Source organism: Chenopodium quinoa, unplaced genomic scaffold, assembly GCF_001683475.1.
Source record: "Chenopodium quinoa cultivar QQ74 unplaced genomic scaffold, ASM168347v1, whole genome shotgun sequence".
Classification (NCBI taxonomy): Eukaryota; Viridiplantae; Streptophyta; class Magnoliopsida; order Caryophyllales; family Amaranthaceae; genus Chenopodium; species Chenopodium quinoa.
In genome coordinates this window covers 1,983,604-2,055,692 of record NW_018743555.1, presented here as the reverse complement: position 1 = coordinate 2,055,692, position 72,089 = coordinate 1,983,604, and the positions used below count along the sequence as shown (strand labels likewise).

At 39.8% G+C, this 72,089-nt stretch overlaps 1 protein-coding gene across 1 annotated transcript; it reads right to left on the bottom strand.

Annotated features, from left to right (window-relative positions):
• Window positions 1-26,618: 26,618 nt before the first annotated feature.
• Window positions 26,619-63,459, bottom strand: LOC110681614. The gene is made up of 2 exons (XM_021857767.1): window positions 63,367-63,459; window positions 26,619-27,167 (listed from the first exon to the last, which is right to left on the bottom strand). The coding sequence occupies exons 1-2, from the start codon at window positions 63,457-63,459 to the stop codon at window positions 26,619-26,621; spliced, it is 642 nt and encodes a 213-aa protein (XP_021713459.1).
• Between the last annotated feature and the right edge of the window lie 8,630 nt (window positions 63,460-72,089).

Below are 72,089 nucleotides of genomic sequence, written 5' to 3'. Positions count from 1 at the left end.
ACTTCTCAGGCCAGGGTGCAGGCGTTGGAAGCAGAGATCGCTAATTTGCGGGCTGGGCATGTTACTGAATTGGAAGCTGCTAGGATGTAGGCACTTAAGACCTTTGCGCTTTCCCCTGCTTTTGCTAAGTTATTGGATGATCGCCATGATCGTGGATGGGAGGCTGCAACTCGATGTGGGAGCAGCTTATATGGTGAAGGTGAGGAACAACAGGCTCGTTTCAACACCTTCAGGGCCAAAGTTGAGGCTGGTTTGTTTGAGCTGCCTGCTGATCACCCTCGTGCTGCTAGTTACAAGGTTCCTGACCATGCTATGCTGAACTTGGAAGTTTCCCATTGTCCTGATGTTGCTGAAGCTATTGGGGTGGAGTCCTTGGCTGGTGGACAATAAAGGTTATGGCTGCTGTCACCTTCCTACTCCAGTGGTTCCTCCGAGTTTCCTTCATCCAGATATGTTGTAACTAGGTAGTTTTTGTTACTATCTTTGGGGTGTATAGCCGCCAAAGATTATGTTTCCCTGTGTTTTCTCATAATACTTTGTCTTTTGTTGTTGGGTCTGCCTAGCTTAACTTGAATTTATGCCTTTCTAGCTTTACTTGGTTAGTGTTTCCTTGTCCTGGTGGACGAGGGCTCAGCTTTGCATATATTGTAACTAACCTGCTGAATGTTTACTCTGCCTTGGTGGGCAAGGGTTCAGCTTTATATTATATGTATTTCTACTACTTTGTATGTTGATTATCTCATAGGCAGCGTGTTTATTTGGGCCTGCTGCTGGGCCGAGGTATAGAAGTACCTATATCTAAGCACAACAACTTCTTTGTTGCGCTCAGAGAGGCCTCATAGGCTGGGCCTCCCTGTTTTCCTAATTTGGCTGCTGAGGGCTCTCTTGCTTTCTTGTTCTCTATTGTGTTTAGCAGGAACTTCGGTGAGTTTAAGTCTTCTTCCCTTTTTGCTTTGGGTGCTCGTGCCTTATGTACTCTATTAAAATTTGATAGAGACTCGTTTGCATGTTGACTAGTTTATTCAGCTGTTGCCTTTCTGGGCATTATTCGATCTGCTATGTTGAGACTTACTTTGTTAATCAGCTTTTTACCGCTCGTTTAGTGTCATTCAGCTTGTTTTGCTGTGACTTATTTATGTCGTTCAACTTGTTTATGCTGCAACTTGTTGTTTTGTGCCACTTACTTCTTTTTGTAAGGGCTTATATGTATCTATCTCCTCCTCTTCTCCCTCTCAAAGAGCTGAGCTGGGTGGGACTAAGAGAACTTTAGTGTTTCCCACACAGCTCATCATCTTCGTTTTCCTTGCCCTCTCCTGCTCAAGTTGAACGTGCCAGGCCTCCCCCTCATGCATCCCCGAGGTGGTGCCCTGCTTTACTTTGAGCAGGTGAGGTTAGGTTTTTGGGAGGGATGCTTTCCTTCATAGTTTAATGTTGTTTTGTTGCTTTGTGCTAGGGTGCTTTTTACCTTCAGCACTTGCATTTTTCTTGCTCTCTTCTCTCTCTCTCTCTCTTTTTTTTTTATTTTTTATTTTTACTTCTGTATGTTAGTATATGATGCTAAAGCATGATATTTCAAAACAAGTTTACGCAATACACTCCTCACGTAGAAGCTTGTATTTCATTAAATTAAAAATGGCTCAGATGCCTTAGTTAACATAACATGAACTAAACAGAGTTCTTACAAAGTTGAAATAGCTGTCTCCGTTTCTACTTAACTTCTTGCCTTTTAAACAAAATATTTCTTTAACACATCAGCATTGAAAATATTTCTTAAGACCCGACCTTCTTGATGTGCGAGGAGGAATGCACCTGGTCCTACTTGCTCATGAATGATGAAAGGACCTTCCCAATTGGCTGACAGCTTTCCATGCTGATTTCCTCTTCCCACTACTGCTGTCCTTCTAAGGACCAAGTCTCCAGGAAAGAGCTCCCTATGCTTGACCCTTTTATTGAAAGCTTTGGAAATCCTGCTCTTCTGGGCTGCCAACTTGAGGGATGCTTTTAGCCTTACCTCCGGCAAGAAGTCTAGCTCTTCCAGCATGCGTTTTTCGTTTCCTTGTTGTTCATAATGCTGTATCCTCAGGCTAGGAATCTGCACTTCCACTGGGACAACTACATCATCCCATAGGCTAGGGTGAAAGGGCTTTTACCAGTAGACTCTTTCTCAGTGGTTCTGTTTGCCCATAGGACCTCTGGGACTAGGTCAGCCCATAGGCCCTTGTGCTCCTCTAGCTTTCTCTGAATAGCTGTTAGGATCAGCTTGTTTGCTGCCTCGGCCTGACCATTGCTCTGGGGGTGGCAGACTGAGGCACTTGCATACTTGGTTCCCATGTCCTCCAGATAATCCTTGATTGTGTCGCAGTCGAATTGGCATCCGTGGTCAAAGAATATGCAATGTGGCACCTCGAATCTTGTGATGATGTTTTTCCATACAAACATCCTCACTTGGGTGGCCTTTATGTACTTGTTCGGTTCAGCTTCTATCCACTTAGTAAAATAGTCTACCGCCACTATGAGGTATTTTCTGCCCACTAACCCAGTGGTGAACGGTCCCTGACAGGGTAAAGTCGTATCCCCTAATCAAAAGTAAATACCTAAGTCCTCTAACTAAAGTAGATAGGGAAGTAGGGTCGAACTCCACAGGGAAACAAGTCTTTCTATTCCTAATTAACTAATATAATCTAGATTATGAAGTAACCAATATTTATATTTGGATAATAAACTAAACTACGGAGATTAAGAATAAGGAGAAAATAATATAAAAGGATCTAGGGAATAAGTTCACCAATAAATAATACTCTAGGGTAAAACATAATAATCAATCATTGACATTGCATAAATAACATGATTAACAGACTCTCACAATTTATTAATCAACATAGATCTAACAAGCTCTCACAATTTACTAGATCTAAGTTCATATTGAAAATAGCTTTTAATATCAAATTAACATCTGCTCGATTCATCAATTCAATATTGCTATACTTTTACAAGCCATAATTGTAAAGAGTTAAAACAATTCAATAAGAAATTATCATGCAATATCAGAAATCAATAATAGTCAATCATCAATGCATCAATTAACCAGATCGTAAAGGGCTTTCGCTACGTATTACAATCACAGAATTAATCCACTGGTATTAAATCTCATCTCTCGAATCTCGACTTAACCATTTATAAATTAATCTGCCTATTGAAACTAGACCTAAACATAAATTCTCATCTCTCGAATCTCGAATCAATATTGTCAAACTCATGCATAAAAGATCAGGCCTAATATAGTCACACAGCATTAAATCAATCAATAGGAAATTAATCTAGCATTGATAATTAACAACAATAAATTACCCCTTCATATTATTTAAGGATCCCCATAAACCCTAGAAATAAAACTACTCACACATAATAGAAACTAAACTAATCAAAGCAATAAAGTAAGACATAATTAAAGGAATAGAATAAATAACTAAGGTTAAGAGAAGAGAAATAGTTACCAAACAAATCTGGAATTAAGAATGGATTAAGAACCAAGGTTTAAGTGGGAGAGAATATAAGAAAACAATTAGGAGAATAAAGAAAGAGTCCAAAGGAAAGAAGGAGAGAGAGAGAAGAGAAGAGAACCAAAATCGTATTACGGAGGAGTATTTATACTTCGTACAAATCCTAAATTAAAACAAACTAAAACGACGCTAATCGTCTCCTAATAAATACACGCGCCCGATCGGGAAAGGCACCGCGCGATCGGGCGCGCCTTTTTGCTCGTCAATACTAATCTCGCGCTAGCGGCCGGGCGCGTCACCGGGCGCCAGCCTTAGCTTCTCCCGCCCGGTCGGGCGCACCTCCGGGCGCCAGCCTCTTTGGCCGGGCGACTCTCTTGGGCCACTATTTGGACTACGATTGGGCTCCAATTCTTCGGGACAATCTGCGTTTCCTCTTTGGGTCTTGATTACTCGGTCCAAATGCCCCGGTATCACCTATACCGAGCCCTTAATCACCGGTTCGATGGCTCTTACCAACCTTGGGCTATAAAATCTGGTCGTGCTTCTCCAATGTTCGTGATTGCTCCAAAATATCTCGGGAAAATATTCCAAAAGTATAAATCCCTGCAAAATTTAACCAAATCTACGAAAACACTAGAAAACACCAATTAGTGATAAAAGTGGCTCTAAAGAGCCAAAAACACTACTAATTATGACCAAGGGACGGGGGTAAAATACCATATAAAATAGACACATCAAACTCCCCCAAGCCAAACCTTTGCTTGTCCCTAAGCAAAGATCTCATCAATGAATCAATAAATATACTTCACCCCAAAAAGTAAAAAAAAACAAGCACAAACAATTCAGGGTAAATCAAATAAACATGCTTCAAAATCAACCAATCAAATCCATCTAATTACCAATCTTCCCTAACAATCGTCAAACAGAGCAAACTACAAGAGCATATAGAATTCAAGACTAGTGCTCACGCACTCAACTCTCATTTTTTTGGCGAGTAAAAGGTGTACTCGATCGCTCTCCATCCAACCCCTTTATGTGAACAATGCCCTCCCAAATCACACTCTCGTGTTATAAAATAATGAACGCTCAACCTACTAGTCGACTCAAAATATGTCAAATCATAACTTGCATTGATAAACAACACTTTCACATTCATACAATTCTGTGCACAATGGTCGGAAGGTCTTTAAAGCTTGTAATGTAAGGCTAGGGTAAAGGGTAGGAATCATTTGGGGAAATGTGAGAGAAAAGCTATGCTTAAGGGAGCAAATACTAATAAATCCCATGATCAAAATAAATAATGATCAACATCTCCTACATAACCAACTCTAATATCAACCCATTATATTCCAATCATAATAAATAATCCCAACACTTACAATTTCACTCATAAGATATAATAATGAAGAAGTAGAGTGAATAAACAAACTTTATTTTCCAAATTTGAATTTTTCATTGAAGCTCAAAATCTTTTCTATGGATCAACCTCCAACTAGAACATTTGAACATTGAACATTTTTTTTCTCTTTTTTTTTTCTATTGAAGTTCACTTATTTTTTCACTTTTTTTTTTCTTGAACTTTTTTTTTTCATAACATCAAGCTTTATTTTTTTTCAAGAAAATATAACTCTCAAACTCATCAAAAATAAACATGATAAAAAACAAAACTACTTCTCAAAAACCCACCCAAGTTGTGCAAATAATAAGCACACTACAAACTCCCTCACCTCACTCACTAATAGCTGCCCCAAGCCAAGCTTGGGACTAGTAACCAATGGGGCAAAATAGGCTTGTAATGTGGCTAATAAAAAACAAAAAAGTCAAGGAAACAACATGGGTAGAAAGAAGGGAACAAATATATCTACAATCATCTGGAGGCTACCTAAAAGAATGAACGCCTTCGTCCTCCTTAATGTGCATAATAATGAATCATACAAATATTACTAATAGTTGCAAACCAATACTCAAATTCATTGACATACCAGGAACTATGGAACTATCACACATTCCTAACCAAATCAACTAGTCAAGCACTATATTCACAAATAGTTGGACAAAATTGACGCATGTTAAGGTTTCAAGGCAATCAAACATCAAATCATGATCAACTAATCCACAATGCTTATCATCAAATACCAGGAATCAAAACAATTTTTCTCAAGTAAGGGGAATAGGGAAGCATGATTTACAATTCATTGGAACATATTTTTGGATTTTTTTATTTTTTAATTTTTTTGTATTTTTCATATATAAGAAAGAAATAAAACTAACCTAGAAAGCAATAAATCTACCCTAAGAAAACATACCAAAAATAAAAGAAAAGAGAAAAAAGGAATATACCAAATCCAAAATCTCCCCCAAGCCAGAATCAGACAATGTCCTCATTGGCTCGGGAACTAGCCCAGCATAGCTAGTCCCGATTATCCTCATCCATGTGGTTGAAACCCGCACCTCCACTGCCACCTGCACCAGAAGAGCTACCACCAAAATAATCAGCATGAAAACTCCCCCCCCCCCCCCGCCGGTCCCCCGAAAGGAATGTCCTAGCCGTACCCATGGAAGGAAGAATAGTCAGTATAAATACCATGGGCAGTGGGATCCCTATCGTATCCCTGGGGTGGAGGCTGAAACCAGTCAGGGTGAATAGCGTCGTCGGGAATGTTGCCCCGACGAGCATAATCATCGTCTCTAGGTACCCTAACCTTTGGTCTATGGAGCCTACCATCCTCCTAAGGTCAGTATGGTAATGCTCGATATGTGCTAAGGCCTGACCTATACTCTGAAGGTCCTAAACTGGGTCAGAGTCAACATGTGGATGGAGTGAGACATGCGAGGTGGAGAGAATGCCACCTCGGGCTGAGGCTAAGGTGGTGGTGCGTCCCCCCTAGCGTTGGCAACTAAAACATCATATGTGTAGGACGGTTTCCCTGGGGGAAAGGCGGTCAAGTCAGAACTAGGTAGGGGAAAGATGGGCAAAGGCTGCTCGCTCCCAGTCCTAGTACACCAGTGGGGTGTCTTCTCACCATCCGATCGTGCCCAACCCAACTCCTCTAGATACCTAATGGTCATGTAGGTGTCAGGTCCACAGTTGGTCATCTGGTGGGGTCTAGCCTCTACAAAACCGGCCTTCTTAATAGCTATCCTAGTTATAAGGCCACCTAGACGGATGGGGGTAGTAGCGGTGTTACTAGCCGTAGCATGCCTAGTTAAGTGATATATGATATACCTAGCTATGTTAAGCTTCCCGAATCCGAACACATAATGACCAATAACAGCAAGTTCATTGGTCTGACAGTTATGGGGCTTGTTCCTACCTAAAAAGCTGACACCAGCAAATCTCTGCCATACTTTAGGAACGGGGTGATGGATTGGTTTAGCACTAGCATGTTGGACGTTAGGCGCCGGTAAACTAGTTAAGGCAGTATAAATTTCCTCCATTTTGTATTCAGCATGCCATTGGTGAGGCACATCAGGTTCCAAATCAAAAAATTTACAAAAATCAACAAAAGTTAAAGTAATATTTCTATTATTTAACCTAAAAATTAATTTTGGCCCATTTTTATGGCTATAAACATGCAAAGAGGAAAGAAATTCACAGGTTAATTCACGATAAGTGGAATAATTCATATCAAAGAATTTCCTCATGCCAATATCGTTCAAAAATCTCCTAACATAATCATATAAACCTAATGCTTCTAAAGTAGGGCGGTGTAACCACCGTGAAGGAATTACCACACGCCCGTAGAGTTGCTCAAGCTTTTCCTTCTGTTCCGGGGTTGCTATTTTGATCGTCGTTCAATGCGGTAGTTGCAACGCCAGGTCATATTGCTGACTTGAGCTTGAGCTTCCCCCTAGAAGTGTTCTTTCCCTCTTTGCCGCCATTTTCGATACTTTTTTTGAAAATGGGTCTAGAAATTATTTGATTAGAACTTGAAGATTTTGGTGTAGAAATGTAGAGGATGATGAGGGGATAAAAAATATGTAAAAAGTTTTGGATTTGGGTAAGAAAAGAAGGAGAAATCTTAGAGAGAAGGTAGAGAGAATTTGAGTTTAGAGAGAGAAAGTAATGGAGGAGAAAAGAAATGAAGGAAGAAAAGAGAAAAGAGAAAAGAAAGAAGAAAAAGGGGCGGACGACCTCGCGCCCGGTCGGGCGATCTCGCGCCCGGTTAGGCGATCTGGATTTTTCAACTCAATTAGTTCTCGCGCCCGGTCGGGCGGTATGTCGCCCGGTCGGGCGATCTGTGTCCGAATTTCCTTCATCTCCCGCGCCCGGTCGGGCGATCTAACGCTAAAAATCTGATGTTTTCTCGCGCCCAGTCGGGCGATCTGATGAGATAATTTTCGCCTCTTCTCGCGCCCGGTCGGGCGAGATTCGCCCGATCGGGTGGACAATTTAGTCCGTATACGATGAGTTTCGCGCCCAGTCGAGCAAAATTACTTGATTTTGAAGCCTTTCTCTCGCGCCCGATCGGGCGAGCTTCGCCCGGTCGGGCCCGAGGCTAAATTGTCAAATTTTTATTTTCTTCTTTTCTCTAAAATTTGGCTAACTCTTTTCCTTAAAACCTGTACAAACACTCATAAAACTCATTAAATTCCTTCATCTCTCCTCTCATAAGAAAAAGGAAAGAAAAACTAGTCTAAAAGGCATTAAAAATACGGGTTGCCTCCCGCAAAGCGCTGGTTTATCTAGGTCCCGCACGACTTTCTTACCAAGTATAATAACTAGGACCCTTGGCCTAACGCTTGATCGGGTGGTTTCTCACCTGGTCTAGCGGTGTTTAGGCTACGACGCAGCTTCTTGACATACCCTGTGGGACGCCAGTTCACCTTATCGGGTGGATCCTCCTTGACTTGGGTAAGGGGTTCTTCAATGCTACGCACCAAAGTCCTTCTTTGATCGATGATTGCTTCAAATTGTCATTGCATTCAACACTTGCAACTCGGTCTGGCGGAACACTTACCGTAGGCTCAAATCGCACAACTTGCTTGATTGGTTCCACCTTTTCATGCTCGAAACCAAGACCGACAGTATAAAGTGCTCTTTCTATTGCATCGACTTCCTTCTGCCATTTGTCTATCTCATTTGAAAGGGATGCAACACAAGATACCGCCTCCAAGGGATCTTTCTCAAGAGCTTGGGGCTTGTTAGAATAATTCTCAACCACATTAACACTAAAACATTTCTCCTCAGTCATGGAGCTTTTAGGGGTATTTTTAAGATTAAAAATAACTTTATCATCCCCTACTGATAGTGTTAACTTACCACTTCTCACATCTATGATTGCTCATGCAGTGTTGAGAAATGGTCTACCCAAAATAATTGGGGTTTGCATGTCCTCAGCCATATCAAGAACAACAAAATCAACGGGTATATAAAATTTACCTACCCTAACGGGGACATCCTCTAAACACCTAAAGGGTATTTGAAAGAACGGTCGGCCATTTGTAGAGTAATATTAGTAGCTTTTAATTTACCCATATTCAGTTTGGAACACACAGATAATGGCATGACACTAACGCTAGCTCCCAAATCACACAATGCATTATCAATCATTAGATTGCCTATATGACAAGGGATAGAAAAACTACCTGGATCTTTTAATTTAGGTGGAGACTTATTTTGAAGTACGGCACTACACTCTGCAGTGAAAGCTACTGTCTCTACCTCACTAATAGACCTTTTCCGTCTTCAATTGACGATTGGGGAATGGAAGTTTGATAATTGGCTTTGGAGCATTGTTGCTCTTGTCTGGAGTAGCCACCTTCTCTGGAGTCGTACCCTGCAATGTAGAATTAGATGTGTTAGTATTATCCTTTAGCCCTGCAGGGATATTAACTACATTGTCAGGTTTAATGGAATCAAGATTAGCATTATTTAATAAAATAGGTTCATCAACTCTGGGCATAGGGGGCCCTTTATAGTTTGAACCACTCCTTAAAGTAATTGCATATGCTTGATCCGTAGGCCTGGTCGGCTGTGCCGGCAGAGCTCCCAGTTGGCGGGCTTGTAGAGTAGCGGAAAGTTGCGCAATTTGATTATCTACAATTTTATTATGTGCTAGAATTTGATCAATTGTCGCATCTCTACTCTCCATGTGCTTTTGCATATTAACCAACATTTCTCTAATCTCCACCAGAGAAGGGTCAGAAGATGAGGAGGGTTGTTGTGGTTGGTTCTTCTGGCTAGCATTGGGATGATAATATTTCTGCTGTTGTTGCTGTGGCTCCTTTGGTTCTTGTGGTGGTGGATTTTGGACATTAGTACTCCGATAGGAAAGGTACGGATGATTACGATACCCAGGATTGTAGGTGTTGGAGTATGGGTTATTCTGCCTATAAGCTTGAAAGGCATTAACTTGCTCCACGGAACTCCTGCAATCTTGTTCCCAATGACCTATAATACCACAATTTTCACAGAAAGCCTCATTAGAATTATTATTAATTGCAGAAACATCAGCTACATTGGCAGTGCTAAGATAATCTAATTTTTGGCATATAGAGGTCAGTTGAGCTTGAAAAAAGGATACAGAGTCAACACTATGTTTCCCCTTGTTAGCAAATCCTCTAGGATTCCCATATTGGGAATTATGTATTTCCATATCTTCAATAACCTGACCTGCATCATCAACATTAAGATTCATGAATCTCCCACTAGCTGCAGAATCTAAAATTATTCTAGAGGAATTTCCAATGCCATTATAAAAGGCTTGGATTAACTGCCATTGTGCTAAATTATGGTGAGAGCATTCTCTTTGTAGGTCCTTGAACCTCTCCCAAGCCTCATTTAAAGATTCGTCGGCTTCTTAGGTAAAGTTCCGAATCGCACTCCGTAGTACGGCTGTTCTCTCTGCAGGATAATACTTGTTATAGAAATTCAAAACAAGAGTTTCCCAATCAGTTATACCAAGTGCAGTTCTATTTAAGCCATTAAACCACTATTTAGCTTTTCTAGTTAAAGAGAAGGGAAAGAGAATCTCCCTGATTTGGTCTTGAGTGACCCCGGCTTGCTGATGGTATTACAATATTGACAATAGTCGGCAATGTGAAGATTCGGGTTTTCACCCTTAGCTCCACTAAATTGCTTCCTCTCTACCATCGCTATTGATTAGGGGATTTTGCTCCCACCAATCGGAATGCGCCACGTGGGCCAATCAGGTCCTGCCAAGTGTCCCCCAGTTGGACCTCTCAGGGCTTGCCACGTGGCACACACTTATTCGTCTACCCTGGACTTAGTATGTCATGACACGTGGCATACTCCATGCCTAATGGAGAAGCCGGTCACCTAGGCCCAACTTCCGAGGGAAGCCCAATCAGCCCAAGGTTAACCTAAACCTAGATTGGCACGTTTCCCGAGGTTATAAATACCTCCCTTAATCCTCATTAAGGGAGATTACGCAGATTACACACATTAAACACTCTCACCTAGAGAGACCCAATCACTTTAATTTCCGCATTAATTACTCCTTAATCAAGTACTAACTTGACCGTCGGAGGAGGATCTCCAATCATCCGGAGCATCCGTTTGTTTTGCAGGTACAGGCGTCCGGTTCCAGTCTCGGAATTGTAACTCTCCCGCAGGACATCAGAAAACCCCGAAACATTTTGGCGCCGTCTGTGGGGAGAGTACTTCTGAGATGGCACCCACGTTTGTACCGGCTCCTGAAGAGAGACGTCCCTGGACGATCCTCTAGTTCAATCGGACCACGATACTGAGAATGAATTTGAAGTTGAAGCTCACACAGCTTCAGACGGGACCCTAAGGGCCCGACGTACCCGTCATACCGAAAGGAGGGAACGGGAACATCTTCAAACTGGAAGCGAGCCAGCAGGCGCACCGCCTGTTCGGCAGCAGCCAACTGATGGGTCTTCTCCCATCACAAGGAACGAACTCATGACCTTCATGAGGGACTTCAAGGGAGAAATTCAAGAGTTGATCAACAAGAAGCCGCCTGCTCTGGACAAGGAGCAGTCGGCTAAGAAACCCTCCACTTCACGGAAGAGGAAGCCAGTTCAAGGGCGAGTGGCGACCCCTCATCCTAAATATAGGAAGTGGGAGCCACCTGCCCTTGATTTCACAAAATACCGTTTTCCTACTCCAGGAAATAGGAAACTTGTTCGTCATATTCAGGCGGACGGGTCGAGGAAAACATACACAGACGCTCGGCTACTGCTAGAGCAGAAGAAGAGTGACCAATTGTCAGAGTCGGCCTCTACTTCAAACTTCCAAGACAGTCTGCGAAATACCTCGATGAGGCATACTTAGTCGTATCATGAGAGTCAGTCAGGCGGCACCTCCCGTCAGTCCGGCTTTCATAGCGACCAGGCGGTACCAAACTTACCGTTTGTACCGCAACAACAGTATTTTTTACAGCCACTTCCGTTTGGTGGACATGCAACAAAAAATGTCCAACCTATGGACTGGCAGCTACGGTTGCTTAGACTTGGTGAACAGCCGTCGGCCTTCTCCAAGGAAATTACTGAAGCCGCTCAGCCGACCAAAGTGAAAAATGTATTAGTAGGCGCCTATGACGGCACTACTAACCCAGAAGACCATCTGATGGAATTCACCAACCTGATGTACCTTCAAGGGTTGGATGATCCCACTTGGTGCAAGTGTTTCCCAGCGACTCTCAAAGGAATCGCACATTAATGGTTCGGCAACCTGCCGACTGGTTGTGTAAATAACTTCAAGACGCTTGCTTACTTATTCACCTCCAACTTCGCCATGAACATCCCTGCGAAGAAGACGACCCTTGATTTAGGAACAATTCAGCAGGGCGAGAAGGAGGGGCTTCGTTCTTACATCGGGCGATTTAACCTGATGAGAATACAGATTCAAGGGTTACCGGATGAAGTAGCCTATACTGACTTTTTCAGAGGTCTCAAAGACGGGTCGACCTTCAAATTTGATTTGGTCCGAAAGAGGGTGGCGACTCTTCAAGAGGCCTTGATTGAAGCGGAAGCCTATATACAGGCGACTGATCTTTGTAGTACGGTAAAACAGTCAGACGGGAAAGGTCCGACAAAAGAGAAGGACGACAGAAGCAGTCTTCAAACAAAGACGAGAAGAGAAAAGAGGTCTGGGCAACTGATTCCTCTAAACAACCGTCCCAGAAGAAGAAAAAAGAATTCAAACCATACTCCCCAAGTATGTGTTTAACAAGGATAGCCAATTTATCCTAAAGGAAATCAAGGGACGGATCTCAATTGAGAAGCCGGTCCCCATGAAGGGTTCTGCAAACAATCGAAACCAAGAAAAATCCTGGTATTATCATGAAGATGTTGGTCATCACACCAATGAATGCATCAGTCTCATGCGGTATCTAGACCGCCTGGCTGAGCAAGGTGACCTTGATACTTATGTCAAGAAATCTACGAGGAACACTTCCTCGAAAAAGCAGTCGACCAAAAAGAATCAACAGGCCGACAACTCCGATACAGATGATGCAGTCGTCTACACCATTGCAGGCGGCTTCTGAGGAGGCGGCCTCACTATTAGGGGAAACAAAGACAATATCAGACAGTTAGATGTAAATTCCGTTCACCAAGAACGACCCTCCAAATATTCATTTCCTGAGATTGTCATCACTGAAGAAGATCTAGGAGGGGTAAGAGGGCCGCATGACGACCCTATCGTTATTGAATTTAAAGTGGCCAACCAGAGAGTTGGCCGAATCCTCATAGATACCGGAAGCTCCTCAGATCTCATCAGTAGCAAATGTCTGTCGAAACTAAAATATCAGACTGATTGCATACATCCGGCATCCCACCCTTTAGTAGGGTTTGGAGGAGGAGTCGTCCACCCAGTGGGACGAGTGGATTTACCCATCCGCCTGGGCGAAAAAGGGGAAGGACGACACATGGTAGTCCGGTTCCTGGTAGTAGAAGAACTCTCGGCCTACAACATGATTCTGGGACGACCAACCCTGAATAATTCCAAGGCTGTTATAATCCCATCTCTTATGTTGCTCAAGTTTGAGAGGGATAATGGAACAGTCGGGTCCCTAAGGGGAGATTAGAAGATGGCCCGAGAGTGCTATCTCTCGGATGTCAAGCCCACTGTTATGGCCACTGGGTCGAGCGGTGGAAAAATAGACCTTGACAATGTCAAGGAGAGTGCGCCTGTTCAAGAAGCAGGCAACAAGAAGAGAAAGGCATCCCAGACAGGGGCCGCAAGAAAAGACAGAAAATAGCAATCATTGGCAGAGGAGCGGTCGGATGAATTCCGCCCTCAGCCAGCTGGTGAGCATACGGACCTGATCTTAGATGACTCGCGTCCTGACAGAACAATCAAGGTTGGGACGACTGCTCTAAGGGACCTGGGTGACGACTTTCACAAACTATTGAAAGAATACAAGGACATCTTTGCATTCGAAGTCCATGAAATGCCAGGCATTAGTCCTGATCTGGCGGTACATAAACTGGCTGTGGATCCGAAAAAGAAGCCGGTACGGCAGAAGAAGCGGAACCATGGCGAAGAAAGAAGTCAGGCGGCAGCCGCCGAAGTTAAAAAATTACTTGATGCAGGGTTCATTCGGTAATGTTACTTCCCAGACTGGGTTGCAAATGTGGTGCTTGTTAAAAAGCCAAATGGCACCTGACGAATGTGTGTATACTACACAGAATTAAACAAGGCGTGCCCCAAAGACAGTTACCCTCTGCCTAAAATTGATAACCTGGTCGACTCAACAGCCGGCCATGCTTTGATGAGCTTTATGGACGCCTACTCTGGTTTCCATCAAATTCCTTTATGGAAGAAAGATCAGGAGAAGACGGCCTTCGTCACTGATCAGGGGTTATACTGTTACACGGTCATGCCGTTTGGTCTTAAGAATGCCCCGGCCACTTTCCAGCGAATGATAAACACTGTGTTCTTTGATCAGATTGGGAGAAATGTCGAGGCATATATTGATGATATGATTGTCAAGTCTAAACTTCAGAAAGATCATCTGTCGGACCTCCGAGAAACTTTCGCCACACTCAGGCGGCACCATGTCATGCTCAATCCCAAGAAATGTGTCTTTGGAGTTGAGTCTGGGAAATTTCTCGGATTCCTTATCAATCAGAGAGGAATAAAGGCGAACCCTGAGAAGGTGCAGGCGGTCATTGACATGCAGTCGCCTCGTACCATCCGAGAGGTTCAGAAGTTAACATGTTGTCTGGCGGCCTTGGGAAGATTTCTAAGCCGATCAGGCGACAAATGCCTATACTTTTTCCAGGCAATTAAGAAAAAGGCAAGGTTTGAATGGGGGCCGGATGCTGAGGCGGCCTTCCAGAAATTGAAAGTTCACTTGCATTCTTTGCCGAGGCTGGTCAGCCCTTTGCCCAAAGAAGTACTCTACATGTACCTGGCCGTCTCTGATCATGCGTTAAGCGCTGTTCTCCTTGCTGAAAGAGACGGCTGTCAGCTCCCAGTCTACTTTGTCAGTCACGTACTGAAAAATGCCGAGTTGAGGTATCCCTTAGTGGAGAAATTTGGTCTTGCACTCTTCATGGCTGTTAAAAAATTGAAGCCCTACTTTTTGGCACATGCAGTCGTCGTGTATACAGACCAACCTATCAAGCGGCCACTGACCATCATAGAGTCGTCAGGCCGAATGATCAAATGGGCCATAGAAATACAGAGCCTCGAAGTTACCTTCGAGCCTAGAAAAGCAGTGAAGGGGCAAGCCTTTGCTGACTTTATTGTTGAGATGACTCGTCCTCCTGACTCTCAAGTTCCAGACCAAGTCTGGAAGGTATATGTGGATGGAAGCTCTACTTCAAATGGTTGTGGAGCAGGCGTCATATGTCAGTCGCCAGAGGGCGACATGTACGAGTATGCTCTACGCTTCAGTTTTCAGGCCTCAAACAATGAGGCAGAATATGAAGCTTTACTAGCCGGAATCCGCATGTACAAGGCGGCAGGGGAAAGAAAAATAGACGCCTGTTCCGATTCACAATTGATAGTGAGTCAGTACAATGGCGAATACGAAGCAACCCATCCGGCCATGATCAATTATTTACAGGCGGTCCGACAAGCAGTCGGCTCCCTTGAGGATTTCCATCTGACCCAAGTGCCGAGATCATAAAACAACCAGGCGGATGCACTTTCAAAATTAGCATCATCCGCCTCCTGTGATACTCCTCGAACTATTTTTTGGGAATTAATGGAGAGGAGAAGCATTGAGGAAGACCCTATTGGAATCTTAGACAGAAGCTCAACCTGGATGGATCCAATCAGGGAATATCTGACAAATGGTACCCTGCCGGATGATCATCAACAGGCGGCAGCACTGAAAAAACGAGCAACCAGTTTTGAAATAATAAAGGGAGAACTTCACAAAAGGGGGTACCTTCAACCCTTCTTAAAGTGTGTTACTCCAGAAAAGGGGCGAGAGATACTAGATGATCTTCACTCTGGTTATTGTGCTTCCCATATAGGCGGTAGGACGCTTGCTCAACGGGCAAGGCGGCAGGGCTACTTTTGGCCTACTTTAGAAGCAGATGCGATGGAGATGGTGAAAAAATGTGACAAGTGCCAAAGGTTTGGCAAACTAATTCACGGTCCGGCTACTGACCTCACTACCATTCATAGCCCACTACCGTTTGCTAAGTGGGGCATGGATATTCTGGGTCCATATACGCCTGCTACAGGCGGAAGGAGGTACATACTTGTTGCCGTCGACTACTTCACTAAATGGGTAGAGGCGGAGGCTGTAAAGGGAATCAAGACGAAGGATGTAATTTCATTCATTTGGAAAAATGTCATCACTCGGTTCGGGGTTCCCATGTCAATGGTTTTTGATAATGGTCCCCAATTTGAGACGCCTGTTCTCAAAAGCTGGTTGGGTGACCAAGGAATTGCACACTACTTTGCATCTGTCGGCCGTCCACAAGCAAACGGCCAGGTAGAAGCCTTTAATAAAATCATCTCAGACGGTCTCAAGAAAAAGATTGAACGAGCAGGCGGCCTATGGGCGGATGAATTACCACATGTTCTCTGGGCCATTAGGACGACTGAAAAAGGGGCGACTGGAGAAACTCCATTCCTCCTAATTTATGGTGCGGAAGCTGTTCTTCCAATAGAACACTACGAGCCGACTCTTCGAGTAATGCTATATGACGAAGAGGCAAACTGGGAAGCCATGCGCCTTGCATTAGACTCACTTCCTGAAAGGAGGGGCAATGCTGTCTTGCGCCATGAAATTTACCGCCTGAGAATGACTAGATCATACAACAAAAAAGTACACAGGCGTCCACTCAAAGTGGGGGACTTTGTACTTAGAAAAATGGAAGCAGTTGGAAGGGCTAATGAGTCTGGCAAACTAACTCCCAACTGGGAAGGACCCTACCGAATCTGTGAAGAGGTCAGGGACGGTACCTACCGTCTGGAAACACCAGACGGCCAACCGTTGCCTCGAAGTTGGAATGTAGATAATCTTAAGAAATATTTCTTTTGAATGATGTAAATAGTCAAGGGCTACTTAATAAAAGTTTGCATACTTAATATTCAATTTTGTACTAAGAGGGGCACGCCTACTAACAAACAGTCGGCTACTCTCCATACTCAGTTTTCATTTTTACTTAAGAGGGGCATGCCTACTGACAAACAGTCGTCTACTCTCCATGTTTAATTTTTATTCTTACTTAAGAGGGGCACGTCGCTTGTTTCACTAAACCGGCTACACTCCCATAATACAGTTCACCAAGAACTATCAAAGGCTCATAGCTAAAATGATCAGACCAGGCGTCAAGCCAACTGATCAAAATATAAAAATTCAATTCGACCTGTCCCAACGTTATAGCAGGCGTCCGACGGCATCCATCCGGATGAAATTCGTTGCAGAGAGCAGCTCCCTTTTTGGGTGAAACATTGTTCTATAAAATCATTACACGGCACCTATACGACTGTCTAACCAAGACAACCACGTGGCCGTTTCCCGGACAAGGATATCTCTCACTTAACTGACTAATCACGTCAAGCAAGTGTTCGCAGTAACCATCCGGGTCAACCGACCGACTGGACTACTTGGGATAAGAACAGTTGGTATTTTATGAGTTAAAAGCCAACAAACATTGGCGAATAAAGGGGAACAACCGGTACCCACCGCTTGATACCTCTACTACTCAGTTACTTGGCGACTAGGTAACAATCATGTTTACTTGGTCACTCCTTAAAAATTTAGTATGAAACTAAAAAGGTGTTCATACAGCACCTGTTCACACTAGATTAAATATGGCGGGGAACAGTCGGCCTAGACAGCCTAAAGTCTCTAGCCTAAAAACATGACAAGTAGGAAACCACTTTCCTACTTGGTTAATTTTACAAATGACAGGACCGCCTGCCTAAAGGGGATCCAGTCTTTAAAATGGTTCGAATACCGATTGGATAAATGGCCGACTGATCGTCTAGCCTGGAAACAGACAACCAGTCGTCCAGGGGCATAGGCGGCGTGACTAACTATCCGTACCTGTCTGCAACTATCGGCCATGTAAAACAGTCGGTATAGTGTACAATTGGATATCAGAATATTCAATACTTAAACAAATTTGAAGCAAAACAAAAATATTCATTAAAAGGAAGCCGGTCATTAAAGACCGGCAAAATATTCAGAGCCCCGGCCCCCTGGCCGGGTAAATACAAACAAACGGCACGCAGGCCGGGGAAAGAAGACATAAAGCTTATGAAGGGGGCAGATCTTCAATATTAGCAGTTGCCGCCTGGTCAGCACTCTTTTTGCTGGACTCGGCTTCAGCTGCATCCTTCTTCGATGCATTACCCCCAAGCGGCACAAGCGCCACTACCGGCTGCTCCTCCTCCTCCGACGCCTCTTCCTCAGCAGCCGCCAGGATCTCTTGATTATATCTATTAGAACACTCTCGGTACGTTTTTTCCCAGGAGGCAAAGTCGGCATTAGGGAAGAGGCGGCCCCAAGTCATGCGCTGGATTTGAGCAGAGTCTTCCATCATCTCCCGGACCAGCTCTTTCTTTTCTTGCTCGGCCATTTCCGAGAGCTCCTGAGTAAGACTCTTCTCCTGGGTCACCAGGCGTTCCTTTACGCTCGCCAAGGATTTCTCCAAGGTTTCGTATGAGGACATCTTTTGGCGAAGAGGTCTCAGCTCGGTCTTGAGGTTGTTGATGGTCGCCTCCAGCTCGCTATTCCTCTTCTGGGCCGCCTCTAACTGAGCCCGGATAGCGTTGGTAGCGTGCGCCTGATAATAAAGAATATCAATTGTCAGAACTTCATTTTGGGCAATTTGAAACATTGCCTTATCACAGTCAGAGGCGGCCATAGCTTTTGCAGCCTTTACCTCTTTTTTCTTCCGGTCAAGCGGCTTGCGAAGTTCGTTCACTCGGAGCAGGGCCTAAGTAAAAAGGGGAACATGCGTCAGTTTCCAAACAAAAAAGAAAACAGGCGTCCTGGAATTCAAATACTCAAAAATATGCTAAGTATACCTCAGCAAGGACCCCTGCAATCCCGTCTAGGTCAAGGGTGCCGACACCCTAGACCGCCTCCCTTTCAGCTAGAGGTACGACCTTGATCATAGACTTGGCCACTTCGACCAAGTCAGGCTCCTGAGGGACGGCTACATCAAGCATAAACAAACGGATTAGACCTAGTAAAGGAGGGAGCAAGTCTAAAATTTACAAGGACAATTTCATACTTCTAGGTGGCCTAGCTGAAGTTTTAGAAGAAGTGGCCGGCTGTTTCTCAGCCGCCGCATGTTTCCTGGCAGAACTAGGAGAGCTCGCAACAGTCGTCCTCCGGGCCTTGGGGTCCGGCTGTTGGGAAGAAGAAGCTCTTGGAGCGCCCGTCTAAAAAAGAAGAAAAGAGTCAGTATATACATAAACACAACTCCAAAAAGAGGGTGAAAGGTTCGAAGCCCACCAAGGGTGCCCCCTTGTTGGGGGAGTCGGTTGAAGACTGTTGCATGATGGAGGCCCGCAACATGGCCGCCGCAGTCTTGGAGGCGGTAATTTTGCTCATGGCGTCCGCTGCAAAAACAAATAGCAAAGTTAATAAAAGTCATAACAAGAAATGCACGGAACAACAGAGTATTCGACAGGCCGGCTACCTCTTGAGCACCGAATGCTGAGGCCATAGGCGGCCAAAAAGTACTCGTCGTAGAGCCATTTGAAGCTCGGGACGCAGTGCAGGGGTACTTGCTCTCGTACCCCTGAAGTAGAGTTCACCTTCGACTCTACTTTGAAGAGTCCTTTATCTAGGATCTCTTTCTTAGCCTTGGGGGGAACAGGCGGCATGTTGCGGCCGCCTGCAAGAAGGGGCGGATTCCTGTTCCACCTGTTGAAGCGCTTGTTCAGCTCTATGTCTGAACTCTCAATGATAAGGAAGGTGCTCCGCCAGTCCTTCCATTTGTTTGCTTTACCTCTCGTCATGAGGTAGCCCCTGTGGCTCGTCAATTGATACCAGCCGGTACCGCCTGCCTTAGGGGTCCGGCTGAGGTAGTTCATGTGGGCGAAAGCCTCGAAGTTCGGCTCCACCCCGTGCAGTTCGCACCCGGCCACATAGCCGAGTACATTAACCCAGGAGTTCGGGGCTAACTGCCATAACCCCAACTCATACCCATCCAAGATCCGCTGAACAGCCGGATGTAGTGGGAAGCGCAGCCCAGCCTTGATGGCCGCCTCGTAGCAGCCAAAGCAGGCGCCATCATAACTGGTACCAGCCGGCCAGACGACTGTGTCTTCTGGATCCGACACGAACACTAAAAAGCCGGGGCCCATTGTGTGGTTTGCGATAAAGCTCCCCACTTTCTCTTGCATGGCCGTGATCCGGCCCCGAGGTACCGTGTAGTAGTAGGGGGTATTTTGCTCTCGGTGAGAGGCGGATGGCTCCAACCAATCGTCCCCCTTCTCAACTGCGTGAGAAAGCCTCGCCTCTTGTAGGCGACTGTTTTTCTCTTCTGTGTGCAGAGAAGCATGGCCAGAAGAGCTAGACTCGGATTCGTCCTCTGACGAGTCCGGAGAGGACGACTCCTCCCCTCTCGCGGAGGGGCCCGCCTCCTCTCCTTTAAAAGGAGCAGGAGAGAATGTAGAATTGTCAACCGTAAAATGGGAAGGGCTCACTTTGACTCCTCCCTCAGAACTGCCGGCTTTCAAGCCGCTTTGTTTCACTTCCACATCTAGCGCCTGGTCAGATGTTTCACTAATCGGCACCCTGTGGGAGGAGCCGTCTGAGTTTGAGATCCTGGCAGTCTTTTTTGTTTTGGCCATCATGCTCTGCATAGACACAGATACAGTCGGAATTTGTATAAAGGGCAAAGATGGGTTCCGAAAAGGGCAAGCGACACTCCTAGTCCTAGATTCAGCCGTCCCCGGTGACCGGCTGATCACTAACCTAGGTCGTGTCGTGTGCTTCCGTGGTGGCATTTCAAAAAAGAATAAAGTAAAGAGAAAATTAAGAGTAAGAGAACCGACGGTTACCTGAACGAGTGACGATTGATGAAGTTCTGAAAATCCTTTGCAGTCGGCTTGTCAGAGCAGGCGGTAGGCAGAAAGGGTCCAAAATGTCAGAGCAAGTTCAGGGGTCCGAATGTTCTCTCACAAAGTTTTCAAGTGTGAAAATGACCGAAGTCAACACTCCTTTATATAGGCGAAGTGAGAAGGCGAAGGGTCACTTCCAGAATACAAAATTTTGGCGGGAGAATCTCTCGGCCTCTCGCCGAGTGACACCTGTAGCAGGCCGTCGCCTGTTAGAGGGCAACACCTGTCACAGGTAACACGTGACCAGTCACGTGCCACCTGTGAGGGGCAAATGATTAGGGGATTTTGCTCCCACCAATCGAAATGCGCCACGTGGGCCAATCAGGTCCTGCCAAGTGTCCCCTAGTTGGACCTCTCAGGGCTTGCCACGTGGCACACGCTTATTAGTCCACCCTGGACTTATTATGTCATGACACGTGGCATACTCCATGCCTAATGGAGAAGCCGGTCACCTAGGCCCAACTTCCGAGGGAAGCCCAATCAGCCCAAGGTTAACCTAAACCTAGATTGTCACGTTTCCCGAGGTTATAAATACCTCCCTTAATCCTCATTAAGGGAGATTACGCAGATTACACACATTAAACACTCTCACCTAGAGAGACCCAATCACTTTAATTTCCGCATTAATTACTCCTTAATCAAGTACTAACTTGACCGTCGGAGGCGGATCTCCAATCATCCGGAGCATCCGTTTGTTTTGCAGGTACAGGCGTCCGGTTCCAGTCTCGGAATTGTAACTCTCCCGCAGGACATCAGAATACCCCGAAACAGCTATAAATTGAGGTTTAATTTCGAATTGAACCCCATCAAGAGCCGGAGTGGGGGTGAGATGTGGAAAATCTGAAAGCTTTGGTTGTGAGTAATCACTAAGCTTCTTTGGAGCCGTCATCTCTGATTCTGGATCTGATGATACCTCTGAATCGCTAGAACCAGTTGGAGGGTCTCGGTGATTATTGTTATTATCACCAGAATCCGCCAGGATTTGCTTGTAGAGATTTTTCTGTCTATGAAAAGATCGTTCGATTTCAGGATCGAATGAGATGTACCTTGATCTAGAACACCTGGGCATAAACAAAAAACTAGAAGCAAATATGAGATTTGCCTCAGAGAACTAATTTTCTTTGAGACAAAAAGAAAATAACCTAGACTACAAAAATAATCAGAAATAAAAAATAAAACCGTTTCCCTGGCAACGTCGCCAAATTTTGACAGGGTAAAGTCGTATCTCCTAATCAAAAGTAAATACCTAAGTCCTCTAACTAAAGTAGATAGGGAAGTAGGGTCGAACTCCACAGGGAAACAAGTCTTTCTATTCCTAATTAACTAATATAATCTAGATTATGAAGTAACCAATATTTATATTTGGATAATAAACTAAACTACGGAGATTAAGAATAAGGAGAAAATAATATAAAAGGATCTAGGGCATAGGTTCACAAATAAATAATACTCCAGGGTAAAACATAATAATCAATCATTGACATTGCATAAATAACATGATTAACAGGCTCTCGCAATTTATTAATCAACATATATCTAACAGGCTCTCGCAATTTACTAGATCTAAGTTCCTATTGAAAATAGCCTTTAATATCAAATTAACATCTGCTCGATTCATCAATTTAATATTGTTATACTTTTTCAAGCCATAATTGTAAAGCGTTGAAACAATTCAATAAGAAATTATCATGCAATATCAGAAATCAATAATAGTCAATCATCAATGCATCAATTAACCAGATCGTAAAGGGCTTTCGCTACGTATTACAATCACAGAATTAATCCACCGGTATTAAATCTTATCTCTCGAATCTCGACTTAACCATTTATAAATTAATCTGCCTATTGAAACTAGACCTAAACATCATTTCTCATCTCTCGAATCTCGAATCAATATTGTCAAACTCATGCATAAAAGATCAGGCCTAATCTAGTCACAGAGCATTAAATCAATCAATAGGAAATTAATCTAGCATTGATAATTAACAACAATAAATTACCCCTTCATATTATTTAAGGATCCCCATAAACCCTAGAAATAAAACTACTCACACATAATAGAAACTAAACTAATCAAAGCAATAAAGTAAGACATAATTAAAGGAATAGAATAAATAACTAAGGTTAAGAGAAGAGAAATAGTTACCAAACAAATCTAGAATTAAGAATGGATTAAGAACCAAGGTTTAAGAGGGAGAGAATCTAAGAAAACAATTAGGAGAATAAAGAAAGAGTCCAAAGGAAAGAAGGAGAGAGAGAAGAGAAGAGAACCAAAATCGTATTACGGAGGAGTATTTATACTTCGTACAAATCCTAAATTAAAACAAACTAAAACGACGCTAATCGTCTCCTAATAAATACACGCGCCTGATCAGGCGAGGCACCGCGCGATCGGGCGCGCCTTTTTGCTCGTCAAAACTAATCTCGCGCCCGCGGCAGGGCGCGTCACTGGGCGCCAGCCTTAGCTTCTCCTGCCCGGCCGAGCGCGCCTCTGAGCGCCAGCCTCTTTGGCCGGGCGGCTCTCTTGGGCCACTATTTTGAGTACGATTGGGCTCCAATTCTTTGGGCCAATCTGGGTTTCTTCTTTGGGTCTTGATTACTCGGTCCAAATGTCCGATATCACCTATACCAAGCCCTTAATCACCGGTTCAATGTCTCTAACCGGCCCTGGGCTATAAAATCTGGTCGTGCTTTTCCAATGTTTGTGATTGCTCCAAAATATCTCGGGATAATACTCCAAAAGTATAAATCCCTGCAAAAGTCAACCAAATCTACGAAAACACTAGAAAACACCAATTAGTAATAAAAGTGGCTCTAAAGAGCCAAAAACACTACTAATTATGACCAAGGGACGAGGGTAAAATACTATATAAAATAGACGCATCAGTCCCAATATGTCCATTCCCCACTGGGCGAACGGGATCGGGCTGAGGATTGGAGTCCGATCATTTGCTGGCTGGTTTATGACTGGGGAGTACTTTTGACACTTGTCGCACTGTTTCACATATGCCAGCGTGTCTTGATCTAGAGTTGGCCAATATGCGCCTCTTCTTAGAACTTCCACCCCCAATGCTTTTCCACCAATATGGTTGGCACATATTCCTGAGTAGGCTTCTTCCATAATGTTTTCCTGTTCCCACTCTGGGATACACCTCAGCAGTGGTTTCGAGAAGCCCTTCTTGTTAAGCTCCCCATTCATTACCACGTACCAATTGACGTCTTTATTTACCTTCTTAGCTTGTACTTCGTCATCTAGTGGCGAGCCATGAACCTTGTATGCCAGAATGTATGTGAACCAAGCTCGCTGTTGCCCAATGCAGTTCACCTGCTCCTTTTCGGCGATACTGCTTTCCTCCAGGACTTCCACCATCACCGTCCTCGTGAGGCTCTACAGGGGTAGAACTGGCTAACTTTGACAAGGCGTCAGCCTGGGAGTTTCCCGCTCTAGGGACCAAGTCTATCTGGAAGTGAACTAGCTGGGCTGCCAATTCCTTTACTTTAGTTACATATTTCAACATGGTGGGCTCCCTAATCTAGTACGCCCCCTTCAGCTGATTGGCGACAAGCTGGGAGTCAGTTTGCAGATGGACTTTCCTGGCTCCGGCTGCGATACTCATACGCAGGCCTGCCAGTGCTGCCTCGTACTCTGCCTTGTTATTTGGTGCTTTGAATTTGAACTTTATGGCGTACTCAAATACATTTCCTTCTGGGGATGTCATTATAATTCCTGCCTCGCTCCCTGTTTGGGCTGAGGATCCATCTACTTCTACCCTCCAGATCCCAACGTCGTATTCCTTCTCCTCATAAGAGGCTTCCACGATAAAATCTGATAAGGCTTGTTCCTTGATGGCTGCCCTAGGTTTGACCTCCAACTCATACTTAGAAATCTCGATGACCCATTTCAAGAGTCTGCCTGATGCGTCCATTTTTTGCAATGCTTTTTCCAGTGGGTGATTTGTGAGGATTTGTATTATGTGCGCGTCAAAATACGGTTTCAACTTCCTTGCTGTTGTTACCACTGCGAAGGCTAGTTTTTCTACCAATGGGTACCTTTGTTCTGCCTCAGTCAGTACTTGGCTCACAAAGTATATTAACCTTTGTTGTTTTTGGCTTTCTACTAAGAGGACGGCTGCGATTGTCTGAATTGACGTGGAAATGTACAGCTGCAACTTTTCCCTCAGCTCCGGGCTGATCATTGTTGGGAGCTTAGTTCACCTTCTGCGGCTCCCCACCTAAATTCTCTGTTCCCTGCTTTCAACAGCTGGTAGAACGGCAAGGCTTTGTCTGCTGACTTGCTGATGAACCTGGTCAGTGCGACCATTCTGCCTGTCAATCGCATGATGTCTTTGATACACTTAGGCTCAGGTAGGCTTAGGACTGCCTCAACCTTTTCTGGATTTGCGTATATTCCTCTTTCACTGATCAGGAAGCCTAAGAACTTTCCTGAACTCACCCCGAAGACACATTTCTTCGGATTGAGTTTGATGTATTTTCTCAAAGTGGCAAATGTTTCTTCTAAATCCAAGATATGCCCTGCCTGCGTGACGCTATTTACAATTGAGTCGTCCACATATACTTCCACATTTCTACCCTTCTGGTGCATGAACACTCTATCCATTGTCTTTTGAAAAGTTGCTCCTGCATTCTTCAACCCAAAGGGCATAGCTATGTAATTTTACACTCCCCCTTTAGTGATGAATGCGGTTTTCTGTCTATCTGGGCTGTGCAGGCTGATCTAATGGTATCCTGAGAAGGCGTCCATGAAGCTCAGTTTGGCGTGCCCACTGGTTGAATCTATAAGTTGATCTATTCGTGGCAGCAGGTAACAGTCGTTTGGGCAGGCTTTGTTGAGGTCAGTGAAATCAACACACATTCTCCATTGACCATTCGCCTTCTTGACCATGACTACGTTGGCCAACCACTCTGGATAATCACAAGGCTCAATGAATCCTGCTTCCAAAAGTTTTTCTACTTCCCCCTAGATGGCCTGGTTTTTCTCCGTTGAGAAGCTTCGTTTCTTCTGCCTTTCTGGCTTTATATCCTCTCTCACGTTCAGCCTGTGGATCATGACTGGAGGGTCAATTCCAGGCATCTCATCTGCTGAAAACGCAAAGATATCTTTGTTCTCCCTCAACAGTTCTATGAGGTGGACCCTATACCTGGATCAATACCTTCCCGATTTTCACCGTTCTTGATAGGTCGTCCTCGGTGAGCTTAATTGTAACGTGCTCCCCGCTGGGAAGTGGCCTGGCCATCTCCTTTTTTGCAGGCTCGAAATTTTCCATGGCCAACTTTTTCTTATCCTTTTCCCTATGGTATTCTTCGCGCTTCGTTTTCCTTGACTTTCTCTCAGGCTGCTCAAGGGATCTTTGCTCTGAGATCGGCTGCTGCCTGATCCTAGCGGGCTGCTTTAAAGCAGTTATGTAGCATTGTTGAGCCGTCTTTTGGCTTCCCTTGAGGTTTGCTGATCGCCCTTCATTAGTTGTGTAAGCCATGGCGAGGTGGTCGGTGGAAACCACTCCGCCGATCTTGTGAATGAGCGGCCTTCCCATGATCACATTATAAGGTGAAGGAGAGTCTATGACCAGGAACTCTGCCCGAACGTCACGTCTTTTTGACCTTTCCCCTACTCAAACTGAGAGCTCAATTATGCCTTTCGGGGTCAATCCGGATCTGTTGAACTCGGTGACTTCATAACTCACCCTTTTTAGATCTTTCCTGTCTAACTTCAACTCTTTGAACGCGCTGATGTATATGATGTTGGTTGAGCTGCCCCCATCTATCAATATTCGATCCACCTCCCAATTTGCTATTCTCATTGTCACCACCAGCGGGTCATCATGAGGATAGACTATGCCTTCTTGATCGTATTCAACAAATGTAGCTCGCGGCTGCGGAGGAAGTGGTGGCCATCTACGCTTCTTATTGTAATTTATCTGATGTATCATTGCCCGCAGGTCTGCTCGTGCCTTGTTCATTGTTTCCCCGTGCACTGGTCCTCCATTGATCACATACACTCTGCCTTCTGGCTTACTGTCTCTGTCCCTGTCTTCAGCGGGACCCCTGTGACCTCCTCTGCGATCACGCCCTATTCTATCTTCATCCCTTCTTCTTGGAAGATCAGCGTGCTGCTTAAACTGATTAAGGTACCCTCTCCTAACCAGATCTTCTATGTTATCCTTCAAATGCGTGCACTCATCAGTGGTATGGTTAATTTATGTCTGTTGAAGCCTCGGTTTAAGCTTGTATTTATAGAGAAGGATTATGTTAAGGGTTTTGAGCTTTCTGCCGCAGCAAGTGTCGCGCGCAACAAATGAAGTTGCGCGCGGCATCCCAGCGCAAGTTATAGAGTTGCGCTGCTATGTGCAGCGCGACTTTTTGTCTTGCGCGCGGCTTTATGGTAAGATTCGATTTTATATTTTCCATATAATTTCCGAATAATTACAAATCTTCCACAGCGCAACTCTGAAAGTTGCGCTGGGTGTCGTGCGTAACTGAATTAGTTGCGCGCGGCAGCCCAGTGCGACTTTGTGAGATGTGCGCGACTTTTCTGCGGCATCACTTAATTTTAACCTAGGCGCTCCTAAATTAATCATTGTTAGGGTTTAAGCACGGGCTTAAGCCTAATTATGATTGGGTTTAGTTAATTGGACCTTTGTTTTGGCTTTTCTTTAATTTGGGCTAGTCTTTTGTGTTTTGTGGCTTAACCAGATATCCATTAGTATTCTTCACTTTGATCCAACACGAAGATGGCTTTATTTATCGTCATTGCACTTCCTGTCGGGACAGGAGGCCAAAAGTAGATATCTACAGTTAGCCCCACTTTGATCGAGTCTAGAATAGACGATGATCAAAGTAGTCAAGGAAATAAATCCGAGACTCATTCTGCGAAGTTCTCTAAGGATAGAGAATCTTTTAGTAATGTTTAAGGATGTCGAAACAATCCTTGGTTCGCTAAGTGTTTAAAACAAGTAGCTATTAAGGCTAGAAAAAGTCCTTCCTAGTCTTAACGCGCTAAAGAATCTAGATTGATCCTTTGCAATTGTAGAACGCTCTTACAAATAAAAGTATTCTGGGTGATGTCAAGTCATGAGAAGAGATCGATTTTAAAAGAATAAAAGGGGAGGATTTCCTCTCATTCGTGTCATCGTTGGTCTAAAGTCCCTCGATATGTCATTGAAACTTTAGCCTGACTTTAACAAATAAAAGATGAAAAAAGGGTTTTCGGTATTCCAGCCGAAATGGTCCGGTATTCGAGCCAGACGTCCACAAGATAGAAATACATCTCTCAGGACTGGAGGCATATATTCAAATTCAGTGAGGGGGAAGAAAGTCAGTAACTCTCTCATCAGTTTTGTCCACAAGATGAGTACACGTGTCTCAGGGCTGGGGGCACGTGACTACATAGGCGCGACATCGTCTTGTCGCTTCTTTATACAGGGGGTGGATTCGACACCCTAACTGTCCGGTAAGTTAGTAAGCGCACTAACTACCGTATTTGCTCCCATTCAAGAAGTGCTTGTTCCTGAAGGTTCGGCGCGCCTGTCGACTCGTGAGCTAACGCCTACAGTAATTCTCTACCTATTAGTTCCGAGAGGTAGATCACGCAAAGGTTGGGCTGAGTGAAATTTTACGCAACACCTACGTCGTACAATTTTCCGCCGTACGATACGCCATTTGCATTTTTACGCTGCATGAAAACGCCTTCCTCTTTGCTTCGGACGTGAAAAAAGAAGAAAAACCGAATATTTTTAACATCAGTACAGTAAAATGACAAACCTGTCTATGGCTGCTCTTACGTAAAGCACCACCACGGAACATCTTAAGGCACTCTTACGAAAAACGTTCAAAACGTATGCTTGGGGAAGGCACAAAGCACGGTGTGCATGCAAGAATGATGCAAAAAACTAACAAAGAAGAAAACAAACTACAATATGCAAATAAATTTAAAAAAGATTTTGATAATTTGCGCGCCATTACATCTAATATCGAGCAAAAACCGTTGAAAAAATGATCAAACGGATCAAAATCTGAATAACGGTCATTTTAGTGACCAGTATCCGCGTGCAACTCAGTAGGTCGCGTTGGCAAGGCGCGCATATCGTTCTGAATTGCGTTGGTCTATCACATGCAACTAATTCTGTTGCGCGCGACATTTAAGTTAGCAAAAAGAGAATCGTTTAGCTCGATTTTTCATTTTGCTTTCTCTCTCCTTCTTTCTTGATTTTTCACTTCTTTCTCTCTCTAAAGAACTCAAATTTTCTTGTTTTTCGAAGCAAAAGGAAGTAGATCTCGTCCCTTATTCATATTTTCCATAATTCGTTCATTCTTGACTGAATTTGGGCGATTTTCGAACCGTTAAACCCCAAATTTTGAATTTTGGGGGTTTTTTATTCGATATGTTTTCATGAATTTGTTTTTTTGTCGTTGTGACATGTTTAAGCAATATATTGCAACAAATTTCATGTGAAGTGATAAAGTATTGATCCTATATGAGCATGTCAAGCATATATGTGTTTTTATTGTTCTAATTTTGACTTTGTGCTTGCTCACATAGGCTATACTTGTTAATTTTAATGTAAATTGAAGTGTTTAGAACAACAATTATGCATTAAAATTAAAAATCAAATTTTGAACTTTTATAATAGCATGAATTTGTTCTTTTGACTCATGTTGATTTTTTCATGCGTAAGTTTTAGAATTGGTTTTATCAATGATAAAAAAAATAACCGACGGTTATTATTATTCACTTATAAAACTGTGATCTCAAGATTTGCACAAAACTAGTTAGTTTAGGGAATTCTTGACGACATCATCGAACTACAGTGTTCAAATCTGTAAATAGAGAGAAGTGGGGATATCCTGGCTTATAAGCCTCCAATTTGATGCAAAGAGCGAAAAAGTTATACTATTCTTTAGTATTTTAGTTGCCAAATGGGAGGGATCATCCCGACTTCCCCCCTAAAAAAGAAATGAACAAAAAGACGGATTTGTGTAAAAAGAAAGGGGAATCCATTTTTCCCATAGAAGAATAAAGAAAGAAATTAGACATGTTTTCGAAAGGAAGGATTATTGACTTAATATTTGAATCATCGTGATGGCTTGGCAGTTAGGTATACATGTGATAGTGATAACGATCATTTTTTTCATGTAGCGATCATGTTCAATCAATATTCCTCGCTTAGAGAAGATGGAGATATCCCACGTAGGCGGACATTTTAGTTGCTCATGACAAGTGAAAAGACCAATTCTCAAGAGTTGTAAAAGACATCTAAAGTTAACGTCGAGGCTGTCGATATATCAAATCAATTTAAAGTGATAGTCATCTCATTTTTCTTTGGCAAAGGATATGGAAAACATCGAATTTAGTTTGATTCGATGGCTTTACTAACATGATGTAATCAAGCCAATGGCTATCAAATCATCCAAATCATTTGAAATTTTTTTATTTTTTTATATGATCTTGTAATCATAACTCAACACTTCATGCAATTTATTTATGGTCATGACTACTTAATAGTAGGTCCATATATGCAAAGGCCTAAGATTGGCCATATTTTCATGGAATGATGATTTTGGTACATGGTTATTTTCTACCTCAAGGAGGGCCTTTCCAAGGTTGTAACGTGGCTAGGATTGGGGTTATGAAGATTGGAATTTCATAATAGCCCTTACTTTTGGTGCTTCTTAAATTAAAGCCTTTTTGCTTTGTGTGGCAACGTCCTACATTAGGTGCCTTTTCCTTTCTCTTTTTTTTTCTTTCTCTCTTTTTTTTCGACAAGTTTTGTTTTGGGTTTAGAACGATTTCTTTCTTTCTTTTGCATTGGATCTTTCCTTTTGGGTTTAGACTAAATTTGTGTCCCCCTCTTATGTTTCGTTCCCCCAATTTCTTATTTGTATCTTTGCAACATTCCCATCCCAAGGTATGGAATAATGTAGGTTGAATAACTACGGCTCAATTGACGAGGCTCAAAAGGGTTGCCAAAAACATGGATTTTCTCTAAGGTTAAAAACATGGGATTATATTTGTGGAGTTTCACGTTGCCTCCTGTGTTGGTGAATCATCATATCCTTTCTTTGTGGGCCTAAGATGTGCCTCTTTTTATTCAATACATCTTGTAAGGCAAAGCTCATCAAGATTATTTAAAGTGTTGAGTATATATGCCTTTTGATATTGTCTGTTTGTATGTATACGTTTTATTTAATGTAAGCCAATAACAATAAAGAGATTGAAAAGAAAACAAGATAGACGTACTTGAAAATATATTTTTTATTCATTAATTGATGAGAGTACTAAATAAGTAGATTCGACAGCATGAATCTCTTAGTCTATCTTAAAAAACAAAGGAAAGAAACAAAACAAGACCTAGGGTGCTACATCTTGAATTGTTGACAACTTCTTGAGATTGCGTCTTTGAGCTTTGTCCGTTTCTGACGTAGGTGAAATCCTCTCTAAAAATCAAGTCCATCTATATGATTCATGGTTTCATTTATCAAGTCCCTTTCAATTAATGTTCCCACAACATAGACTTTTTGAAATGTGTCTAAACCAAGGTATTGTAAATGGCACTTGTATGGTGGAGACATATTGTCTATGAACTTTGGGACAAGTTCATGATTCGGAGGTCTTTGTGGAATAAGAGAAACCTTTGATCGCCACCTGGAAAATAAGTCGATGAAGCCTTTTTCTTCCCCTTTCTTAAGCAATTCAAGATCGCGCAAGGTAGTTGTGAGCTCGATGTTATCTCCATATTGGGTTAAAAACGCTTTTACAACGTCATTCCAAGTGCAAGTCTGTTTTGCATCGAGGTTATAAAAACATGATCTAGCAGTTGGGTCCAATGAAAGAGGAAAAGTACATGCATATAGGCTTGGCTCAACCCCTTTCAATGCCATAATTTCAATAAATCTCATTAAGTAAGTCCTAGGATTGTCAGTAACCTTAAAGGTTGGAAAATCCGTAGTTAAGAACTTTTCTAGGAGAGTCTTGCCACTAGGTTGTGATGCAAGCTCATAATTGAAGTACTTATTCCCTGAGTTAGCTCGAAGGACAAGTTTCTCCAAGGCCTCTACTCTTTCGGCTCTTACTTTTTCTTGCAGAGTGTTTTCTTTTTCTTTTTCTGCTTTTATTTTAGCCATTTCGGCTTTTTTATGAGCCTTCATTTGGGCTTATTCTTCTCGTAAGGCCATTAGGTTTTGGATTTCATCTCTAAGTTTCTCCAATGTTGCTTTGTCACCCATGATTGGACTAGTATGCGAATGTGGAAGATGATCTAGTAATGTGTATCACGAGAAATTGAGCGCGTTCACTTAAACCTTTTTTGCTAAGCATTCAAAAAATGAACAAAAGTCAAAATAATTGTTTTATTTCTTTTTTTTTTATATCCTTGTAATACAAATTCACTTTAAGCAAGTTTAATGATGAAGAATGTCAAAAAATTCAAGAACAATCATTAATGAAATGTCATGATTTGTGTTGACTTCAACAAGGTAATCATCTAAGGATTTTACTTTAAATGAATTGTTTTCAATAAAGGTAGAAGAGAAAGTCAAGAAAGTTGGATTGAAAATGCTAATCAAATTTTAGGAATATTAATCAACCCGAACATACTCCTTAAAATTATCAAATATACTATAGTATTTGTTGATCATTTAGATTACAATAGAGATCAATATCGTTTTTTTTTAATTATGATTCTCATATTGCTTATCTTTAAAGGATAATATATTACTATTTGTTTAAAAAGAATGATGGCCTCCAAATGTAAAATACAAGAAATAATTAAATCATTTTCTCGGTTTTATCATTCATTATATATATATTTTTTGGAATTATACTCTCTCTTTATTATATATATATATATATATATATATATATATATATATATATATATATATATATATATATATTATTTTAAGAACAACATTTCTTTTTTTTTTTTTCGTTCTATTTCTCTTTTTTTCTTTGTGAGGCAATCTCCCAAGTAAAGTTCTCGGGATTTCCTTTTTAAACCATAGAAGAGGTAAATAAATTATACTCTTAAATCAAGGTTGACCAATTACAACTAAAAAATGATGAACACGAACATAGGCACGTTTAAGAATAAACATATTGATGACGTCCTATTAAGATATGTGAACTTCTAATGACGAACCTCATAAGAAGTAATGTCATTAGCTTGATTATAAAGTACGTAAACGAATCATCATAATAAAAAATAGTATCGCGCACAATTTTCCGTCTTTCTAACTAATGTAGCTGACAGGGTAGCTGACAGGGTAAAGTCGTGTCCCCTAATCAAAAGTAATTCCTAAATCCTCTAACTAATGTAGATAGGGAAGTAGGGTCAAATCCACAGAGAAACGAGTCTTTCTATTCCTAATTAATTAAAGTAATCTAAATTATAAAGTAACCAATATGTAAATTTGGACATGAAACTAAACTACGAAGAAGATTAAGAATAAGGAGAAAACAATATATAAAAGGATCTAGGGCATAGGTTCACCAATAAATAAAATTCCAGGGTAAAACATAATAATCATTCATCAATGCATACATTAATCAGATCATAAAGGGCTTTCGCTACGTATTACAATCACACAATTAATTTACCCGTATTAAATCTCATCTCTCGAATCTCGAATTAACCATTTATAAATTAACCTGCCTATTGAAACTTCACCTAAACATTAATTCTCATCTGTCGAATCTCGAATCAATATTGTTAAACCACTAGGTGGAAAAAGGCCTTTGGCAGCGGTTCAAACCCGGTCTAAGGCACCTGTAGGGAATATTTTCAAGCCTTTAATCCCACTAGCTTGAACCCCACTGTGATCATACACTAAAGTACGGTGGCGTCCAAAAGGGAAGAAAATAGAGCAAAAGAGTCGCCAACAAGTTTTTTAGGAACTTGTAAACCGTTCACGAGGTGAAGGTTACACCCCTTAACGATCCAAGAGATCGTCAACTCCATAAGGTCATGAACCAAATAAGGGTTCGGGGATGATGGTACAAATCCAACCTAAAAGAGATTGAACCTGCCCTAATAATAGGCCTCTACTTTATTCTGCTCGTATTCATGTGCGCTTTCTGACTAACATATAATCAATAGATTAACCCTAAACCTGTTTAATCTATGTTGGTTGAATTTAATGCACAAATAAACTATTATTGGCGATCACTTGAATTATAATCATATTAACCCTAAACAAGATTATTAATTATCTTATTAAGCGTGATTGCAAATACCAATTCCCTTTAAACATGCAATAAAGGTGATCAAGCAATAAAGAATAAAATAATATGCATATCAAGCAACATAGTAAACAATAATAATCATACATAATAATAATAATCAATCATAATAATCATGTTAAAGCATAGCAAGACCCTAGGCATGATACTAACAAGATTAATAACAAACCCTAACATGTCACTAAGCGATAAAAATCAAATCTTTAACCCTAACATGATACTAACATGAATAAATATTAGGAAGAGAATAAAAGGCATCATACTTTTAATCATACTTAATATTAAAAATACCCTAGACATGATACTAGGAATATCATAATAACAATATAAACATGATTTCTACATCATAAATCAATTAATCAATAAAATCCCTTAAAGTACTTACTTGGATGCCTCGTACCTCTTTCTAATTACAAAATACACACGTTAGTAACTTCAAGGAAAATAATAACCAAAGCAATTAAATTAAATAATTGAAAGAGAGATTTGGGACCAAACCCTCAGAAATTAAAACCTTTCACGTCTAGGACGAAGGCAACTTCGAATATGGCTAGGTGTTTCTAGATCATGTGAATGCGGAATTTTGTATGAAAAAGCAAGGTATTAGAAAAGAAAGAATGAATGTTAATGAAAGTTAATGAAAAGAGATGAATGAATTCAAAGAATTTGATGAATGATTGAGAGTTGACGAAGACTTAAGAATAAAGAGAATTGGTGAATGATAGATGTAGATGATGAATGAAAACAGAGTTTTTAATACGATATTTATAGAGAAAATCATCCAAAAAAGATAATTTATCAAAACAGAGTCTGAAGACCACAAAACCACCTTGGCGTCAGCCCTGGCTCATTGGCGCCAGGACCAGTGGCTAGCGCCAGGCGCCAATGGCTAGCGTCTGGCGCCAATCCTGATTCCAGGCGCCAAGGCCTGGGGTTGGACGCCAAATTGGATTTCAACGCGTTTTCGAAAATCTGATAAAATTCCCGTACTGGAAGATAAAATAATATAATTTCAATCGAAAATGCTATTTAATCTAACTAAAACTCTGAAGAGTCCTAATTAAATTAGGAATGAAAAGAACCTTCTAGAATGTTCTAGAAGACTAAAACCATTCCTAATTGCATTAGGAAAGATAAATCATATTAGGCCCTCCCTTAGATCATTGGGCCGTACATAAAGTTCAAACCGGGCCCAGTTTAGTAAATTGGCCATAACTTCCTCAATATTTATCGGAATTGGGCTTATAATATATCGTTGGAAAGGTCTTTGCAAACCCCATCCAACTACACCACTATTGGACCCATATAATGGACCAACCAAACTGAACTGGCTTTTTTCTTAAAATAAAGTTTTCAAAAACAGAGAGAAGAGAAAAGAATTAAAACTTTCCGCAACACTAGACCTTTCCACACTTTTGTTTCATTCGATTATGATTCAACGTGAAAGGTACTCATCACCAGGTTTGGTTTTGGGGAGACACAAATGGGTGTCTACAGAACCCCCACTTTGACTGAGTTTGGAGAAACGCAAGTTTCGAAAACGAAAGCCAAAGTATCGATAGGGACGGAGAATGATTCAGAACGTTCTGCGATCCTAAATCTATCTTATAACGCCGATACCTGCAAAACTAGCATTAGTTAAACAAATAAAAGAGTTAAGAAACGCGTATCTTGCACCGTCGAGCACACGTCTCTGAAAGTAACCGATTGCTGCTGATTTTGTTGTTGTGCTGTTTTGATGACCTTCTGCAAGCTAGAGAATGCCATCCCTCTTGAAAACTGCTACACCTGTAACTGCTTCCAAATTAGAAGATTGCTTCTCTTGAAACTATCCTCTCCGTAATGATAATATTGCACATCCTAGGGAACATCATCGAAGATTATTTCTCTTGAAACAATCCTCATCCGCATTGATAACATTCCACGTCCAAGGGAATACTATCGAAGATTGCTTCTCTTGAAACAATCCTCAGTTGTTTGTGACAACTCTCCATAATCCAGGGAACGCCATCTTGCTGTTTGTTTTGACGATCTTCCGCAATCTAGGGAACGCCGTCGATCAATGTTGCTACATCATGAGCCTTTTCTTGAATCATGGTGGCAACCTTTCCAATCATAGCAAAAGTCGTCGAAGACTGCCCATCTCGTGCTATCTTCTCAAACCTTGGGTGACAACCTCCACAATCTTAGCGAATGCCGTCGAAGACCGCCCATCTCGTGCTATCTTCTCAAATCTTTGGTAACAACCTCCACAATCTTAGCGAATGTTGTCGAAGATCGCCCATCTCGTGCTATCTTCTCAAATTTTGGGTGACAACCTCCACAATCTTAGCGAATGCCGTCGAAGACCGCCCATCTCGTGTTATCTTCTCAAATCTTTGGTGACAACTTCCACAATCTTAGCGAACGCTGTCGAAAATAACTTTACTTGAAGTCATCCTTAGTTGTTGCGATAATATTCCAAAGAAAATTACCGAAGACCAACACTTGTCGATCTTTAAAGCTTGCTCGAACTTTGTTTCCGCTATGCATGTACGTCGGCGCTTTCGTTGCTTTGAACCTATACGTCGGTGCCTTTTCTGCTTTTGAGCCAATGCCTAGGCGCTTTAAGCTAAGTGAGACGATCTTTCATCAGGTCGATCACTTATTGCAATTGTAATCAAACTAACTACTTAACCATGTGAAATTGCTTATAGGGGCTAACTGGCGTACCAAGGAACCCAAAATACGTTGCAGAAAAGCTAGCACAACCCCAAAAGGTGGCTGGATGCTTTGGCGTCGCTGAAAATCAATCAGCGCCAAACATATGGCATTAGCGCCAGGCGCTGGAATTGGCGTCTGGCGCCAAGCACAAAAAGTGACGCCAATGCCTAGGGACTGGCGCTAGCACGGATTCTTCTTTAAATTCAATTTTTCGTTTTATTTCTTGCTCTGTTCATCGCGAACGCTGCGGTAGGGTCTTCCCTGTTCTGCTGCACCTGTATTTATTTTGACTATAGAACTTTGCCAATCTCTTTAATTATCTTAGGGTTGACCTAAGGTTTAGCATTGCTTGACTCATCGACTTGAAACGACTCAAGGTATAAACTTGACTCGCTGTGATTGACTGACTCGAGGTTGACTCGACTCAAAGTGAAAAGACATGTGTGACTCATGACCCGTGTGTGCATTGTAATGTGATCATGCGACTTGAAAATGCAAAAAAGAAAAAAATTTCCGTCAATTGTGGAGGGTACCGACTTTCTCCCGAAAAAGAAAGACGTGATAAGGAATCAAAAGTTTGAAGATGCATGTTGAATGAGCTTAGTCAAATGTTGTCTGATACTATCTCTCAAAGTTCAAGGATTAATTCATCCTATGCTATCTCAACTGTTGACTCCATGATGAAAGTATTTGGGTAATTTAGGCACGGAGGTTAAGCACTTCATACTTTGTGATGCAATGACAATTGTGATTGATAAGTGATTTTGATATGATAAGGCATGCTTCAGCGTTGTGTTAAGATTTTATGACAAAGGGTTCCTAAGGGAAGTATATTTGGTCATGTATCTGTGCAGTGTGTGAAAGTGACACTAAAGCTAGGCCGCAAGAGCTAAGTGTGTGGAAAGATATATTGTTAGAAGAGCCAAATAATGGTGACTCTTAGGCTAGGTAAGCTAATGATGTAGAGATCAAGCCCCCAAGTCTAGCTCTAAGTGAAAAGGGATGAGCATTGGAGATCCCTTGATATGATCATGGTGCAAGTGTGTGAATGTGAATATGAATGCATGTTTATTACGGTCGCACCTCGATGTGAGGTTGCCTACGTATCCGTTAGGAATCAGGCCGAACGTAGCTCTAGCCAAACCTCGCACAAGTATGTGTATACCTCAAAAAGGTCTTTTTAAGGGTTGTAACGTGGTTAGACTAAAGGTTTAAAGAAGAATGGGATAAAGGCTCAAGACCCTAGATAAGCCCCCAAGGTGTGCAACCTCGCTTTTGAATCTTTGTATTTATGCTTGAGTTTCTACTCTTTTTAGCTCTTTTTGCTTTAGCATTTATTTTTTTTTTATAAGTGCGGACAATCCCGATCATGCGCTCTATCACTCACTTGACATTCATGTTTCTCAGGCATGGTACTGAGCACTCGATAAGAGACGCAATCTGAGACATGTTCATATCGAAGATACTTTCATATCAAAGACATTGGAACACTTACCCTTTTGTACACTTGTTTTCGTTTTTTATTATTGCTTATTTTCTGCTATTGCTTTCTTTTGAATTTTCTCAAGCTTTCTTTAGAATTGCATAAGTTGCACGCCATCCCATCCCAAGGTTAGGTAGATGTAGGTTGAAAAAAGAAGGGTCTATCGTTAGACGAGGCTCAAAGTGGTTTATGAAGAAAGGATTTGTAAATTGAAAGGCGAAAGGAGATATGATGTGGCTACAAGGAGTGCCTCAAATCATTGGTATACCTTGTGCTTAGTTCGACATGGATTTTTTTTTTTTTTTTTTTTTTTGGTGCAATGTAATGAAATGATCATTTTTATTAAAAGGAAAAATCTACAAAATTAATCTAAAGGAAAAGAAAAGGTGTTTATGCTAGACTTATTGGGGAAAGAAAAGATGAAAAAGAAATAGAAAAAAAGGCCATGAAATCTTGTCGTAGCAGCTCGCCTCTTGTCTTGTGTTGTTTCCTTTATCATCACTCGCTCTTCTTGTTAATTGGAGGCATGGGAAGCTTGTTATTATCATTCAAATGTTGGACAGCCTCCTTTAGCTTCCAATAGCTCTCAGTAGTATGACCCCTACCTTGATGGTACTTGTAGTGTTCGTCTGGATTCCAATTAGGCAATCTCTTTTCAGGTGCGGGATCTTGAATAGGTCCAATGGGAGTAATGAGTCCTTTGGCATGGAGTCGATCAAAGGCAGTATCGTAGCTCATCCCAATTGGGGTGAAGTCTTTCCTTAGTTGCTTCTTAGATCCTTGGTTATCCATGGCTAAAACTTCACTGAGATCAAAGGTACTAACATTGTTACTAGAGTGGGCGTTTTCGGAAGAAGAAGGATTGTCGTTCTTCTTTCCTTTCCAGCCACCGTGGTTACTATTGTTAGTAGCTTTTTGCTTTGCAAGGTCATCTTCGATTTCAATTCCAATGTCATAAACGGCCTTGAAAGTATTCAAATTGTGTTGATATTTTAGGTGCTTCGAATACTTTTCTTGGAGATTCTTGATAAACATCCTCACAGATTCCTTTTCGGTTGGGACTTCAATCATCTTAGCGGAAGTTTCCCTCCACTTATTAAAGAAAGAAGTAAAACCTTCATTCTCCTTTTGTCTTAGCATCTCAAGTTATCTATGATCGGTTTCAACTTGGATATTGCACTTGTACCTATCAACAAAAGCGTTTGCTATCGATTCCCAGGTAGAGGTTTTCTCCTTGTCAAGGGAGAAGAACCATTGTTGGAAAACGGTTTCAAGAGATAGTGGGAACAGAGAGGGGAAAACCTTCTTATCGATACCCTTAATGGTCATTATAGTTTCAAAAGCTCTTAGATGGAAGTAAGGGTTATCTGTTGCCTTGAATTTTGGGATGTCGTTGGCATTGAACTTCTGCGGAAGAAGATCTTTGTCCACCGAGACCCCTTGTGATGTAAGCTCTTGAAACTTGTAATCGCTAGACAACTTTCTTAGGCTCTCTTGCATGAGGTCCATCTGTTGTAGCTTCACGGGATCATCAACCTTGAGGGTGAGTAGCTTCAGTGTTTCAGTCATGGTAACCAATTGGTTCCTAAGCTCATTGACTTCTTCTTGAGTTGCCATTATCTTCTTAGCCTTCCTCTTTTGAAGAATCGGTTTATCAAAAAGCGAAACTTGAATAAAGAGGTTGTCCTTGATCAATCGCCCTTCTCTCCTCGACCAAGTACTGTGGGAAAGGAATTTGGGAATACTTATTGTTAAGTATTTGACTCAAACTTTATTCAACATGCAATGGATGGAGGAGGTGAAGAAAGATGGAAGAATGTGAAGAAAGATTTAGATGGAGGGATATGAAGGATTAGGAGTAGAATTTACCCCAACTCAAATGACGGAAAAGACCGACTTATGCATGAACCTAAGACATGGCCATGGTGATGTGTACTCAAAGTGTGTGCTAAGACTAGTGAGTGTAGGTGACATGTTAAGACTCGTGTCATTACCATGTGGCTAGACTATGTGACCAAGATTCGATTAATGACTCAACACGGTGTTATTGATAACAAAAATAACCGAATTAATTAGCAAACTGGTTAATTAGACATTAGGTGATGACTCGACAAATAATCCGAACTGTCGGCCAAGCAACAAGACTGGCGTCACAATATGGTGATTGGCGCCAGACTTTTTAGTAAATGTCTGGCGCTACAGCTCAGATTTTGGCACCAATATTGGAGCCTCGGTCTGGGACTGTTTTCGGTATTATTAGTCAACTGGGGTATGCCTAAAGTTGTACTAGGTCAATTCCGATTAAAAGAAGAAAAAACTTTATTCACTCAAATCAAATAATTAATTAATTAATTAGGCAAAGTTCTTTAAGTCATTAATTATAATCTCAACACAAATCAACAAACGGTTAAGAGGAGCATGGAATATATATATGCACAACAAATAATGCACAATTAGTCAAGTAGGCACAATATGATGCAATGAGTTCGCAACCTAACCATGGCTCTAGTTCTCTAAAGTTCGGGATATGGTTTAGTCAAATAGGGTCCATGGTTAATTGTCCAGATGCACCGCGTAGAAGCCTAACCGTGAAGGGTTAACGCGTGTGGATTGGACACCGCGAGTTTTTAGAAAAAACTCGCTTCCATGGTTTGGTGAATTCAACCTCTCAGATGTACCCTTTGTTGCCAGGAGCGTTTCATCGGGTAGATAGAGCATGAATTCCCAGAGGGTTATGTCCATATGTAGAACACATATGGGTTTCAGAAAAGTGAGAAAAAATTCGATCAGGAAGCAGGATCGAGCAAACAATACGAAAAACCGGTCGAAATTAGAACGCATATTTCTGGCTCGGTATTGGGGGAAATTGGCGCCAGCAAACAGAGACTGGCGCCAACTTTTAACTGTAGCGCCTGGCGCCAATACTGGCGTCTGGCGCTACGGCTAAAGGTTTGGCGCCAAGCTCTGGCCCCTGATGCTACTTCCCACATGCCTCAGCAGCTTTCTGTGCTCAATAAAATCATCCAGTTTCGCGCGGTGTTATTTCATTCCTAGTTATGAAAGACATTTCTCAAATTTCCTACGTGTAAAATCCTATGTTTTTGACTCATTACGGATGGTCTTTCCAATGAGAACCTTTTTATGCATATGACAATAATGTTAATCAAAATTACGCACATGAAATACTTAGAACTTTTCGAGTCTCATCCACTCATTCTAAATCATTGCCGAAACAAATTCAGGAATTAAAATAGAAATCCTCCCAGTGGAGTCACCAAAAACTGTATGGAATATTTTCAAGCCTTTAATCCCACTAGCTTGAACCCCACTGTGATCATACACTAAAGTACGGTGGCGTCCAAAAGGGAAGAAGATAGAGCAAAAGAGTCGCCAAAAAGTTTTTTGGGAACTTGTAAACCGTTCACGAGGTGAAGGTTACACCCCTTAACGATCCAAGAGATCGTCAACTCCATAAGGCCATGAACCAAATAAGGGTTCGGGGACGATGGTACAAATCCAACCTAAAAGAGATTGAACCTGCCCTAATAATAGGCCTCTACTTTAAACTGCTCGTATTCATGTGCGCTTTCTGACTAACATACAATCAATAGATTAACCCTAAACCTGTTTAATCTATGTTGGTTGAATTTAATGCACAAATAAACTATTATTGGCGATCACTTGAATTATAATCATATTAACCCTAAACAAGATTATTAATTATCTTATTAAGCGTGATTGCAAATACCAATTCCCTTTAAACATGCAATAAAGGTGATCAAGCAATAAAGAATAAAATAATATGCATATCAAGCAACATAATAAACAATAATAATCATACATAATAATAATAATCAATCATAATAATCATGTTAAAGCATAGCAAGACCCTAGGCATGATACTAACAAGATTAATAACAAACCCTAGCATGTCACTAAGCGATAAAAACCAAATCTTTAACCCTAACATGATACTAACATGAATAAATATTAGGAAGAGAATAAAAGGCATCATACTTTTAATCATACTTAATATTAAAAATACCCTAGACATGATACTAGGAATATCATAATAACAATATAAACATGATTTCTACATCATAAATCAATTAATCAATAAAATCCCTTAAAGTACTTACTTGGATGCCTCGTACCTCTTTCTAATTACAAAATACACACGTTAGTAACTTCAAGGAAAATAATAACCAAAGCAATTAAATTAAATAATTGAAAGAGAGATTTGGGACCAAACCCTCAGAAATTAAAACCTTTCACGTCTAGGGCGAAGGCAACTTCGAATATGGCTAGGTGTTTCTAGATCTTGTGAATGCGGAATTTTGTATGAAAAAGCAAAGTATTAGAAAAGAAAGAATGAATGTTAATGAAAGTTGATGAAAAGAGATGAATGAATTCAAAGAATTTAATGAATGATTGAGAGTTGACGAAGACTTAAGAATAAAGAGAATTGGTGAATGATAGATGTAGATGATGAATGAAAACGGAGTTTTTAATACGATATTTATAGAGAAAATCATCCAAAAAAGATAATTTATCAAAACAGAGTCTGAAGACCACAAAACCACCTTGGCGCCAGCCCTGGCTCATTGGCGCCAGGACCAGTGGCTAGCGCCAGGCGCCAATGGCTAGCGTCTGGAGCCAAAGCCTGGGGTTGGACCCAAATTGGATTTCAACGCGTTTTCGAAAATCTGATAAAATTCCCGTACTGGAAGATAAAATAATATAATTTCAATCGAAAATGCTATTTAATCTAACTAAAACTCTGAAGAGTCCTAATTAAATTAGGAAAGAAAAGAACCTTCTAGAATGTTCTAGAAAACTAAAACCATTCCTAATTGCATTAGGAATGATAAATCATATTAGGCCCTCCCCTAGATCATTGGGCCGTACATAAAGCTCAAACCGGGCCCAGTTTAGTAAATTGGCCATAACTTCCTCAATATTCATCGGAATTGGGCTTATAATATATCGTTGGAAAGGTCTTTGCAAACCCCATCCAACTACACCACTATTGGATCCATATCATGTACCTTCCAAACTGGACTGGCTGTTTTCTTAAAATAAAGTTTTCAAAAACAGAGAGAAGAGAAAAGAATTAAAACTTTCCGCAACACTAGACCTTTCCACACTTTCGTTTCATTCGATTATGATTCAACGTGAAAGGTACTCATCACCGGGTTTGGTTTTGGGGAGACACAAATGGGTGTCTACAACACCGGTTTGAACCGCTGCCTATGTGAGGGGTGCCAAAAACCAACTTTTTGGCACCGGTTCAAAACCGGTGCCATAGGGTAAAATAGGCATTGGTTAACCGGTGTTATATGCCCAATTAGGCACCGGTTAACCGGTGCCTTAAAATTCTCTCCCGCCTATTCTCCAATTTTTTTTTTTGTTTTTTTTCCAATTTTTGTGCAATAATATTTTAAAAAAAAACCAGTTTCCAGCAATAATAATAACCTGTGATTCCAGCAATTATAATAAATATAATAATTAATAATATTATTATTATAATAACTAATAATAATATTATTACTAATTATTACAATAAGATACAAAAATAATATTAAAAACAAGAATTCAATTTTATATATAGATATAAATATTCCCAAACGCAATAAAAAAAAAAAGTTGCTTAAATATACAAATAATAGTAAGTACATATATAATGAATAATAAGTTATATAGTTCAAAAGTTAACATAAATAATTTACAATTACAATGCCATTTACATGTTGAAGGTGATAAAAGACGCCAACATGTCACGAACTTCATTAAGCTCCTTGATTGTTAACGGACCATCCTTTTGGACCTTGCAAAACTTGAAATACAAAAACATTATTTTAAAAATAATTAATTAGGCAAAACAATATGTATTTTATCAAATATTACCTATATGACTTACCATTTCCTACATTACTTATCAAATGAAATATTTCTTTCTCATAACATGTCAATGTTGGGTAGTTGTATATGTGTAAGCCCTAAAATTGTATAGGAGAGCATTTTATTAAGGTTTATGACGCTTTTTACTCAAAATGGCCCGAATATGGCCTATATGACTTTACTTTGCCCATTTCCTATATTTCTTATTAAATGAACTTTATTTATCTCATAACATGTCAATATTATCTAGTTATAGGTGTATAAGGAAAGAAATCACATCAAAAGAGCATATTAACACAAAATGGCCCTAATATAGCCCATATGACTTCTATTCAGCCCATTTTCTACCTTTCTTGTGAAATAGCCTTTTTGTTTCTCATAACATGCCATTGTTGGGTAATATTAGGTGTCTAAGGCGTGAAATCACATCTTTATGTTAATATTTGATTCCTAAGATGATTAGGAATATATTTTGTAAACAATATATGTACACGTTTGAGCAAAATGAGAAATTGAGTTATTGAGTTAATTTGACATTAGTCTTGTATACATAGGTTTGCAAATCCAAAAGACAAATAAATAGGTTTTCCTAATGGCTACCTATGGCTGGTAGGCCCATGCAGGTTGAACATGTTGGTGACACAAAGTTCTTGTATACATCCTATTTTATTGGTGCAAGGAGAGGCCTAGGTAAGGAAATTATGTTCTTTTGGAGTAAGATAAGGAGCAAAATATTCTTTGGCGTAGTGCCTTTATGCTAAAACTTTGACGCATTGTTTGAAAGGATTGATAGAAGATATAAAGTGATTGAAATTTGGAATCATGCAGAAAGGAAATCCCAAAAATCCCACTCTTAGACTTGTAGCATAATTAACATTGTGCTTTCATACACAGTTCTTTAAAGATTTGAATTTGAATTTTGCTGCCCTTAGGTTGCATTTATACTTAGTATAAATTATATTAATTAATCGGACAAACAAAAGCTGGGTTCTTTATCTAAATCAAATGTGCAAGTAACAAATAAAGGGTTTGCTAACTTATTGGTCAAACGGATCAAAAACTGCCTACCGAAACGAAAAAAAACTAAACTTATATTAAATCAGGTTCTCATACAAGTGTCTTAAGTAAAACTTATACTCAGTGCTAAATTCTTTTATATAGCAGTTAACATGTGAAAAGTTTTACAAAACATCAACTAAATGTAAACTCCTATCCTAATAGTAGGCTGACCATTAAAACAAGCACCAAGCTAAGAACAGCAAAAGCAGCAAACCTGAGGTAGAAAAAGTTGTAGGGGCTTAATGCTAGATTTACCAAGAAACAGATCAAGGATCAGGACCTAGTACATTTCAAGGGGCTTAATGCTTGATTTACCAAGAAACAAATCAAGGATCAGGACCGAGTACATTTCAATTATATCCTGCGACGGAAGCACATCAATACTTTATTGTTCAATTTCAAAATAATTGTTCAATTTTTAACAAAAAAATAAAATAAACACTTACCCTAAATTAGTTGGAGGTGGAACAAGCTAAGGGGATGAGAGATTGAGGACGACCCTCGCGCTGGTGGAGGTAGCACCGGTGGTGCGCACTAGTGGAGGCAGCGCGGAGGTGGAGGCGGTGCGCGCTGGTGGAGGGAACAGCGCGGAGGTGGAGGCGGTGGTTTTTGACAATTCGTACAATGCTGGTGGTGTTTCAATTCGTACAAGGCCAATGTTTCAATTCGACAATTCGTACAAAGGCAGGGGAGGTGGAGGCGGTGCGCGCTGTTTGAGGTGGAGGTGGAGGCGGTGCGCACTAGCGGAGGCAGCGCGGAAGTGGAGGCGGTGCGCGCTGGTGGAGGTTGACGCGGTGCGCGCTGCTGTTGTACTTTGTTTCAACAAGAGAAGGGCGGTGGAGGTCGGCCTTGAAAGACAGAGAAGGGCAGGGCAGGGGAGAATTAACGGCGGTGGTTTTCGACTCCTCTGTGGCCGGTGAAGGTGGCGGCTGTGGTGGAGGGAAAAGGGGGAGGCACTTCAATTACTCTGAAAGAGAACGAAAGAAGGGATGAATGAATGAAGGGAAGGAAAGAGAAAGAAAGGAAGAAAAGAGAAAGACGCGGTTTTTTTTGTTTTTTGAAATTGGCACCGGTTTGAATGGCACCGGTTCAAACCGGTGCCTTTTTAATTTTTGGCATCGGTTCAGGCTGAACCGGTGCCTTTTCTCTTTTGGTAAAATCCCGTCCATTTTTAGACCGGTTTTGGGCACCGGTTTAGCCTGAACCGGTGCCATATGGGGGGTGCCTAATGCTTTTTTTCTACTACTGAACTCATTCATAAAAGATCTGCGCAAATCTAGTCATAGAGCGTTAAATTAATCAATAGGAAATTAATCAAGCATTGATAATTAACAACAATAAATTACCCCTTCATATTATTGATGGATCCCCACAAACCCTAGAAATAAAACTACTCACACATAATAAAAACTAAACTAATCAAAACAATAAAACAAGACATGATCAAAGGAATAAAATAAATAACTAAGATTAAGAGAAGAGAAATTGTTACCAAAGAAAATCTGGAATTAAGAATAGAGTTAAGAACAAAGGATAAGAGAGAGAAAACTAATCTAAGAGCTAAGTAGAGAGAGAAAATCTAAAAGAGAAGGTAATTAAAAATTACGTACAAAAATCGTACTTAAACCTCCCTAAAACAAATCCTAATTGAAAACTAATCAGATCCCCTAAAAAACATGCGCCCGATCGGGCCCGCATTTTTCTCTACGTACTCTTCTAAATAGCCGCGCCCGATCGAGCTAGCAGCTCACCCAATCAGGCGCGCCTTTGGCCACGCACCAGCACACTCTCGCGCCACGACCGATCGAGCTAAACTTGACCGATCGGGCCCTTGCTTCACCTCGAGGCTTGTAACTTCGATTGGGCTTATTTCTTCGGCCCAGTCCGCATATCCACTTAGGGTCTTGATCATTCGGTACTCGATATCCCAACTCACACTCTCGTGTGTTTATGAAAACACTAGAATACTATATAAAATAGACACATCAAACTCCCCCAAGCCAAACCTTTTCTTGTTCTTAAGCAAAGATCTCATCAATGAATAAATAAATATGCTTCACCCCAAAAAGTAAAAATCAAGCACAAACAGGGTAAATCCAATAAACATGCTTCAAAATCAATCAATTAAATCCATCCAATTACCCTTCCTCCCTAACAATTGTCAAATAGAGCAAACCACAAGAGCATATAGAATTCAAGACTAGTGCTCACACACTCAACTCTCATTTATGTGGCGAGTAAAAGATGTACTCGATCGCTCTCCAGCCAACCCCTTTATTTACTCGATATCCCAACTCACACTCTCGTGTGTTTAAAGCAATGAACTCTCAACCTACTAGTCGACTCGAAATATGTCAAATCATAACTTGCATTGATAAACAACACTTTCACATTCATACAACTCTATGCACAAAGGTCGGAAGGTCTTTAAAGCTTGTAATGTAAGGCTAGGATAAAAGGGTATGAATCATTTGGGAACAAGTGAGAGAAAAGCTATGCTTAAGGGAGCAAATCGTAGTAAAACCCATGATCAAAATAAATAATGACCAACAAATCTCCAACATACTCAACTCTAACAAAAATCCACCAAATATAACTCCAAATAATATAAACAATCCCAACTCTTACAATTTCACTCATAAGATATAATAATAAAGAATTGGAGTGAATAAACAACTTTATTTTTCAAATTTGAATTTTTCATTGAATCTCATTTTTTTTCTTTTTAATCAACCTCTAAGTAGAACATTTGAACATTGAACACTTTTTCTTTCTTTTTGATTTTTTTCCTATTGAATTTCAATTATTTTTTTCTTTTCTTTTTCTTAAACTTTTCTTTTTTTCATAATATCATACTTTTTTTTACCAAGAAAATTAAACTTTCAAACTCATCAAAAATAAACATGATCAAGAACAAAATAACTTCTCAATAACCACCCAAATTGTGCAAATAATAAGCACACTACAAACTCCCTTACCTCACTCACTAATAGCTCCCCCAAGCCAAGCTTGGGACTAGTAACCAATGGGGCAAAATAGGCTTGTAATATGGCTAATAAACAACAAAAAGTCAAGGCAACAACATGGGTAGCAAGAAGGGAACAAATGTATCTACAATCATCTGGAGGCTACCTAAAAGAATGAACGCCTTCTTCCTCCTCAATTTGCATAATAAGGAGTCATACAAACATTATTTATAGTTTCAAATCAATACTCAAATTCATTGACATACCAGGAACTATCACACATTCCTAACCAAATCAACTAGTCAAGCACTATATTCACAAATAGTTGGGCAAAATTGACTCATGTTAAGGTTTAAAGGCAATCAAACATCAAATCATGATCAACTAATCCAAGATGCTTATCATCATATACCAAGAATCAAGACAAATTTTCTCAAGTATGGGGCACAGGGAAGCATGATTTATAATTCATTGGAACGTATTTTTAGAATTTTTTATTTTTCAATTGTTTTTTGTATTTTTCATATATAAGAAAGCAATAAAACTAACCTAGAAAACAATAAATCTAAACTAAGAAAACACACCAAAAATAAAAGAAAAGAGAAAAAGAAAGATACCAAATCCAAAATCTCCCCCAAGTTAGAATCAGACAATTTCCTCATTGGCTCGGGAACTAGCCCAACATAGCTAGTCCTCATCATCCTCATCCATCCTCGAATTGCCTCCTCCATGGCTAGAACTGGCTCCTCCATAGCTCGAACTACCACCTCCGTAACCGAACCACCTGCAAAATAGTTAGGGTCTACATTCCCCCCAAGCCCACCAAAAGAAGCATCGGTCCCATAACCGTGGACCGAAGAGTAGTCCACATAGGTACCAAAGGCACTTGGGTCCGAATATCCTCCTTGAGGATATTGAAACCAATCGGGAACAAGTGAGTCGGGGGGAATAGCCCCCCGACGTGCGTAATCATCATACATGGGGTATAAATCCCTCCTAAGGTTTCTCTCCACATGCCCCACCCTCCTATCTAGAGACCCTACTCTCGTATCCAAGTTTCGCACCATACTCTCCACTCTCCCTTGCCCCATCTCAATCCTATCTAGTTGGGTCCTAAAAGTTGAGAAGTCATAAGGGGAGTTTGGGTCGATGTTATAGTTCGTGGAAGAAGTGGGGATGTCATAAGTGTAGGGATGGGGTGGTGGTTGAGGGTGTAATTGAGGTTGTGGTGAAGGTGGTGCTTGGTGAGCCGCTTGAGCCTCACCTTGGTTGCCTAAAACAAAGGTGTAAGAAGGTTGACCCTTCTCAAACTTGGTCAAAACAGGGTTAGGCAACGTAAAGGCATTGTCCCTTCTACCCGACTCCCTTTGGATTACCCACCAAGTTTCACCCCCTATGACATTGATCCAGTTGAGGCTACCTAAGTAGGGTAAGTCCATAAGAGTTGGGCCTACTACCTTCCTAAAGTCGTTAGGAACAAAGTTAAGGTGCTTGACCGCTATGTGGGTGACTAAACCGCCAAAAGATATAGGGGCCCTAGACCTACCACTCTCGGCCGCGTTAGCCGCCTGTTGAAAGTGTTGGGCTATTCTATGAGGTATGTTTAGCTTGTCACTCCTAGGGATCATGTAAGATCCTAACAACTCTAGTTCGTCCCTCCTTACATTGGCGGGTTCATGCCTCCCAAAGGTAGTGAGGCCAACAAACCGTTGCCGAAATTTTGGCACGGGATGTTGTATCCAAGTGCCCTTGGCATGTTGGAGGTTTAAATTAGCATCCCCCGTGAGGGAGTGATAGACAACGGCAATGTTGTCTTGGGGTGGTTCAATAGGCCTATCCGATTTTAACTCAAATAATTTACCAAATCCTTTCAAAGTCAATCTAACATCATTATTAAGCAAACGAAATTGAACATGAGTAATTAAAGCACTATATTTTATCACATTAAACTAGAAATAAATTCCAAGGTTAAATAGTCATAAGTATCATAATGTAAGGAGGGTGATCCCATCGTAGGGGGTCCTCTCCTTAGATGCCATGGCCATTTAAAATCCTAGGACTTTACACTTGTTATGGTGTATTAGGATTTGAATTCCTGACTGTTTGGGAGACCTTGAATTAGAAATGATACTCTCATCACGCTTTTTTGTAAGAAACAAGTAGGAGTCGCCAATGAGTTTTAGGAAAACTCATAAACCTCGTTCATGCCTTTCTTCCATGTGGAGTTCATGGAATAATTAGCACGAATCATAAGTTTACCCATGCCCAAATAAGTCTACATAAACCAGAAATGAGTTCGGGAGCGAGGGTACTAAGATAACGTTCCCTTTAGAGGGGAATCGCTATCTTAGCCCTAGTACGGCCTCTACTAGCTCTTCCTTTTTCACAATTTCATTACCAAACAATATATGCAACGTGATACCTAAAGACTAAGTTAGTTGATTTTATTTACAAGCATTAATCACGTAGGGATTACATTGCAAAAGTTGTTATTCTTTGTTTAGTCAATATTCGTGAAAAGAACAAAATAAATAATATCCGCCTTGTCTTAAGTGACAAAACAACAATTAATTATCAGATTCTATTCTTGATTAATAAAAGAATACTATGTGAATTAATTAATTAAAAGTTTGTTTAAAGTGATCAAACAACACTATTTATTCAATTAAAGTTATTTAAACAGTAAAAGAAAAGTGATTTATCTAAGTGCTCAGGAAACTAACCATTCTTCTTTTATATTAAATCTCTGTTTAATGTGTTTATGGACTTTCTTTCTTCTTGTACCTTCAAGAGCTTCAAACGATGGATTAGGGTTGAAGAGTAGTTGGGAAGAAAGAGGGAAAAGTAGTATGATAGTAAGAGAAGTAGAGAGATTAGGGTTTTAAGAATAATAGGGTTTTAATTCTGAATTTTCCGATCCCCGTAATGCTGAATGAAGACCCCTATTTATAGGCGTAGGGATCTAGGTTTAGGGTTTTAGATCCACTCCATCAAGTGGCGTGTGCAACTCTTTGAGTCGCGCTGGGTGCCGTGCGCATCTCAATGATTTGCGTGCACCAAGCGCGCGCAACTGATTGAGTTGCGCTGGTTTGCGGTTTGCCTTATACAAAAACACGTTTTTAAAACTTCCATAACTTTTGATTGCAAAGTCGGATGAAGACTGTGAGATATAATTGGAAATCTATTAATGTCTACTTTCCAATGCCGTTAGAATTAGGTTAAAATATCTTATGGATCAAAAGTTATGGTTGTTGGAATGCAAGGGTGTCTGTTTTAGGGCCCTGTTTAATGTTTTGATCATAACTTCTTCGTTTTGGCTCGGAATTGGGCTTATAATATACCTTTGGAAAGCTCTTTGAAAATTTTATCCATATGTATAGGCCTTTAATGGGAATATTATAGGTGGTTTACCTGTTTGGCTCGTTTTTTCAATAATGTAGGTTCCATTGGATCCAATCATTGCATTTGACGCATTTGGGTCCGTTATTAATCAATTTTAAACATGTATGAACACTTTTTAGGCCTAATTAGTAATCGGACAAAGCTCTAAGATAACTTGGTCTCGAATATGGGTTTCAAATTAATTCATAATTCTTTTCATAGTCCATAAACACTTCAACTTTGATCTAGCATGAAGAACTGATTTTTGTAACATCATCACACTTCCTTTCGGGACAAGAGGCCAAAAGTAGGTGTCTACACCTAGGTCCCTAAAATATTGAGTAAAAATTTTCATTCCAAAACAACACTTATCGACCTATTGAGAGTAGTGATGGGCTACGCCAAAGCGAGGAATCACTACGTAAGGCGTATCGAGTATGCAAGTTGGTTTTGGTTATACTCAACAATATGAGTGATGGAGTCCTAACATGTCATGGAAAAGTGAATAAGTTGTTGAGAGAGCATTAGATGCGACGATTTATCCAACCAAGAGTGGCTTGGAGCCATTAGCAAAGAGTTGTTTACCTTAGGAGATTGAGTGTTAAGACAAGTCAAATCATGCTTAACCACTCTTTGTTTCTTTGGATCTTGGAATCGCCTTATTCTTGCACAATGGGGACAAATTTAATGTGTGGATAAGACGCTTAATAAGATTGAAATTTGCATGAATGCTTTTAAATTTCAAACTTATTATGTTATTTACTTGATAAATGGTTATACTTTGCACTTATATTTATAGAATTCCAAATCAAACTATATTGTTTTCCATGATTGGTAAAGGAAATCTTTGAGAATGGTTCTCAAAGAAAGGAAAGAAAATTTTAAAAATACAATTCTTATAAATGACTTTTAAAGTCCAAAAGGACGGTTGGACATCATGTATTCAAAATACTAGGTAGTTTTGATAAACATGAAGTATTGAGTTGGAAACTCAAAATTGTTAATGCTTGACAACCAACATATCTTTTCGCTTTATACGCTGGTGAATACAACTCATTGATGTATTAATTCAAGTACGAATTAAAGGAAAATATGGAACTTTGTTATACAGCGCATTAGATGCTTAATTATGCCTAACATAGTATAAAAGTCAAAGACTCTTAAATAAATGATTCCGAAAGATTATGAGATAAAGTATGATAAGAATTATAGGAAACTAGGAACAAAGAAAAGGAATAAGATTTCATTTCTGCTAAAGAGTTCATATTATTCTAATTAACTTAGCAAGTTATCTTCACAAGTATCATATACTGCTTGAGTGTTCCACTTTGAAAGTGACCTCAAACTATTGGAGATAATCTAAGTTATTTACTTACAAGCTTAGAATGTAGCAAGTGGTGCTACATCAGTTGTAAGGTATTATGCTTTATTTAAAGACCTTTTAAGCTAAGGCTGGAAAAAATAAATGGTTATTATGTTCCATAATCAGCAAACAATCCGTTAAAACACAGAAAGACTCACATTCAAAGTAAAGAGCAATAGTTGGTAATTTATTTGAATGGCATGGTTTTATAAAACATGAGTCAAGAATGCTTGATTATAAACAAACATTTCTCTAACATGAAAACTCACATAAGTTCAAATCATAGGCATTATTTGTGTTCCGGACATCTTTAGCAATGTCACATTAACAAGAATGTACTCAAGGTTGTATAGGCTCTTGACAGTTGGTAGATCCCGAATCGTTTTAAGACAAGCAAGTCTTACTTGTTAAAAACCGACAAAGTAAAAGCTATTATTCTTGGTATAGACAATTGACTCCGAAAGCTAAAGAGGACTCAATTACTTCAACGTTTCATGAGGAATTTGAAAGAATATGGCTATATTCATCAAATGTAAACAAACTTGACCTTGAATAGTTCAAGAGTTCAATGAAGTACATAATCGACTTGGCAAGATATCAAAACGTCTAGATTAGATCGAGCAATGTTTGCTTGAGCCAAGCATGACCATCAAAAAGTTGTGAAATTACTATAACTCCACAAAGAACATAGTGTGTCTTCAGGAGACCTTGATGTCATTTAAAAATAACTCGAACAATGATGGATCACACCCCTTCCTATAAATTTCTTAAAGATTTGCACAAAGGATTAATGTTACACTAAACAAAATGTCGGAGCTAAGAAAGGACACCATATTCAGTTATGGATAGAATTAACTTCTAAACGTCTTATCAAGTATATGGCCAAAACTCTTAGACACATTGGGAGCTCACTGGCTCAGTGGGAGCTAAGTGACTCAGTGGGAGCTCACCAGCTTAGCAAGAGCTAAGATAGCTCAAGTGGGAGCTAACTGTTTGTTTTACAACAAACTTTTACCCAAAGACAATATACATGTCTCTTTGAAAGCATTCAAATGAGACTACGGGCATTAACACCACAAACTAAATGAGAACATAATGTTTGTTGCTCGAAGTGGTGTCTTTCTATAAAGTAACACATTTCCCAAACGACAAGTGGGAGGAAAATGAAATTGATGACCATCGAGATTAGCAACAAACTAAAACTGAGAATCTTAGAAGACCTTAAAAAGGGCTTTATAAGAATACTTGACCAAGAATACTCAAAAGGATTTTACAAGTGCCTTAAAAGAGAATTCATTACTCACAAAACTTTTGAAAAGTTGGAGTAAGATCAAGATAATCAAACGGCTTTGGAAGCGCCTTGAAACTCAGTGTTTGATGCAATAACCCCGTATAGGTATAAAATTCACCAAAGTTTTGGATTGAATCCTATAAATTTTCTATTAAGTTGGAAATAAACCTAAGACTTACAAGCATACTATTAGAGAGTAAGGGAATAATTCCTTGTAAGATAGCTATGACAAATCCAAATTCCAAATAATGGTTAGAGGCCATAAGATCCAAAATAGACTCCATGTTTGAATATCATGTTTAAAATTTGCATGAGGGGTGAAAGAACCATCGATCGCAAAAAAAAAGTTTTCAAGGAGAAAACTAACAAATGTGGAAATGTATATGATAGATTGGTTGAAAAGGATATAATTAAATTCACGAAGTTAATTTTAATAAAAATATATTCACCAATCGGAATGCTCAAGTCTTTTTGTGGTTATTCTAGCAAAATTGCACATATGAAATATGGAAAAATATATACCAAAACCGCCTTCCTAATTTGGAAGTGACTATGAAAATAGTCTAAGGGTTTTGAAAATATAAATAATGCTAGATTTGAAAGCAAGCTCAAGAAATCCATTATGGGATTGAAGGAAGCATTGCATAAAGGAATTGGAACGTGTTTTCTCATAAAGTTAATAAAAGGATTGACTTATGAAGAAACATAGAAATTCTTATGATTAAGAAGGTTAGAGGGAGCAAGAGTCACTCTTGTAAGGTCCAATAAGAAGTTTACGAACTCTGTTGTAAATTAACTATCAAATGCTAAATGCTTAGATTTGAAAATATTTTTGACAATGGACCAAGCAAAAGACGATACATAGTACATATTGGGCATTAAGATCTATTGTATAAACTTAATAAAATGTTTGAACGTGTAAAGGAATTTACCGTGTTAAACATAAATTAATGGACTTTAAAAGACTTTTGACCCGTATATATAAAACTAAGTAAATGTTTAAACTAAGTATGAGCTAGGCTAAATACTAAGGGCCTGTTCTCATAGACGGAACTCGGCTGAAATGAACTGAACTGAGATGAACTGAACTAAACTAAACTAAACTAAACTAAACTAAACTGAAATGAATATTTTATAAGAGAAGGAAATTAGGAGCTGAACTTAACTAAACTGAAAATAAACGTAGGAGAACAGGCCCTAAGTCAAACAAGAAAGACCCTAGTAGAGACATTCAACCATATCACATAGAAAACAATTTATCAAGACTCAGTGAAACTGGATGAGCTAAAATGTAACGTGGGTGGAAAAAAGATTGAGTATCATTCTACAATTAAATCCATCATGTACGCTACGATATGGAATCGTCACACGACTTCGTTGCTATGCATATAGTATGTGAAGTATGTATATAGTACCAATCAACCTAAATATATGTAATAGATCGTTAGATTATGGACAAGAACATCCAAATTAAAGTACTTAGATAAGTAACATGATGAGTTCTTGACTTGTGGAAACAAATACAATTTGAGAATTGATGTTGCAAGCACAAACCTTAACAAGAAAGCCGTTTATAAGCACGAGCTAAAAATGAGTCGTGGCTTGAGTTGATAACATGAACGTGCATCCATGTATAATGTGTGGGAATTTAAAGTAAATTTCCATGATCACAACTGATTAGGGTATCCCAAATCATTGTGAGTAGTTTAGAGTGAAACCCAAGCAAAGCATCATCCGGAAGTCTACTAAAATATATGTTGAGAATATTGTTGCCTTAAAGGCAATAATAAAGAAGATGTTCTATGGAAAGTTCGTTGTTGAATGTTAAATATTGTAAGTTGTCAAGTTGAAGATCTCAATCATGAAAATGAGTGGAGCCATCACTTGGACAATAAATCCTAAATCACATATAATACATGGCACTATCAAATTTTATCATCTTATTATAAAAGTGATCAATAATGAAGATTCTAAGATAAGAAAAGTAATTATAACTAAACCTATGCAATAAGTGAACGACAACATTCACAATTGCACGAAAGAAATAAAGCATATTAGATATGGGTGTGATTTCTATAATTTTTTATCAAGAGTGTTACACCTAAAGCATTCGAAAAAACCATTTATCATAAGAAGAACCATTCAGGTTTTAGAGTAATTTAAAATTTCATGCAATTTTATCACTCTGTTTGCTATTTAATTATGGTTTAGGATTAAATAATGAGACCATTTGATTATGAGAATATTTAAAATAGGGTATCAAGACCAGTCTTGATAAGGAAACACCTATTAAGTGAACGTTAAATATTATAATCGATAATTATCCCTAATCAAGGTCATTTAAATGATGGACAATTAATGACCACTTGAGATTAGTATGTAGTTTGATTTATTGCACCGTTTATTGTGCTACAAGGACATGATTTTCATAAATCATTTGCATAGGTATTGGTTTAGAACCATACTAGATCGACCTATGAGAATATTTAAGAGATTAAAAATCGTCGTAAGTATACTTCTCATTATAGCTATCGGAACCTATTTCCTCGACCATGAGTATTGTGAGTTCTCTTGTTTGAGTACTAGTCCACTTTGATGTTGTCAAACGTCTGCCATAAAAGAGGATTATAATGGCAAAACTCGGGCGGCTAGGTCCTCCCAGCGGGGATGGGAAGCTACATTTACAAGACTAGGAATTTCCCCTTACTAAAATAGGGAAGATGTCTTTGTTGTTTACAAGGCCTCTCAAAGAGCGAGACTGTAAAATGCATGGCCTTGCTCGGATGGATTTTAGAAATCATCTGTTTATTGACAGTCGGAATCAAAATCGAGAAACACTTCTGGACATAATAAGGATGACGAATAAATCTTTATATTTCATGAAGAAACATTAAGTGACATAGGAAAAAGGCTATACACTAGAAGCACACTTGTCCGAAAGGACAAGTGGGAGATTAAAAGGAATGGTGTCCTTCGAACAAGTGTATTATTCCGATAGAGGGTTCGGAATTATTATAAAGCTAATTATTCAGTGAGGTCAAGTGATCGAAATGCCTGGGTGGAGGCCACTTTTGATCTGTAATATTAATGTATAATTAATATTACAGCTTAATCTTGACTGAGCCCTTCGGGTCACACCCAAGCAACTAACGAACCGACGCAACGAATTAATTCAGAAGGAATTAATGAGTCACCAGAGTAATTAATATTTAGACGTCGTAATTTTGAGACGGGAAAATGCTTCAAGTGACAATTAAAAACCCTAGCCACGTAAAAGGCTACGGATGCGCGCCAAATAGAAGTATGCCTGATGTGTCTATTTTATATAGTATTTTACCCCCGTCCCTTGGTCATAATTAGTAGTGTTTTTGGCTCTTTAGAGCCACTTTTATTACTAATTGGTGTTTTCTAGTGTTTTCGTAGATTTGGTTGACTTTTGCAGGGATCTGCACTTTTGGAGCATTTTCCCGAGATTTTATGGAGCAACTACGAGCATTGGAGAAGCACGACCAGATTCTATAGCCTAGGACCGGTTAGAGTCATCAAACTGGTGATTAAGGGCTCGATATATGTGATACCAGGGCATTTGGACCGAGTATTCAAGACCCAAAGAGGAAACTCAGATTGCCCAGAGAATTGGAGCCCAATCGAAGTCCAAATAGTGGCCTAAGAGTGTCTCCCGGCCAAAGAGGCTGGCGCCCAGAGGCGCGCCCGGCAGGGCGAGGGAAGCAAGGCTAGCGCCGAACTCGCGCCCGGCCGGGCGCGAGATTTGTATCTGAGGGAAAAAGGCGCGCCTGATCGGGCGCGTGTTATTATTAAGAGACGATTAGCGTCGTTTAAGTTTGTTTTAGTTTGGGATTCTTACTTAGTCTAAATACTTTTCCGTAAAACGAGTTTAGGATCATCCTTTACTTTTTCTTAATTCTTTTTTAGATTTTCTCTCTTTACTTAGCTTTTAGATTAGTTTCTCTCACTTATACTTTGCTCTTAACTCTATTATTACTTCCAGATTTTCTTTGGTAACGATTCCTCTTCTCTTAATCTTAGTTATTTATTTTATTGCTTTGATTAGCTTAGTTTTTATTATGTGTGAGTAGTTCTATTTCTAAGGTTTGTGGGGATCCATAAATAATATGAAGGTGTAATTTATTGTTGTTAATTGTCAATGGTAGATTAATTTCGTATTGATTGATTTAATGCTCTGTGACTAGATTTGCGCAGATCTTTTATGCATGAGTTTGACAATATTGATTCGAGATTCGAGAGATGAGAATTAATGTTTAGGTCTAGTTTAAATAAGCAGGTTAATTTATAAATGGTTAAGTCGAGATTTGAGAGATGAGATTTAATACCGGTAAATTAATTGTGTGATTGTAATACGTAGCGAAAGCCCTTTATGATCTGATTAATGTATGCATTGATGGTTGATTATTATGTTTTACCCTGGAATATTATTTATTGGTGAACCTATACCCTAGGCCTTTTATTCATTGTTTTCTCCTTATTCTTAATCTTCGTAGTTTAGTTTCCTTTGATTATAAAATTTTGGTTACTTTATAATCTAGATTATATTAATTAATTAGGAATAGAAAGACTCGTTTCTCTGTGGATTCGACCCTACTTTCCTATCTACATTAGTTAGAGGATTTAGGAATTACTTTTGATTAGGTGATACGACTTTTGTCTGTTAAAATTTGGCGCCGTTGCCGGGGAAACGGTTTTATTTTTATTTCTGATTATTTTTGTAGTCTAGGTTATTTCTTTTTGTCTCAGATAATATTAGTTCTTTGAGGCAAGTTTCATATTTTCTTTTAGTTTTTTTTGTTTATGCCCAGGTGTTCCAGATCAGGGTACATCCCATTCGATCCTGAGATCGAAAGATCCTTCCATAGACAGGAGAATTTCTACAAGCAAATTCTGGCGGATCCTGGTGATAATAATAATCACCGAGATCCTCTAGCTGATTCTAGCGATTCCGAGGTATCTTCATATCTAGAATCAGAGATGACGGCTCCAAAGAAGCTTAGTGATCACTCACAACTGAAGCTTACAGATTTTCCACACCTTACTCCCACTCTGGCTCTTGATGGGGTACAGTTTGAGATTAAACCCCAATTTATAACGATGATAGAAAGGAAGAAATTTAGTGGAGCTAAGGGTGAAGACCCAAATCTTCATATTGCAGACTATTGTCAGTATTGTAATACCATCAGGCAAGCTGGGGTCACACAAGACCAAATCAGGGAGATTCTCTTTCCTTTTTCTTTGACTGGAAAAGCCAAATTATGGTTTAATGGATTAAATAGAACTGCACTTGGTATAACTGACTGGGAAACTCTTGTTTTGAATTTTTATAACAAATATTATCTTGTAGAGAGAACAGCCGTACTACGAAGTGTAATTTAGAACTTTGCCCAAGAAGCTGATGAAACTTTATATGAGGCTTGGGAGAGGTTCAAGGACCTACAAAGAGAATGCCCCCACCATAATCTGACACAATGTCAGTTAATCCAAGCCTTGTACAATGGCATTGGAAATTCATCTAGAATAATCTTGGACTCTGCAGCTAGTGGGAGGTTTATGGTCTTAATGTTGATGATGCAGGTCAAGTTATCAAAGATATGGCGATACATAATTCCCAATATGGGAATCCTAGAGGCTTTGATAACAAGGGAAAGCATAGTGTTGACTCTGTATCCTTTTTGCAAGCTCAATTAACCTCTATTTTCCAGAAATTAGATAATCTTAGCACTGCTAATGTAGCTAATGTTTCTGCAATTTATAATAATGCTAATGAGGCTTTCTGTGAAAATTGTGGATTTTAGGTCATTGGGAGCAAGATTGTAGGAGTTCCGTGGAGCAAGTTAATGCCTTTCAAGCTTATAGACTATATAAACCATACTCCAACACCTACAATCCTGGGTACCGGAATCATCCGTACCTTTCCTACCGGAGCACCAATGTCCAAAATCCACCACAAGAACAGGTGCCACAACAACAACAGCAGAAATATTACCACCCCAATGCTGGCAAGAAGAACCAACCACAACAACCCTCCTCATCTTCCGACCCTGCTTTGGTAGAAATTAGAGCGATGCTAGCTAATATGCAGAAGCACATGGAGAGTAGAGATGCCCAAATTGATTCGATCCTAGCACACAATAAAATTGTAGATAATCAAATTGCGCAACTTTCCGCTACCCTACAAGCCCGTCAATAGGGAACTCTGCCAGCACAGCCGACCAGGCCTACGGATCAAGCCTATGCAATTACTCTAAGGAGTGATTCAAACTATGAAGGGCCCCATATTCCCAGAGACAATGAACCTGTTTTAATAAATAATGCTAGTCTTGATTCCTTGAAACCTGAAAATGTAGATAATAGCCCTGCTGGGCTAAAGCATAGTACTAATATATCTAATTCTACATTGCAGGGTACGACTCCAGAGAAGGTGGCCATTCCAGATAAGAGCAATAATGCTCCAAAGCCAGTTATCAAACTTCCATTCCCCAATCGTCACTTGAAAACAAATTTTGATAAGCAGTGTGGTAAGTTTCTGGAGATGGTAACAGATTTGAAGGTAACAGTTCCCTTCACTGAATTAATCACACAAATTCCTGCATATGCAAAATTTATGAAGGAAATATTAACAAGAAAAAGGTCTATCAGTGAAGTAGAGACAGTAGCTTTCACTGTAGAGTGTAGTGTCATACTTCAAAATAAATCTCCACCTAAATTAAAAGATCCGGGTAGTTTTTCTATCCCTTGTCATATTGGCAATCTAATGATCGATAATGCATTGTGTGATTTAGGTGCTAGCGTTAGTGTTATGCCATTATCTGTGTGTTCCAAGTTAAATATGGGTAAATTAAAAGCTACCAATATTACTCTACAAATGGCCGATCGTTCTTTCAAATACCCCTTAGGTGTTTTAGAGGATGTTCCCGTTAGAGTAGGTAAATTTTACATACCTGTTAATTTTGTTGTTCTTGACATGGCTGAGGATATGCAAACCACAATTATTTTGGGTAGACCATTCCTTAACATTGCAGTAGCAATTATAGATGTGAGGAGTGGAAAACTGACGCTATCAGTATGGGACGATAAAATTATTTTTAATCTTAATAATACCCCCTAAAAGCCCCATGATAGAGGAGAAGTGCTTTAGTGTTAGTGTGGTTCAAAGTTATTCTAACAAGCCCCAAGCTCTTATAAAAGATCCCTTGGAGGCGGTATCTTGTGTTGCATCCTTTTCAGATGAGATAGACAAATGGAAGAAGGAAGTTTATGCAATATAAAGAGCCCTCTACACTGTCGGTCTTGGCTTTGAGGATGAAAAGGTGGAATCAATCAAGCAAGTTGTGGAAATTGAGCCTACGGTGAGTGTTCCGCCAGATCGAGTTGCAAGTGCTAAATGTAGTGACAATTTGAAGCAACCCTTGATCGAAGAAGGATCTATAGTGCGTAGCATTGAAGAACCACCAGTCCAAGTCAAAGAGGATCCACCAGATAAGGTGAATTAGCGTCCCACAGGGTATGTTAGGAAGCCGCGTCGTAGCCTAAACATCGCTCGACCGGGTGAGAAACCACCCGACCAAGCATTAGGTCAAGGGTCCTAATTCTTGTATTTGGTAAGAAGGTCGTGCGGGACCTAGATAAACCAGCGCTTTGCGGGAGGCAACCCGTATTTTAATGCTTTTTAGACTAGTCTTTCTTTATTTTTTTTCTTATGAGAGGAGAGATGAGGGAATTTAATGAGTTTTATGAGTTCTTGTACAGGTTTGAAGGAAAACAGTTAGCCAAAAATTGAAGAATTGAACAAAATAAAAAAATCGTCCAATTATCCTCGGGCCCGACCGGGCGCGAGAGTAAGGGTTGAAAAAGTTCAATTTTTGCCCGACCGGGCGAGAAAATTCACATATACGGACTTATAAGATCGCCCGACCGAGCGCGAGAGATGAGTAAATTCTGGGAGTTAGACCGCCCGACCGAGCGAATGGCGCCCGACCGAGCGAATGGCGCCCGACCGGGCGCAAGAGTGGACAAAAAATCGGGCATTCGATCGCCCGATCGAGCGAAGGACGCCTGACCGGGCGCGAGAGCAGCAACTTAATTCATACCCAGATCGCCCGATCGGGCGACAGGCCGCCTGACTGGGCGCGAGGTGCCCGTCCACCCTTATCTTCTTCTTTCTTCTTTCATTTCTCTTTTCCTCCATAAATTTCTCTCTCTAAAACTCTAATTTTCTCTACCTTCTCTCTAAGTTTACTCCTTCATTCTTCACCCAAATCCAAATATTTTTACATATTCTTAATCCTCTCTTCATTTTCTACAATTCTACACAAAAATCTTCAATTTCCATTCAAATAATTTTTATACCCTTTTTCAAAAATTCTCAAAAATGGCAGCTAAGAGGGCAAGAACACTTCTAGGGGGGAGCTCAAGCTCAAGACAAAAATATGACCCGATGTTGCAACTACCACATTAGCCGACGATCAAGATAGCAACCCCAGAGCAGAAGGAAAAGCTTGTGCAACTCTACGGGCGTGAGATAATTCCTTCACGGTGGTTACACCGCCCTACTCTAGAAGCATTAGGACTATATGATTATGTTAGGAGATTTTTGAACGATATTGGTATGAGGAAATTTGTTGATATGCATTATGCCACTTATCGTGAATTGACATGTGAATTTCTTTCTCTTTGCATGTTCATAACCATAAAACTGGGCCAAAATTGATTTTTAGGTTAAATAATAGAAATATTACTTTAATTTTTGTTGATTTTTGTAAATTGTTTGATTTGGAATCTGATTTGCTTCACCAATGGCATGCTGCATACAAAATGGATGATATTTATACTGCTTTGACTGGTTTTCCGGTGCCTAACGCCCAACATGCTAGTGCTAAACCAATCCATCACCCCGTTCCCAAAATATGGCAAAGGTTTGCGGGTGTTAGCTTTTTAGGTCGGAACAAGCCCCATAACTGTCAGACCAATGAACTTGCTGTTATTGGACATTATGTGTACGGGTTCGGGAAGCTTAACATAGCTAGGTATATCATCCATCACTTAGATAGGCATGCCACGGCTAGTAACTCTGCTAGTACCCCCATCCGTCTAGAATAGCTATTAAGATGGCCGGTTTTGTAGAGACTAGACCCCACCAGATGAACAAATGTGGACCTGATACCTACATGACCACTAGGTACCTAGAGGATTTGGGTTGGGTACGGTCGGATGGTGAGCAGACACCCCACTGGTGTATTAGGACTGGGATCGAGCATCCATTGCCCATCTTTTCCCTACCTAGTCCTGACTTGACCGCCTTTCCCCCCAGGCAAGCATCCTACACGTACGACCTTTTAGTTGCCAACGCTAGGGGGCAAGCACCACCAGTACCACCACCAGTTCCATCACCCCAGCTTGAGCCCAAGGTAGCATTTTCTGCACCTCGCATGTCTCACTTCGTTCCCCACGTTGACTCTGATCCAGTTTGGGACTTTCAGAGTATAGGTAAGGGTTTAGGCTGTATCGAGCATTCTCACACTTACCTAAGGAGGATGGTAGGCTCCATTGACCAGAGGTTAGGGTACCTTGAGAGGAACCAGGGTAGAGCTCTCTACCCTATGTACGACGATTATGCTCGTCGAGGCAACATTCCCGACGACGCTATTTACCCTGACTGGTTTCAACCTCCACCCTAGGGATACGATAGGCATCCCACTACCCATGGCATTTATACTGACTATTCTGTCTTCCATGGGTACGGCCAGGACATTCCTTTCAGGGGACCAGCGGGGGGGAGTTTTCATGCTGATTACTTTTGTGGTAGCTCTTCTGGTGCAGGTGGTGCAGGTGGTAGAAGGAGTGGAGGTTTCGGCTCCATGGATGAGGATGATGAGGACTAGCTATGCTGGGTTAGTTCACGAGCCAATGAGGACATTGTCTGATTCTGGCTTGGGGGAGATTTTAGATTTGGTATCTTTCTTTTTCTCTTTTCTTTTATTTTTGGTGTGTTTTCTTAGTTTAGATTTATTGCTTTCTAGGTTAGTTTTATTTATTTCTTATATATGAATAATAAAAATAAAAAAATTGAAAAAAAAATTCCAATGAATTATTCAAGTGATAAAATCTTGCTTCCTTGTTCCCCATACTTGAATTATAAATCATGTTTATTCCAATGAATTATAAATCGTGCTTCCCTGGGCCCCATACTTGAGAAAATATTGTTTTAATTTTAGGTATATGATGATAAGCATTGTGGATTAGTTGATCATGATTTGATATTTGATTGCCTTGAAACCTTAACATGAGTCAATTTCGCCAACTATTTGTGAATATAGTGCTTGACTAGTTGATTTGGTTAGGAATGTGTGATAGTTCCTGGTATGTCAAGGAATTTGAGTATTGGCTTGCAACTATAAGTAATATTTATATGACTCATTATTATGCACATTGAGGAGGACGAAGGCGTTCATTCTTTTAGGTGGCCTCCAGATGATTGTAGATACATTTGTTCCCTTCTTGCTACCCATATTGTTGCCTTGACTTTTTATTGTTTATTTAGCCATATTACAAGCCGATTTGCCCCATTGGTTACTAGTCCCAAGCTTGGCTTGGGGGAGCTATTAGTGCGTGAGGTGAGGGAGTATGTAGTATGTTTATTATTTGCACAATTTGGGTGGGTTTTGAGAAGTTATATTGTTTTTTATCAATGTTTATTTTTGATGAGTTTGAAAGTTATATTTTCTTGAAATAATAAAGTATGATGTTATGAAAAAAAAAGAAGAAGTTCAAGAAAAAAAAAGTGAAAAAATAAGTGAACTTCAATAAAAAAAAAATAAATAAAGTAAAAAGAAAAAAAATTGTTAAATTGTTCAAGTGTTCTAGTTGGAGGTTGATCAAAAGGAAGAAAAAATTGAGCTTCTATGAAAAATATTCAAGTTTGGAAATAAAGTTTGTTTATTCACTCCAATTCTTCATTATTATATCTTATGAGTGAAATTGTAAGAGTTGGGATTATTTATATTGTTAGAGTTGTATTTAGTAGATTATTGTTGGGGTTGAGTTGTGTAGGAGATGTTGATCATTATTTGTTTTGATCATGGGTTTTACTAGGATTTGCTCTCTTAAGCATAGCTTTTCTCTCACTTGTTCCCAAATGAATCCTACCCTTTACCCTAGCCTTACATTACAAGATTTAAAGACCTTTCGACCTTTGTGCATAGAGTTGTATGAATGTGAAAGTGTTGTTTATCAATGCAAGTTATGATTTGACATATTTCGAGTCGACTAGTAGGTTGAACGTACATCTTTTTATACACACGAGAGTGTGAGTTGGGAGGGCATTGTTCACACATAAAGGGGTTGGTTGGAGAGCGATCGAGTACATCTTTTAATCGCCACATAAATGAGAGTTGAGTGTGTGAGCACTAGTCTTGAATTCTATATGCTCTTGTGGTTTGCTCTATTTGACAATTGTTAGGAGGAAAGGTAATTGGACGGATTCGATTGATTGACTTTGAAGTATGTTTATTGGATTTACCTTGAATTGTTTGTGCTTGATTTTTACTTTTCGGGGTGAAGCATATTTATTTATTCATTGATGAGATCTTTGCTTAGGGACAAGCAAAGATTTGGCTTGGGGTCGTTTGATGTGTCTATTTTATATAGTATTTTACCCCCCCCCCATCCCTTGGTCATAATTAGTAGTGTTTTTGGCTCTTAAAAACCACTTTTATTACTAATTGGCGTTGCAATACCCGAATATTTTACTCGTGATTGGTGTGGAGAAGAAGATTTGTTTATGATATAGTTCAAAAAAGAGTCGTCTCATTTTCTTACTTCTTCCTTCCTTCTTTATATATTATTTTTTATAAAAAAAATAGTTATTTTTATTTATTATATAACTTTCCTAATCTCAATTGTTTATTTTAGAGTTCGGAAAGATTTAAAACTCTATTTTGTTTATATATAACTCTACAATCATAAACTAGTTTAAACCCTATTAATATTCTAAAACCTTAAAAGATATTTTATATACATATATATATATATATATAATAATAATAATAATAATAATAATAATAATAATAATAATAATAATAATAATAATAATAATAATAATAATAATAATAATAAATAAATAAATAAATAAGTCGTGGTTTCCTTTGCTGTGCGTGAAATGAACCAAAACTATATTTTTTTTCTTTTGTTTTTCTTAATATGATGATGATGACGACTTACATCATTACATGGCTGCGCATATTGCGATAATTCCAATGTACATTGTCGAAGGTAATCACACTTTATCAATTTGGAGATGTTTGATTGTGTTATTTATTATGTGTAATCACACTATATTTTTGAGATGTTTGTATTTTCGTAATGTTATGTGTGATATGATTTATTATTTGTACTTTTTGTATATATGATTAATTATTATGGTATTATATGATTTGATTAGATTTGAGAATCGTATTATTTATTTTTGTTGTATATATTGATTGTACAATTATTGCTAGGGTTTTAATGTTTTTGTTATAGGGAGTATTGTTTTATCAAGGTTTTAGAGTTGTTATTGCAGAGTAATGTTTTTAGGTTGGGATTTAATTAACTTTGGGTGCTAGTATTAGTTCTATAAGAGTTGAGATATTTTATGAACTGAATATGTTGTCATATATGAATTGGGAACATGTGCCAATATTGAGATATTATTTATTATCATGTCAATGATTATTTAATCGATGTATGAGATAAAAAAGGTTGAGATTATTATTTTGTTCTTGGTTTGAGGCTCAGCGTTATAGACCTAGTCCTTGCACTAGTAGAAAAATAGAATTAGGCACCCCCCATATGGCACCGGTTCAGGCCAAACCGGTGCCAAAAATCAGCCCAAAATTGGGCGGTTTTTTGAACAAAGGGAAAAGGCACCGGTTCAACTCAAACCGGTGCCAAAAATGAAAAAGGCACTGGTTTGAACCGGTGCCAATTGAACCGTTGCTTTTTCAAAAAAAAAAACGCGGCCTTTTGCTTTAATTTCTTCTCCTTCCTCTCTTTCTCTTTCATTCCTTTTGACTTCCCCACTTCATAGTACGCTGTTTCATTGGAGACGATTTCTCAAGCAACCTCCCCCTTTTCCCTCCACCACAGCCGCCACCTTCACCGGCCACCAACATTGTCGAAAACCACCGTCGTTAATTCTCCCCTGCTCTGCCCTTCTCTGTCTTTCACGGCCGGCCTCCACCGCCCTTCTCTATTCGAACAAAAGTACAGCAGCGCGCACCGCCTCCACCTCCGCGCTGCCTCCGCTAGTGCGCACCACCGCCTGTTGACCTCCACCAGCGAGGGTCTTCCTCAATCTCTCTTCCCCTTAGCTTCTTCCACCTCCAACTAATTTAGGGTAAGTTTTTATTTTTTTGTTAAAAATTGAACAATTATTTTGAAATATGTAATTCTATTATTTTCAATAGCATTTTGAACAATTATTGTTAAGAAAATTAAAGTCAAGGAATGTATATAATTTTACCTAATTTTTTTCATTTTTGCATTGGTTGTTTATTTAGAAATTTTGAATACATATTATACATTAGAGTAATTTTTATGTTTAGAGTAATTTTGAATACATATTATAGATTAGAGTAATTTTGCATTACCTTGTTCCTTAGTTGAAAATTTTGTATGTTATAATGGGTTATTTTGTGGTTGATTTAATGAGTAATTATGAATATAATAGAGATTAGTAAAAATGTTACTTAATTAGTTGAGTTTTTGTATGTTTTAATGTGTAATTTTAGGTTGTTTTAATGGGTAATTGTGAATATATTAAAAAATTAGTGACCTTGCTACTAATTAGTTGTGAATAAATTAGAAAATTGTGAATAAATTAGAGAATTTTGATTACATTATAGATTTGTGAATAATTTAGAGAATTGTGATTAAATTAGAGAATTGTGCATAAATTAGAGAAATAGTGATATTGCCACTTAATTAGTTGTGAATAAATTAGAGAATTGTGAATACATTAGAGATTTGTGAATATATTAGAGAATTAGTGACATTGCTAATTTTTGTTTTTTTAATATATAGATTCATATGTGAATTGAAGCACGAGTTTAATTAGCTTGAGGACTACATATTGAGCTCAAGTGGGTAGTTGCTATATTGGTATGACTTATAAACTTTACTTAGCTATATTTCTTTCTATTTATCCATTTAATAAAAGTTGATTCATGAAATTGCAACTTGCGTATTGTTTAATTGCAAATAAATACAACAATATATAGAATACTTGCATCATCATATGCCTAGATACCCGTTCAAAGCTTTCTCATTAGGAGAAAGTCTTGAATAGTCCCCAGTTGGGACTGTTCTTGAATGTGTACTCTCACTTAGGTGGTGAATGTATGTTTTCTTTTCGATTTTAAGGAACATCTTGGCTTACCATTTCCTCACTATGTTCTCTGGGTACATATGTGGGTAATTAATTATCTACATCGTGTACTTGGAGAACTAGGGGGAAATGCTTCCGGATTTTCCTTTAAATTGTATAGTTGACACACATTCACTAGTGAGAGTAGACATTCAAGGATGGGTTAGGTTGGAGTGATAAGGACCCTTTGGAGACATGCATTTTTTCACTATATGAATGGTATATTCACGTTTTGTGCTTGAATTTGATTTACATAAAATATGTAACACTTACACATTATAAATTATATGTTGCTATATATGTTTAGAGACAATTTACTAAATGGAGAAGGATCGTGGTTGGATGTATGGTAGACGCGATACATTGGAATTTTGGAATGGGGTTCAAGAGTTTTGCGAGAGGGCTTTAGCTTATCAACGCAAACTGGGAGGCAAAGGCCTTTATTGTCCTTGTGTTGATTGTAATAATGTGAATGTGATCGATAGTGTTGAAATCATTAGAGATCATGTATTATGTCGTGGGTTTAGGCAATTATACCATGTGTGTATTTGGCACGGAGAAAGTGGAGAGTACAGTGGGGATATTGATCGGAATGATGTGTGTGTTAGAAGCAATGAGATTCATATGGACGAGGAATACGAGAATGATGAGTATATTGTTGATAATGGTTAGGATGGAGCCGATAATGATCAGGCGGATGAGGTCGAGGATGAACAAGTGGATGAGATGTTGCATGGTGTTGAAGGTGAAGTGTTTGAGTTATTATCAGAGGCTTCCAAAAAGCCTTTGTATCCCGGGTGCAAAAAATACTCCAAACTATCGGTCGTGGTAACACTTTTCAACATTAAGTCGAAGCATGGGTGGACGGACATCAGTTTTACTTCTTTGTTGACCGCATTAAGTGATATGTTGCCTGAAGGGAATGAAATTCCTAAGTCTTACTATTACGCAAAGAAGCTCATGTGTCCCTTTGGTTTGGATTATAAGAAGATACATGCATGTCCTAATGACTGTATTTTGTATCGAAATGAGTATGAACAACTGCAGGAGTGTCCGCGGTCGCGGTACAAGCACATGAGTTGCAATCCTGGCACGGAGGGACCTCTTGCTAAGGTGTTGTGGTATCTTCCCATTATTCCAAGGTTTAAGCGTCTGTTCTCAATACCAAAAGACGCTAAAAATTTGAGGTGGCATGCAGAGGGAAGAAAGAAAAACAGCATGCTGAAGCACCCAGCTGACTCTCTAACAGTGGAAGAACATTGATTTGAAGTTTGAGGAATTTGGTAATGAAGTCAGAAATTTAAGGCTTGGGTTGTGCATGGACGGGATGAATCCATTTGGCACTCTTAGTACCCAACACAGCACATGGCCGGTACTTTTAGTGATTTATAATTTGCCTCCTTGGCTGTGCATGAAACGTAAGTATGTAATGCTTTCATTGCTAATAACTGGTCCTAAGCAACCTGGAAACGACATAGATGTTTACCTTGCGCCGCTTATTGACGACTTGAGAAAGATGTGGGACGAAGGGGTTTCCGTTTTCGATGCTCATCAGAACGAGATGTTCACATTGCGTGCAGCCCTTAAGTGGACCATGAATGACTTCCCTGCATATGGCAACTTGTGTGGGTACAAGGTCAAAGGGAAAAAAGCATGCCCCATATGTATTGATGACACATCAAGCGTATACCTGACTCATTCTCACAAAGATGTCTACCTACGGACTCGAAGGTTCCTTAGGCGTGATCACCCGTACTGTAGGCAGAAAAAGGCTTTCGATGGAACCGTGGAAGAGGATACTGCGCCTAGACCATTGACTGGTGCTGAGATTAGTGCTCGAGTGAAAGGGATACGAACGGTGTTTGGAAAATCAGAAAAAACTATGGTCTCAGCTGCTCTGTTTAAGAAAGAATCAATTTTTTGGAAGCTTCTGTACTGGAGAGAATATGACGTTAGGAATTGTCTTGATGTGATGCATATAGAGAAGAATGTGTGTGATGCTCTTTTGGGGACGCTTATGAATATCCCAGGCAAAACAAAGGACGGAAAGGGTGCACGGTTAGATTTGAAAGAGATGGGGATTCGTCCAGAATTGTGGCCTCAAGAAAAGGTTAGAAAGGGGAAGGAGCCGAGAATAGAAGATGAAAATGTTTCGAAAAAAGGGAAGGAGAAGAGAAAGGGAAAGAGAAAGGCCAAAGATGCGTCAAAGAAGAAAGTTAAGGGTAAAGGGAAGGATGAAAAGAATTATTTACCCCCGGCTTGTTATACATTGTCAAGGGTAGAGAAACGTATGTTTTGTGCATGTCTGTACGGCATTAAGGTTCCATCAGGGTACTCATCTAACATGAAAATATTTGTAACCTTAAATGGAGAATTGAAGCTGACAAGTATGAAATCCCATGATTGTCACATTATGATGCAAGTATTCCTACCGATTGCAATCCGTGGTATTCTACCGAAACACGTGAGGGAAGCGATTACAATCCTTTGTTCGTTTTTCAATACAATATGTAGCAAAGTTCTTGATCCTTGTACACTAGATGCTTTGCAAGCAGATGTGGTTGTAACTTTGTGCAAATTTGAGATGTATTTCCCACCCTCATTTTTTAACATAATGGTTCATCTGGTTCTTTATTTGGTGCGTGAGATTAAGTTGTGCGGTCCAGTGTTAATGAGGTGGTTCTACCCTTTCGAAAGACACATGGGTACATTACAAGATAAACTACGGAACCGGGCTCACCCTGAAGGATGTATGATGCAAGGGACAGTGGGTGAGGAGATAGGTAACTTTGTGGCGGACTACATTGCCCTTGCTCAACCTATTGGTCTTCCTACTTCTCGACATGAAGGTAGACTTGATGTTCATGGCACAATTGGGTCGAAACGAATGTCACCAGACCGAGATCAGTTCTTACAAGCTCACCTTTATGTGTTGCACCATGTTTCAGATGTGCACCCATATTTAGACGAGCACATGGCTAGTTTGCGTGCCGAATTTCCATCCAAAGGTGAAAGGGCACTTATGCAGTTGCATAATAAGAGATTTGTTGATTGATTTCGTGATCGAGTAATGAGTGGATTGAATGATACTAATGTGACCGATACAGTACGGTGGCTTGCGTACGATCCTAGGGATGATGTCCGTTCATTTGAGGGATATGACATCAATGGGTACACTTTTTGGACCAAGGCTCGTGATTTGAAATCTTCCTCCACCCAAAACAGTGGTGTAACTCTTGTGGCATCGTCAAGGGAGTTTGCAAGT

Excerpts from the sequence above, each read along its gene's own strand:
- LOC110681614 (XM_021857767.1), bottom strand. The coding sequence starts at position 63,459 with ATGGATGATATACCTAGCTATGTTAAGCTTCCCGAACCCGTACACATA. Across the intron at positions 27,168-63,366 it reads GTCTGACAGTTATGGGGCTT|GATAACATAGAAGATCTGGT; the intron begins GTTCCGACCTAA and ends ACGCATTTGAAG.